Genomic DNA, 70,819 nt, shown 5'->3' on the forward strand with positions numbered 1-70,819 from the left:
GAGAAAGAACTTGAGTCCCTCGTACGTCCACTGTGATGAGGCTGCCATTGATGGCTATCACGATGAACGAACCGATGTAATTGCCAAAAATCTCTTCTCTTGTGTACCAGCCCATGGATTCCATCAGTCGATCGATGTACAATTTGGCGGTACTTATCCCTGATTAAAACCCAACCGAAACGACATAATTAGGAACAAATACATGTAGTGTGAACAAAACCCAATAATGCTGAAGCTACTAGCATTTGGAATAGACTTGATATGATAGTTGGTTTAATTATTCAGCCTTTATAGGATTTGAGGCATTGCACTACAGGTGGCTTTCATTTCATTTAATTCAATTGATTTTTTCATTTATTTTGCTGATTTTCCCGTTCTTAATAATTTTTGTAAGCGATGTGATTTAGTTTTCTAATTTAAAATGCCGTTTATTATTATTGCATGATGATTTATCATTTGGTTTGCGGTAACACCATGTGTGTATCTTCTTGCCAGGTAGAGTTTGTTCTTAGAGAACTGTCTTTCATTATTTTACTACCGCGGAGTAGATTTATCGGATGTTCGGGAGACTCCTCATTTCTGAAAAGAACTGTCCTGCTTTCTATTATACTACCCGGGCGGAAGGTATCCTGACGACGACTAGAGCAAGCTAGTCGACACGTTAAAGGCAGTGGACACTATTGGTAATTACTCAAAATAATTTTTAGCATAAAAACTTACTTGGTAACGAGTAATGGTGAGAGGTTGATAGTATAACACATTGTGAGAAACGGCTCCCTCTGAAGTAACACAGTATTCGAGAAAGAAGTAATTTTCCACGAATTTGATTTCGAGACCTCAGATTTAGAACTTGAGGTCTCGAAATTAAGCATCAGAGAGCACACAACTTCGTGTGGCAAGGGTGTTTTTCCTTTTTATCTCGCAACTTCGATGACCGATTGAGCTCAAATTTTCACAGGTTTGTTATTTTATGCATATATGTTGAGATGCAGCCAGTGAGAAGACTAGTCTTTGACAATTACCAATAGTGTCCACTGTCTTTAATAGACCAATTCAAGAAATGACTCCACGGTTGTGCAGTTAACTGCGATACTATAAGCTAAAATTAGGAGTCCCAGCCAATTTTCTATACCTTCCACCCGGGTAGTAATTGAAAAGTATGACAGTTCTTTTTAGAACTGAGAAGTCTTCCGAACATCCGATAACCTACTCCGCGGTAGTAGAATAAGAACAAACTCTACCTGGCAAGTAGTGTTTCCGCAAACCAAATAATCAGTCTTTAAATGATACCCAGTTAAATTACCAATTATTGATTTGTTTCATTACGTATAGGATAATGCCCGAGGTGCGCGCCATTCGTACCCACGAATGGCGCGTTCACCGACTTAACCCACACCTGTGACGTCATGCTATTGTTAAAATCGCTCCATTATTTCACGATATTGTTTAATTTTTAAGTCAATTGTTTGTTTGTATTACGTAAGCTTGTTCACTCCAGTGAACACCACTGTATATGTGTGAACAATGGACGAAGACCAACACTTAGGAAACAATTATGCTCGTTTCTTCGATAGTGGCATCATTGATCGGGAGCGAAAGTGGCAGCAGATAAGTGATTTGGTTTCTTGACTTTAAGCAAATTTATACCAGTTAGTGATAGAAACAGACTATCAGATGATGTTGTAGCTGACTTTCTCGGTCTACAAAAAACCCAAAAGGTGAAGATAAAAGAGGTGACATACCCGCGTACAAGCCTGTAGTTTCAGATTTGTTTTTAATAAACAAATTTAAGCTACCTTTATGATCAACAATTTTAGTTGAATTCCTGTTATTTTATGATGATATTGAAAAAAGTATCTTTGCAATCTTAGATTTTAGGGACTTTACTCACTTACCATGTTTGTGTATGATAAATTAAGCATTTTGAATTAATAAAAACAAAAAACAAAAATACTGGTTAAAATGAAATTGAATGGTCCATGGCGTCATTGACTTCATTTACTTTATTCCCTAACTCTTTTATGCACAATGGGTGAATAGATGTACCCATCGCGCCATTCGTGCAAAATAATGGAGCGATTTAACAATAGCATGACGTCACAGGTGTGGGTCAAAATCTAAGTAGGACTTCTTATTTTTTCATATTATTGAGATTTTTTGGGGGGGAGGGGCAAAAAAAGGTGAAAATAACAAGCTCAGAGATATGATGTACTTACCAACTTTGTACAGCTCTTTGTCCTGAATATTTGCAGAAAATTTAAACTCAGCCGAATTGTAAGTTAAGTCAACTTTGAACTCGATGCGAAGAGGCTCTGGGAATGCCCAGGGCATCTTCAACCCCATCCCTGGCGTTGTTAAGCGGTTCCAGCATGGTAGCGCCACAGATGTACTGGAGGCTTCAGCAACTAATACCAAATAGTGAGAAATGAACAATATATACTTCAAGAACACTAGGGACTTTTAGATTCGAGTGAACGTGGACCTCGTTCACGTCGACCACGGTTGTGTTGTTTCCAAGTGACGTCATAACCATAGTTTTGGGGCGCCAATGGGGCGCCAAATGTTAAATTTGTATTAAACGCAGTTATTTACATACAATTCATTATATAACACATAATTAATTATTCATCCATTATTTTTTTTCCCCTTTGTTAACAAATAATAAATTTTAAACCACACGATTGTACATGACACACACCGAAAGCATAGAGAATCACACCGGATTCACCAACTCAAGACAGTCCAACCCTTTGAACCAAACATAAAAACTGGTGTTGAATAGCTTACCATTACCCTCCATTTTACTAAAGCTGAAGAATTTATGTTTTGTGTATTTATTTTCTGTAAATAAAGTGTAAAATAATACGAAATTTGTTCGGTCAATAAGTTTTTATATATAAACTGCGCCAATAAAGTATCTAAGCACTTACAAATGGTCAGATTTATCGGAACCTGAAATAGTATACAAAAGTTGAATTGTTCGTTTCTATTCACCGTTAATTTCTGCACGTTTTGACACATCTTGTGTTGCGCTACGATGTTGTTTGGTGGATTTATGGACACTTGAGTGGCTTAAGGTCGAATTTCAAAAGTTGCAAAAGCCCCTATTCACCCCAATTCCAAAAGGGAACTCACATAAGCATCACACTCAGACAAAATCAAGACAAAAGACACAAACTCGTTTCGTTTACATGACCATGAAATTAATTGCCGTATCTTTAACTCTAAAACTGCTGTTATCCTGTTCTCCATTCTTGGTGTGTCCTCCATCACTGTCCTGAACGGCAAGGAGTCGTCTTCTCATACTCTCAATGAGACCTCTGATCTGTCCCTGGTCAATCCCCTGCCATTTCCTGATCAGGATGCGTCGCAAACCCCTCGAGAGTGGTGTCAGGCTTTATGGACTTGTTCACTTTCTTCTTCTGCTGCAGAAGTCACCCTCGGACGGCCACTCCTTGGCAGGTCGTCCACATATCCCTGAGCTTGGTAGCGATTCCACCATTTACTGACCGTCGCTGGTGACGATTTTACCTGATGAGCTGCAGCTCGCATCGACGTACCGGCTTCTATCAAACCAACGGTCCGTCCTCTTTCCTGTTTGGTCGTTTGAGCCATCTTTCCTGTTATCTTGAAACACCTTTCCTTGCTTACCATTGTTGCATGCCTCCCATCTTTGACCCCTTTGTTTACTGACAATTATTGCTGATTTTCATCGCAACCGATTTATTCAAAACGCGACCAAAAAAAAAATCATTTATAAAAGGCGGGCAAAAGAAACGCCGATCTTACTCGTCACAATATAACGATTTAGCTTGAATAGGGGCTTTTGCAACTTTTGAAATTCGACCTTAAGCCAACCAAGTGCCCGTAAATCCACCAAACAACATCGTAGCGCAACACAAGATGTGTCAAAATGTGCAGAAATTAATGGTGACTCGAAATGAATAATTATTTTTTGGCATACTGTTTCAGGTTCCGATATATCTGACCATTTGTAAGTGTTTAGATACTTTATTGGCGCAGTTTATAATTCCAACAGGTAGTCGGGTGCGCGTTTAGCCGACAACCGGAGCAATAATCCATGCAGGAAGAATAATCCTACACAACTCTCTCAGATTCAAATCTGGGATATATAAAACTGAATTTGTTTTACACAACCAGATTCTTCGAATTGAACTCTTGCTCAAAATGCCTTTTTGACTCAACCAAATAAAATTGTTGTTGCTGTATTTTTTAAGAGTGATTACCAAAACGCATTTAAAGGCCCGCTCTGACTTCACTCTGCTGTCTGCACATCCACAATACTGACCAACCAGTAGCCTTTTGTCAATGCCTTTTGTGGCTTGGACAACTTCGTAAAGCCGCGATCCTCAGCGACTGGAAAGTGAGACCACGCACCGAGTGATGGCTTCACAACTCGACTTGCGCGCGTGGTCTCCCATTCAAGTCGCTTGGGATCGCGGCTCTATGAAGCTGTTCAAGCCAAGAAGGCCTTGACAAAAGGCTAACCAAACAGTGGCATCGCTTGCACGGACGGCCGGACGGGTGAAACTACCAGTACAAAGGGAGTTTACCGATTGTTGACCTGAACTTGCACAATGTCGTAGTTGAGCTCAATGTTGCAATACCTAACAGGTTCACATTTAACTGCATTTTTTTAACATTTAAATGTTGGTTATTTTTTTGAAGTCTACAGCTTAAAATTGTCATTATGGTCTGAAAAATGCTATCGAAACAGGATCTTAAAGCAACACATTTTTGTTTTACCATTATCTCCTCCAAATCGTGAAAAACATGCTGTGGATTTTACGAATCAATCTAATTTCGCTATTCCTAATGTTTTTTTAAATTAATAAATATCACTTATTTGTTACAATTCACCGCACATTCGTGTTTAAGTTTCGCAGGGATAAGCAAGTCTACCCCTCCTCCTTTGGTTTTGAGCAGCCAAGAATAATCTATCCCTTCCACTTTTCAGCTTGAGTTGAGCACCAAAGGATATATCCCCTCCTCTTTTTGGCTAAGTTTGTGCATCCGATATTAAGGCTACTTTGTTCGCTCAAAAATATTTTATTAAGAAAAACAGCATGACTTTTTGAAAGCATCTTCAAGAAAAGTTGCTGTTAACCAAAAAGGGTAAAAATTTTAATTGTGAACCTGTTAACTATTTGTTTTAACGGATCATTGATCAAAGACGTAATAAAACTGAGTGAAAGGAACCAGACGAAAAGAATCATTGTCACGCGTTTTTAAAGGCTGTCTCAATATATTACCAGAATTTACATTTATTTTTAGAATGCTACAATGTGATTTATTTTGAAGTGGCTACTTAAGGGAAAGTATGTACCATCATAATATTTCGTTATACTAACTTTTAAAGGCGCTGGACACTATCTGTAGTTACTCAATAAAGCATACAAACTTGGTAACGAGCAATGTTGATGAATATAAAACATTGTGTTTTTTTCTCGCAACTTCGACGACCAATTATTGAGTTCAAATTTTCACAGGTTTTTTATTTTGTGAATAATATGTTGAGATACACCAAGTGAGGAGATTCATCTTTTACCAAAGGCGTCCAGTGTCTTTAAAGCAACGTAGTACCATTATTTCGTTATTGACTCAATAAAATGACTGGAACTACGTTCAATGACAGAACAAGTTAAAAATGGCGGGCACGTTTATGTGTTTATGACTACTCAACAACTGGAACTATAGAACTATTTTTTTGGGGGGGGGGGTAGGGCAAGGGGGGGGGGTTGGGTATAGCAATTGGCTCCCTACAAATAGGACTACGGATTTGTGTTTGATCAGTTACCCGACGAACAGGACATTGATCGTTTGTGTCAGGATAGTATAATAAGTAATAATATAACTATAACAAGAACCCATTGAACAAATTAATGAACAATTTTTGTGTTTTTTCTATTGTAGAAACTTGATTACGAGTCAATGAAAAATGAATAGCGCCCTCTTCCGTAGCTTTGACTGGCAACGCAGAAATAATATGAATGGTTTGCGGTTCAGGAGATGTGATTTTTTGTGTCCAAATGGTATTTTGTTCTCCCCGATTTAATTTGGGAGGGGTGGGGGTAAGGTTTGTAATAGGATCCCATCCCCTTTAATTCTCTCCTACTAAATCTAAATCCCCCTCCCCATACAAAGTCAACTTTAAATGAAACATTGTTCTTTTGAGCTGATTAAAGCTAGAGAGAAACAAGTTATAAAAATGGTATGACCAAATCCGGAACAGTCGCTTGGCAATCGAACGCTTTGACGTCATTATGGTAATTATGCAATCACTTAAATCATTCATTCCACACAACATCACCACACGACATGCCAAAAAGTTTGAACTTAAGAAAAAACATTGTTAGATAACCTTGGAAATAGCTCAGTATGTACTTGTGAAATACTCCAAGTTGTTCATTACGGAGTAAGTTTTGAATATATGCGTGTAAATTCGTCTGTTGAACGCCGAGAATCTGAGCAACAGGTTGGGAAAGTAGTAACAATTCTTGTTCGCTTCCCGGTCTGTTTGTAAACTTTGCACAAAATGGCGACGCGGTGACACCAACCTGAATAATAGTGTTGCTGTTGTACAACATTTGAACGGCATTTCAGAGCCGGTTTGGTGACAATGGATGCCAGAAGGACCTCTACCATCTCAACTGGAATATTTACTGATCTAAACGGATCATGGAACTGGACATTTTTGATGGTTGTTTTGCTGAGTTTTGCAACAGGTAAGGGGGTTTGGAATGTTTGAAAAACGTGTGTCGGGCTTGCCGAACATGGAGTAGAAAATGGTCCGAAGTCCCAACCGTGTGACGTGTGGTTGTCGCCCAGCCAGATTGGGTAACTTTGATGCTTGGTGCATAGTCGTCGGAGTTTTTTTGTTGCTTGCCGCAACAAAACTTTTGCATTTGCCTTTTTTAACAGATGGAAAAGATTTCCTTCATAGTTTTTTAAAAGTTTTTATCCTGCCACGTTGTCCACTTGTTTACTTATTTTGTTGGTGTCACTGGGGGAGTGTCAGGACACTTCGTAGTCGTACCTTTGCCACTTCGTACCCTGGACACTTCGTACCTTTGCAAGTTACGAAGTGACTTTAGACACTTTGTACCTTGGACACTTCGTACCTTTGCAAGTTACGAAGTGACTTTAGACAGTTTGTACCTTGGACACTTCGTACCTTTGCAAGTTACAAGTGACTTTAGACACTTTGTACCTTGGACACTTCGTACCTTTGCAAGTTACGAAGTGACTTTAGACACTTTGTACCTTGGACACTTCGTACCTTCTTACAAGACACTTCGTACCTGCTTTGTGATCGAATGATTGATGATATAAAAGCAAATCAAACCAATTGTTATTATTTTGTTGGGACCAAAGAGCCATTTTGACGATTGTTTGAATTTAAAATATTTTTACAAAATACAGGTGGAAGATGCATCCTTGGCGGACATTAACTTATAAACAATATTGATTTCACATTAAAAAGGACATTCACATAGTTAATAACAATTACAATTAATACTTAAGTATTATTTTGTTAACACTAACATTAACTTATTTTGAAAGCTACACATTATAATGAGAGTTGGAAGTGACTCGGCTGATGGTCACTTCGTACCCTGCCATGGTACGAAATGACCAATTTGGCTACGGTACGAAGTGTCCCGAAGGTACGAAGTTTACCTTGGTAAATAAAAGTGGGGTTATAACTCATATTTTAAAATTTAATTAATGCACAAATTTATTCAGCAGTCTTTTGCACCTTCTTGATTATACAGTCATCATGATCATACAAAATATCACACTGAAAAGCAAAAGAGCGCAAGTCCAGTAAAGAATGCAAGTGTCACTGCTGAGAGGTTCCAACACACTCTCTGGTGACTAATAGCATTAAAAACTTTGGTTCGATGAGCTAGACCACTCGGATCTCTTGTCTTGAGGGACAAAACTGATTTGATGCCGTGTGGGGCTGAGCAGAGTATTAATGCATCTGTCTCAAATTCCTTGGCTGAGTCATCATCAGGTTGTTGGTTCGAATCCCAGTCATGACACTTTTGTCCTTGAGCAATTGATGCCTAACTATTTGCTTCTCTACACTAAGATGGGTTTAGGGCAGAGATAGTTCTTGTGAGGACGTACTCCCCAGGGACCTGAGATGGGTTGGGGAAGGAATCTATGGGGAAGGTAATTAATATGTCCCAGTGACCAGGGTGGGTAATAATGTGTGTAGCACAATAATTTCTTTGGATTGCACTTAGAAGTAAGAGTCAATGATATTTTTGTATTATTATTTTTTTTACTTGAAAACTAGATTATATTGGATTCCTTTTTATTGTGGTTTCAGGCTCGGTAAACGCAGTATCAAATTGCACATTGGAATGCACAGCTTCTTGTGATCCAGGCCACAGCTTTGATGTCACTACCAGTGTATGTGTGATATGCAGCACAGGATATTAGTAAGTACATACAATTGCAGTCTGCAGCAGTCATTTCAGCAAACTCTTCCTAACGTAGGATTTTTATCTACGGTCGCATTGAACCCATCCTAAGTTAGGATGAGATAGGATTAATCCTAGCATTTCGTGAAATTGGCTGCAGGGCTCTCATTTTAAACTAGACCTGTGGCCCGCAGACCTTCTATGGCAAAACCTTCTTGAGACCACAGGCTCTTTTCAGAGCCAACAATCCCACAAAAGCGATTTATTAGGCCTACATGGTTGTACCGGCAAGTTGACTAAAAATGTATAGTTTCTACTAGCATACTATGTTTTAATAATGTTAAATTTGAATTGGGGATAAAGAATACAATGTATTCATTTTGGTTTTTACCCAAACAATGATGTGTTTTAAAAGCACAGTATACTATGACAGTACTTTCCCGATGTTCTGTGAAAACAAAATCACAGACAAATTACTTGGGTGGGATTCTAGAGCGGTGTCTTACCAACTAGAATTGGGGATTGCCCGGTAACAGGACGCAGTTCGAATCCTAACATTAGTATGTTATTAGGTAGAAACTATAAATAAATGGTCAACTAACAATAATTCTGTTTTAGCAAAGCAGAATTTTTCAAAGTAATACATACGGTTTGGATAGTTTCTAACCCCAAAAACATTTGATTCTGAAAAATGTTCATAGTAACGATCCATACATGATATTTCTTTTGGGTTGACTAAAAATAAAATGTCTGTGGTGTTCGGAAGAAACACTTAAAATATAACATCAATTCAAAAGAGATGTCATTGCCTTAGTTTCCCTTGAAACAAAATTTATAATTACCGATTATTAAACAAGAGTTTTTACCCCGTTAAAGACTGCCTCGTCTTCACAAAGCACTTAGAGAATACCAGGCCAAGTACTAACATGATGGTACTAATCAATAATGGGTCTTATTGTTCAAACATAGTGTACACTATTAATCATAAAAATGAGCGCTTTCAGTTGAGATGTTTGTTGGGTGTGATTAAATGCTGTGAAAAGCTGTGTGTTTTCACCAACATGTACCTTGTACATTAGTACAGGCATTTCACTTAAAGACACTGGACAGTGGACACTATTGGTAATTGTCAAATACCAGTCTTCTCACTTGCTGTATCTCAACATATGCATAAAACAACAAACGTGTGAAAATTTGAGCTCAATTGGTCGTCGAAGTTGTGTGCTTTCAGATGCGAGATCAAATTCATGGAAAATTACTTCTTTCTCGAAAATCATGTTACTTCAGAGGGAGTCGTTTCTCACAGTGTGTTATACTTTCAACAGCTCTCCATTACTCGTTACCAAGTAAAGTTTATAAATGCTAATAATTATTTTGAGTAATTACCCATAGTGTCCACTGCCTTTAAAAGCTTTTTGTAAAATTATATCCCACTGAGCTAGTAAACTGTGCGTTACACTTGCCCCCAGGAAATTGTAGTCGCCCAATTTGAAATGTTAAACATGTTGCCTTTTAATTTTCTGATCACAACCAGTTTAATTGTCAAATTAAGATTGAAAATTTATCACATCTGAATAGGAAGAAGAAGGCCCTAGAGTAAGCATCATAAACAAGTTGGCCTAATTGAAGGTTTGAGCAAACCTTTGATTTAGGCGCTACAGTATATATAAATATTTTATGATTGATTAAAAGGTTGCTCATAGCTTTCAGTTACCCACAGGGCAAGTTGGGAACAGGGCCCAGTTGCTCTTAACATGTTTAAGCACACAAATAGCTAAGCATAACAAAATTATGCTTACCCTAATAAGATTACCAGCCAAACTACCATATCACAAGTACAATTTGTGACGGGTATCCATCCTGCTCATTTTCGCTTTGCAGAAAATGTAAAAGTAATATTTTCTTTATTTATTAGCAGCTCTATTGAATTAGGCCCTAGTGTATAGCTCATAGCAGTCTTTACCAGACGTGTACACCTCATATGACTGGGAAGTTTTTTCTATACTGGTAGTCATGATTGGCAACATGACATGAAAACAGAGACAGTCACAGAAACTACAAACTACCACCTCTATAATAAGCCTGTCAGTTACTATTTATAAGCCATCATTGACTGGGACAGTACCCAGCATCATGTATGCACTACAGGTGTTATAATGAGAGTAGCCAACTACCTGTCACGCCTGCCTGAACAGACCATGAAGGCACCCTTAATGATGGGTAAACCCCTAACACATAACAAAGCAACTTGTTTGTGTTGAATTTAATGTCATGGCTACAAAGTTGAAAAGCCCTTTGTGGATGTTCGACCCACCGTGGTAAATCCATTTTTCTCAAAGCCTGTTAATAATAATAATATTTGAGTTTATATAGCGCTTTTTCACTCCCGAATGGGTGTCTCAAAGCGCTTCAAATTATTACCCCTGGTCACTGGGCCTTAATTCACTCCTTAAACCATCTCAGCTCCCTGGGGAGTATACAGCCTCGTGCAACAAATGCGCTACTCGGCTAAATCAATCACAAGAACCATCTCTGCCCTCACAGGTCCCCATTTACCCCTGGGTCGAGAGAAGCAATAATGGTTAAGTGTCTTGCTCAGGGACACAAGTGTCACGACCGGGATTCGAACCCACACACTGCTGAACAGAATCAGCAGAGCTTGAATTCGGTGCTCTTAACCGCTCGGCCACGACACCCCACGAAGAGAAAAAAAAACATGTTAAGCAGCTTAGTAAAAGACAAGGAAAACAAGTTTAAAATGTCAGAAAAACATTGGAAAGTCTCTGTCACATTAGAGTGAATATTTTTTAATTTTAATTGAATCGCTTTGCCACTTTGGAACTCCTTGCCTGTTGCATCTTTCCCTCCATCCTACAATATGTACAGACCATTTTAAGAGGATTAATTCCTACATGTTTGTACCTCACAACTCCCCTATGAGCCTTTCAATTTCATCTGAAATGTTTTTTTTTCTCTTCATTTTAACCTCGTTTGGGGTAACTAATGTTCATTTTAAAAACTAAATAGATCCATTTGTTTGTAAGTTTACTTTCATGTATATTTTAAAAACAGGAAGAATAATCATTACTAGGAATCAGAATCTGAGAAGTATTAGGGCCTACTGTCTCAGACTAAAATTCTGGGGCATAAAATAATGTCTAATTAGACATTTATCCAAATTACTTTGAAGTGAAATGTTTCTCAAACACTTCCATACTATTGAAAGCTGCTGTCATAGGCTTCTTACCAATGGTTTTTAATTGCAATTGAAACCCTTTAATAATAATAATAATAATATAATAAGAATAACCGTATTTATAGAGCGCCTTTTCCAAAGGATACAAAGTGTAGGGAGAATGCAATCTAAAACATTTAATCAGTGATGTGAAATGTATTTAAAAGTGAGGTCCCCCCCCCCTTGAAGCTTAGCATCTGAACGGCTGGAAAAGCTCTTCTCGCTATAAATATTTACTCCGTCGGTTGACAATCAGCTCTGCTTAAAATCTAGTTCATTCTGGCCCGATGTAAAAAAACAAACACTGCATGCAATACTCACTGTGTGTTCCTTTAGTGTGTACATTTTATTGTTTACTTTGCATATTGTGCAAACCAAATCCTTCACACAGCTCTTTGAACTGCTCTCTCCACTCCTGTATTTATTTAGTAACGTCAGACCGTTCTATATCTTAGCAACACCGCTAGAAACAAGATACACAGTGGGTACTTGGTACCTCGGATAATAAATAATAAGGAGCGCTGTTTGTGTAGTGCCATTGATTAGTTTTCACTGTGTAAGACTTGGGTTTTTGTTCATGCTTAGAAGGGCGGAACAATTAGTTTAGATGTAGAGTATAATCTTATTAGGGAGTCATTTTGTGGAGCAGTCTCAGAACAAAGATGAAAAAACAATTAACATTCTTGTTTGCTTCTGCTTGCTTTCTCTGCAGGCCTCCTGTACAAAAAAATAATAAACAAATAATTTAAACAAATTAAAATCAGATTTAGTTTACCTGACGGAAACCTATTTTTTTTCACGCCATTACTTTAAAGTTTTTCTATTCTGCTTTGAAAAAGAAAGTATGACACAGAGGGGGAAAAACAACAGCCCCAACCCCCTAAAAGAAAGAAATAGGGGAATGGTTCAAGATACAATTGTCTGACTTTGACCAACTTAAAACATGTTTTTTAAAAACAAGTTTAAATAAAACCAAAACACATGCAACAATTTACCAATGATCATGTACTCTAAATTTTATTTTGTGATCCACCCAGCCAGGTTAAACTGTAGGCCTACAAAAAACTTTGGACTGAAAGGTATTTTTCAGACTCTAAGTCGACGCTTGAACATTATTGCTAGATTTTTCTGGTTAAATAAGTTAACTGTCCAAGTGACCCTAAAATTACTACATGTAACCTGTGGTCCAGTGTGAAGATTAAGTCTTGCATCATGAGTACCAATATTCAGTTGAGTTCTATATTTTAAAGAAACTTTTGTTGAACATTTATCCTCACAATTCTTGACACTTGTTATTTTCTGACAGCTGTGGAGGAGGTTCAAATTCTTCTGAAGCATGTTCAGCAGGGACCTACAATCAAAACGTTGGATCATCATCAATTGCAGATTGTGTGGTAAGTAAGCCTGGCCAACTCGTGAAATTTACAGAGGACTAGTCGCACCTCAATTACGACTTTGACACTAGTTTTTAATTCCCAAGATGCATTGCGGCAGAATGTAAGGAAAACTATGTTGTCGTGAATAGTCACACAATTGGTTCACCAAACAGGTAGTCGCGACTAGTTTTGAAGTAGTACCGGCGTCACGATTAACCGAGTAGTTGAAAAATGGTAGTCGAAAAATGGTAGTCGCAACTCGATTAAGCAATCAAGAGTCGGCAGGATTTTACTGAGTAGATGAAAAGTTGTAGTCACGACTCGACTGAGCAATCAATAGTCGCGACTGTGATATTAGTCGAACCAGTCGCCCAGGTTTAGTGGTAAGGACATTGACAAGTTTATGTTACGCGTATTTTATAACCTCCAACATAATCACAAATTCTTAGACTTGCCAACTGACTGTCGATTAGAATAATCATTTCTGGGAGAACACTGGTTTAGATAATCAATGATTGTTTGATTGCGATTCCATTGAATTCCAAACTTGATACGTGTCACCACTTGAAGGAGCTGGACTAAGTACTTTGAACCTTGTCTGATGGTGTGAATAGACAGGTCTGCAAGTACACCTGTTTCTTATCTAATTAATTGGGTTGAACTGGCACACTAACATTAACTTTATTAGGGTTATTTTAACTTGAAATAAAGTTTATTGCTATATTATAGACCATGTGAACTTTGTTTACAATGGGCGTGACCTTGCCAGTCTCTTGCTAGTCTGGCAGGCAAGATACTGCACTGGTCATATGGGAAAGTTGACATTTTGTATAATAATTTCCACATAAATCCAAGAGTTATGAAAGTAAAAGATGAGATGTACCCCCTTTTTTGTTTGAATGTACACATAAAAATTGTATAAAAATATCATTTAATAAACACTGTGTGTACGTATGCAGGCCATGAATGTTCATTCTTGAAAGGGTACAGCAATTTCACTTTGGTAGAAGGCACTTCCATGAAGAAAATGTTTATTTGAATTTGAGCTTTGCAAACGACACCGCAGCAAAAGCAGAGGGCACCGCAGTAGTTGTCGAGGGTGCCATGAGTTAATTTGAGGCCTGTGTACAAGACATAGATGGGCCATGTATTTGTTCAGTGCTGCCATGAGAGACTTGAATGACAGCAGTTAACTGATTCACTCACTGTCTGGCAGTAGAAAGAGTCTATACAAATTGTGGGAAAAAACAATTGAAAGTTTCTAATTGTATTTGATACCCTTCAAGTGCAATTTTGTTTAAATTCATGATTGTTGATGACAACATTTCATATGGTCGTTTTTTGTTATAGTTAAAACAATAAAATTTACAAACCAGATTAAATGAAATGAAATAAAATGAAGTTGATGTGATAAAATTGTTTTCCTTTTCCCCCCCAGTCTTGCCCAAGTGGGAGCTACAGTCTTGATGCAGCAGGTTCTTGTACGGTCTGCCCAAGTGGGTATTCATGCACTGTGACTGGCACAACAACAGCTTGTATAGCACCAGAGTATTCACTGGATGGGGAAATGTCATGCAGCACCTGCCCATCTGGGTCATATTGCCCAAATGTGAATGAAGGACCAAAGGTTTGTTAGATCATGTCTGAATTGGCTTTGGCTGGGGCTATAGACCCCTTCCATTGGCTCCAAGTTTCGCCGTACTTGAGTTCGAGCAGCCTTTCCTAACAAAAATGAAACAGTTTTGTACTATTTTGACCAATAGTGCTATCAAATTGATACCATATCCTAAAAAAAAGGTGAACTTATAAATGTAATTCCCCCAAAAAGTTGAAATGTTTTTCTAACAGATTTTTTTTTGCAAAGCCAGTTCATACGTACCTTTCTACAGAGTGATGTTTGTACACAAAAGAAAGGGCTATAGACCTGTCTATTATAAAGTCACTGCCAAAGTTTTTGCCTACCCGAAGTTGGACAACTAGAAAGCCATAAATGCAAAACAAAAATAGATAGGTTCCCTTCATGCCATTTGTAACAATGTTACACAAATACTCAATGAAACATAGTGTTGAATTTATTTCAAAGCAACCAATAATGGGACGTATTTTATTTTATTGAAAGTTTGTAGCAAATGTTGAAAACATCTGTTTTAAAACACAATCGAGTATTTTCCTAACATTTGGCCCACCATGCCATCCAAGCTTTTGTTCACAACAACATAAAGGGCCATTGAGAAAATAAAACTTGTTTCACATTATGTACAGAGCTGCAGTAATGGTTCGATTCCTGACAGCTCCAAGACTGGTTGTGATAACTGCTTGGCAGGGACTTACTCCAACGCTGGGGATCCCTCATGCTCGGACTGCCTAGCTGGGTACTATAGCCTAGAGGGGGCTGGGGTGTGTACTGTCTGCCCAACAGGTAAAGTATTACTGGACAGAGGTTGGTGATGGACTGGGTTAAAGGCACTGGACACATTTTTTGCAATATATGTCAAAGACCAGTTTTCTCACTTTGTGTATCCCAATGCATAAAATACCAAATCTGTGAAAGTTTGGGCTCAAGTGGTCATTGAAGTTGCAAGAGAATGATCAAAGACAAAACACCATTGTACAAATTTGTGTGTTTCAGGTAGAAATAAAAGGCTTCAGCTGAAGTCTTTTAATATCTTACTGAGAAAATACCTCGGTCTCAAAAACTGTTATTTGAGAGGGAGTCGTTTCTCACAATGTCTTATCAACAGCTCTCCTTTGCTTGTTACCAAGTAAAGCTTTTATGCTGATATATATTTTGAGTAGTTACCAATCGTGTTTAGTGCCTTTATTGACTAGAACTCTGGGGTAAAGGATAAGTCAGCCCTTACGGCTCCCAAAAGAGATTAAAAACATGTTTATACCCACAGGGGAAAGGTAAAAGTCAGCTCGGTGGAATCATCATTAAGAACATTTTTTTACAGTTGAGGAAAACTCACAGTTCAAACCTCACATTAATTTGGAATACTTTTTGACATTGGTGATTTCAAGGATAAAAACAAAACCCAAACAAACATGCCGCTTTTGTCAAGCAAGTCTTGGATATTTTTTATTTACAAAATATTTCACTCATCAGTTCTCAAAGTTTAGAAACAAAAATTTGAATGTTCCCCCTGGCATGAATTATTTTGATTGCAACAATCAAAATAAACCTCATCTGTGTGCGCATAATTTTCAACATGGCATCATAAGTTTGGTTTGGTTATCCACTATAGATAGTTTTCATTTTGCCAGGATAATCAAAGAGCGTGGTTCCTTTCACTGTTTGAATTACATCCATTAAGCTGCTCCCTCACCCACTATTCATAAATGTTTATGAACAGTACCCCCATGGTTAGCACGTTTGACAGTGAACATCTTCATCTGCACAAACCAAAACGCAAAGGCAGCAGCAATAGGCTCCACAAATGTCTGTATACAATTTCCCAAGGAACAAAATCTACACAGCAAAGCTTGTATACGTATGGTGTTACCACAAACTGAATATCGTCCTGATTGTTGTACAAAGTCTTCATTTATTGTAAGATGTAAATGTTGTCAGCTCGGTGCCCAATTTCATAGAGCTGCTTAAGCACAGAAAATAGCTAAGTACAACAAAAGTGTGCTTACCACACAATTGTAAAGCAATGTTTTCTGCTTATCAGCTCTCTGAATATGGGCCCTTGTCATATGTAAGGGAACATTCCAAATGGTCTATCTACCGCAACTCCATGAAACAGGATTGAACAGAATACATCGAAATTTGCATTGGGATAAGGAATATTATTTGTTGTTTAGCCCCTGTACACTGATGTGTGTTAGCACTGTATATTCAGTGCTTTCCTGAGCTCTCTGAACAAAAATGACCGTAGGCATATTACTTTGGTTAGATTCGCACCCAAGACCTGTGTAAAACCAGATTGAATATGTTTGACGAGGCTTGAAATAAGCTTTAGAAATAACCAGTTTAATCCCAATCGAATAGGTACTTATACCAGTGTAGATGGACAGGCATCATGCACTGCCTGTACGGAGGGCTACTACTGTGACTCTACATCAGAAACAGCTTGCGATCCTGGAAAGTACAGCTCAGCCAACGCGACATCATGTGTGAAGTGCCCTCAAGGGTTTAGCTGTGCTGGGGGTTCTGCTCCTGTTGATTGTCTGGCAGGAACTTATGCTGTGTTGGGTAGCTCCAGCTGTGAGCCATGTAGCATGGGACATTACTGCCCTGCCGACCGAAGTGGGGAGCAAATACCATGCGCTTCTGGTAACTTTGCTAATGAGACTGGTTTGGTGGTATGCTTCACGTGTCGAGCTGGGTATAGCTGTTCAGCGACTGAAGAGACGGCTTGCGATCCTGGAAAATATAGCTCAGCCAACTCCACATCGTGTATCAAATGTCCGGAAGGGTATAGCTGTTCTGGTGGTGCTGCCCCGGTTGATTGTTTAGCAGGAACGTTTGCTGTCTTGGGTAGCTCAAGCTGTGAGCCATGTAGCATGGGACATTACTGCCCTGCCAACCAAAGTGGGGAGCAAATACCATGCGCTTCTGGTGACTTTGCCAACGAAACTGGTTTGGTGGTATGCTTCACGTGTCGAGCTGGGTATAGCTGTTCGGCAACTGAAGAAACGGCATGTGAGTCGGGGATGTACAGCGAGAGTGGGGCTACCAGTTGTTTACAGTGCCCGGGAGGATATTCCTGCACTGGTACCCTGCCTCCTGTGCAATGCCTGGCTGGGACTTATGCTCGTAATGGCAGCAGTAGCTGTGAGGATTGTGAGGTTGGATTTTACTGTGAGACTGCGGGAACTGTTGAGCCTGTCCAGTGTGCAGAGGGATTCTTCTCTGATTCACCGGGAGCTGATAGCTGCATAGAATGCACTGCAGGGCACTACTGCACTCGTACCACCGAGACACCATGCAATGCATCTTTCTACAGCTATGCAAGGGCAACATCCTGCCTGCTCTGCGACGGTGGGTTTGAGTGTGCTGGCACCACAGCGCCTGCAGAATGCACAGCAGGTACTTACGCTCGTAACGGTAGCAGTAGCTGCAGCAACTGTGACGTGGGATCTTACTGTCTGACCAATGGGATGAGTGAACCGACACCCTGCCCTCAAGGTAGCTATCAGGGCTCCGTCGGTCAACAAGCTTGCTCTCCTTGCACTGCAGGCTACTACTGCACATCTACAACCCAAACTTCTTGCGACCCCGGAACCTACAGTCTCGCCGAGGCGACATCCTGTGACCCCTGCCCTGCTGGGTTCTCCTGTGCGGGTGGCGCAGTCCCTGTGGAGTGTCTGGCTGGGAGTTATGCCCCCGTTGGAAGTGACTCTTGTGAGCCGTGCGGGATTGGTTTATACTGTCCCTTCAATGGTACCACACAGCAGATCAATTGTACAGAAGGTGATACAGAGAATTCTTGTTACCATACCACTCACCATGCACCATACCTGATTGTATCACCGCAACAACCATTAACTTTAATCACATTAAAGTTTACCGACTTAATCACATTAACTCCATAACCACATTAATCATGTTAACCACGTTAACCTCCTTATGTTCACCTTGTTAGGCTTGGTTAACCACGTTAACCTAGTTAGGCAAGTTTTACCACGTTGACATAGTTAAGCATGTTAACCAAAGTTAGGCACGTTTAACCATGTTGACCTGTTTAGGCACGTTTATCCTTGTAAACCATATTGGATGCATATATTTAAGGCACTGTAGAAAAATTGATACCATACCGCTTTGGAATTTTAAATTTTGCACTTAATTTGTGTTCACTTTTTTGGGGTAAGTCTATTAGTTGTACATAAATAATGTATCATCTTTTTTTCAAATTCACTGTTCGTTAAAGTCTTGTTTTTGATATCACATTTTCATTTATGGTGTTATATTTCACTTTTAATACCAACTGCCAATGTTATCAAAGTTTATTAGGGTTTTGCCAGAGACCATCAAATTCAGTGTTCGTTGATACCACCTTTTCATTTTTTGTGTTCATTATACATCTATGGACATCAACCTGTCATATTCATAGCTTCTCTTGTTTACCATGATCCTTACCAGCCATGCAGAGGTCAACAAAAGATGGTTCTCATGACATATGCCAACAATCAATTCACAATATGAATATTCATTTTAATAGTGTAAATATTCATAAATGTACTAACTTAAGTCCGGTTCATACTTCCTTAGAAATATCACGGCTGTGTTTTCACTGCGAAGGTTTCGCAAAAGTTCAGCACAGCTGCACTTTTCTGAAATGTTGGTTGCAACTTAGTGACAAGACGCGTTCGCAGTGCGCCTACATGTAGTGTGAACCAGGCTTTACAGTCATTTAGTGTGAACCAGGCTTTACAGTCATTTAGTGTGAACCAGGCTTTACAGTCATTTAGTGTGAACCAGGCTTTACAGTCATTTAGTGTGAACCAGGCTTTACAGTCATTTAGTGTGAACCAGGCTTTACAGTCATTTAGTGTGAACCAGGCTTTACAGTCATTTAGTGTGAACCAGGCTTTACAGTCATTTAGTGTGAACCAGGCTTTACAGTCATTTAGTGTGAACCAGGCTTTACAGTCATTTAGTGTGAACCAGGCTTTACAGTCATTTAGTGTGAACCAGGCTTTACAGTCATTTAGTGTGAACCAGGCTTTATAGTCATGTTCAAACTAACTCACACAACACATAGTCATTTAATTCCCATGTACACAATACATGTAAATGCAGCACATTATTTAGAGTTTGAAATTGAATTCTAAAAGAGAGAGAGACTTCAAATCATTTGCAATGACTCATGCAGCCGATTTCATGAATATTGACACAACTTCTTAAGTCCACTTGCGCTATACTTTATTTGATAAGTGGCACATCTAATGCACTACATGATGCGAAAGTGAACTTACACAGTTGCGTAAAGTTTCATGTAATCGGCTGTTTAGCCGTGTCTGGATGAGTGGCTGTGGCTTATCAACACGCATTGAAGCATAGGCGGCCCATAGCAAACCCTTAGCATTCATAGCCGTAGCTGTAGCCGCTAAGTCGGGTATGCTGTGATAGATTTAAGAAATGTTACACCTTTTTCCAATTTAGTGGCTAGAACTGTGCCTTGATCCTCCAATGAGTATGCGTTGGAAGCATAGGAGGCCCTTAGCAACAGCCATAGCAACAGCCATAGCCGCAGCCACCAATTCAGAAACGGCCCACATTATTCATCACAGTTTTGTATGTGAAAAAAGATAATAATGAGAGTTCTCCCTTAACATTGGTCCACTGGTTCACGAGTTAAAACATTCGAGGACTGTCAAAATGTATTCCAATTGGTCCGGCTGGATAGTTAAGTGATGAAAAACATCGCTAGTTCATCTGAAATATGGACTAGGCAAATGAAAATTTAACTTGTCCTGCTGGCCAGTCATTACAATGTTAAGGTCAAACCCTGATATTAATGCATTTATTCATATATTCACAACCTTATTTACGTAATGTTTCATTTAGGTACTTATGCAAATGAGACCGGTTCCCAGCTATGCACTGACTGTGAGGCAGGGTATAAGTGCACCAGTCCACACCTGTCTCCCATGATATGCTCTAGAGGGAGTTACAGCGAACAGGGCTGGACAGAATGCAGAGCTTGTGTTGACGGTGAATACGCAGATGCGTTAGGTATGTTAACCGATGATAGACAGACATTTCTGTTTACATAACTGGTGGTGTGTTGAGGCCGAGTGGTCAAGTGCACTGGACTCAAACTCTGGTGTTTCTGAAGAAACGTTAGGTATATATGTTAAAGGGATGCTGCAGTGAATTCAAATAAAACAGATAATTTTGCTGTCATTTATTTCTGGTATATGTATTGAACATCAATAAAATGTGTTTTGTTTATTCCCGACATATCTGACTTGCGTAATTAGCGAATAAGTCAGGCCCCCCCCCTTTGTGGATTGTTACCACCCCCCACCATCGACGTCACGTCGGGAATTCAAACATATCGTCGGCAAAAAGAGTCTGGTCCCTAACTACACGCGCCTAGGTACGTGCACACATCTCTATATGCACACAGCCATTGGGCCCGACAACTCGAGTTACCGACATGACGTCACGTTTATGCAAATAAAGGCTCCCTTTTAGGGGCAGGGTGGGTTCCCCTAATCTCTTGAAAACCATTTTTAATACTTGTGCATTTAATAAAAAAATATTTCAGGTTTAAAAAGTCATGTTTAATCGTTTAAATGAATAAAAAAAACACTGCAGCCACCCTTTAACCTGAAACCAGTCAAAGAGTCTGTTTACCGGACTTTGCATGATAATGGTTAAGTGTCTTGCTTAAGGACACAAGTGTCACAGCTGTGGATTCGAACCCACACTCTGCTGATCAGAAACACCAAAGTTTGATTTCGGTGCTCTTTACCGCTCTGCTACGACACACTGTTCCACTTACTCTATGGTATTATGCGCTATACAAGAACTGCTTAATATTATTATTATCTTAACTTTGTTTTCTTGGTCTAGGTTCAACATCGTGTACCTCCTGTACAGCGGGTCATTCTTGCAGCAGTACCTCGGCGTCACCCCAACCCTGTACACCAGGAAAATATAGGTAGGAGCTATAGTAGCCCAATATTAGCCATTTACGTGTTAGATTTAATAGTGTCTGGCGCAATGATGTACTTGATCACAAATTACTGCTTAAATTTGAATTCCTCAGACTATAGAGACAGTTGCTATTTTCATGTGATTCGAGGCAAGCTTTTCTGTAGTTAAGTAAGAGACAGTGAACACCCAAACACAATTCTGAATGACACAATGGTACTAGGGTTTGCTCATCTAGAGGTTGCTATGCAAAGGTTTGCCAACACCATTTGACATAGCAACTGTCTTTAAATGTAAAGTTTAAGGAATTAAAAGTGCAAAAATAGAATTAGCTGTTGCAAATAACTTACCAACCAAATGGACATAAAAAAAAAATGGCCTGACGCCAGGCCATTAAATATTTTTTGATTTTTTTAAAATTAAAAGTGCTTCAAACAAATACTATTTCTCCAAAACATTTTCTCTGGCAGCACCGGATCAGCTAAGTATTGCAGCTCTTGTCCTGATGGGAGCTATAGTGATTCCAGCATGGCGGCATCCTGTGATCTTTGCCCAGCTGGTCACGCTTGCTTGGATACAAGCTCAGGTAAGTTCATTAACGTGTTTATTCATTCTCTGACCTTTCAATAGACCTTTGTCAGACTGCCACCATCTTGGTCTGTTCCCTTGTATCCAACAACAGTAACGGATTCTGATATTCATTGTATAAAAAAGAACCAGACTAATTCTCCTTCCAGCCTCAGTTTGGTTACATTGATTTGAACGGGAGAAAATCAAGATAGCTGCACCATGATAAAGGTTTATACCAACTCTTGAACTTTGGTCTGGAAGAGGCTACACAAATTGTCCTCTGGTAAGGGCACTTCTATGGGAAAAATATATAATTGTATTGGAACTTTGTAGAGAGCACTACCGCAAAAGCACCGGCCATTTTTGTGGGAATCGTGGGTTATTTTAAGTCCTGCAATATGGATGGTCAGTTTGGCGTAGTGGTATCTCCTTGCCTTCTACCTCTAGGACCCTGGTTCAAATCCCACTGGGGGCACTATATGTGGATTGGGGTTCAGTTCCTGCCTGATGGTATGGGTTTTCCCTGGAATAAATCTCTGGGGTTTTCAGGCAAGATTTTCGACAATTTTTTTTTCTTTCTGTCATTTCCTTTTTGAATGTTCAGAGGATGGGAACGAACAGTCTGAAGGTGCCTTATCCACAGTTTCTCCTTACTCAGACAAACAGCCTTTTTGTGGTTATAAATGGTACATATTTTTGCTTTCTGACAGTGTTATTTTTTTTGCTGCACTTTGATGGTCTGGAGACACTTTATCCACAGTTTCTCCCTACTCAGTCTCTCTATGGTTATTTAGATCCCTAATAAATGCCCTGTAAAATCTTGTCAGAAGTTGCGTGATAAAAACAAAACTTGACTCTTTTTTTTTTTTTTTTTTTTTTTAAAGCTCCAACAGCATGTAATAGCGGATACTACTCACTAGGTAACACTACCATGTGCACCCTGTGTCCAGCTGGCTACGAATGTCCCTCCACAACTTCTTCACCAGCGCAGTGTAATGCTGGATTCTATGCAGCAGACGGGAGCACGAGCTGTCAATCATGTGATGTGGGGTTCTACTGCCCAGAAGCAGGGCTCTCTGCTCAAATCAGGTACATGGAACAAGTTCAATGTAATTGGCTTTGGACTTGCAGCTCCAAACAAACATATTGCAGAGATGATCAAATTTCCAGGGATGTGATTTCTCTGTTTTTAATCAGAAATCCATTTTTTGTTAACCCCAACCCCCAAAACAAATAAAAATTAGTAACGAGTTCATTGACCAGTTCTTGACAGTCTTTGACTTAAATAAATTGTACTAAATTTGTTTATTCTCTCCTTTTTCACCAATTTTGAAATAAATGTTGATTTTAATTTAAATTGGATAATATTAAACTATGAGCCTGGTCTGAAATTTCTACAAAGGCATTTCTACAAATACCGAAAAAATACCTCTTGATGCCTTCATTTGAAAAATAAATTTCAGCATTATTTTGGCTAGGACACTAGGAGAAATTTTTGGCTAATCTTTACGATTATTTTTTTCCTCAGCTGTGAAGAAGGGAAGTTCTCCAACACTACCATGGCGTCTGATTGTATCCTTTGCCCGGCTGGTTGGGAATGCGCTGACCGATCCTCTACACCTGTTGCCTGCGATCCGGGGTTCTATTCCCTCGGTGGTAACTCCAGCTGTACTGTCTGCCCTGCTGGTCACATGTAAGTAGCACCTCCCTTCTCAACCCATACACTCACCCCACCCTTCACTACCATGGCATCTGATTGCACCCTTGCCCGGCTGGTTGGGAATGCGCTGACCAATCCTCGACTCCTGCTGCCTGCGATCCGGGGTTCTATTCCCTCGGTGGTAACTCCAGCTGTACTGTCTGCCCTGCTGGTCACATGTAAGTAGCACCTCCCTTCTCAACCCATACACTCACCCCACCCTTCACTACCATGGCATCTGATTGCACCCTTGCCCGGCTGGTTGGGAATGCGCTGACCAATCCTCGACTCCTGCTGCCTGCGATCCGGGGTTCTATTCCCTCGGTGGTAACTCCAGCTGTACTGTCTGCCCTGCTGGTCACATGTAAGTAGCACCTCCCTTCTCAACCCATACACTCACCCCACCCTTCACTACCATGGCATCTGATTGCACCCTTGCCCGGCTGGTTGGGAGTGCGCTGACCGATCCTCTACACCTGTTGCCTGCGATCTGGGGTTCTATTCCCTCGGTGGTAACTCCAGCTGTACTGTCTGCCCTGCTGGTCACATGTAAGTAGCACCTCCCTTCTCAACCCATACACTCACCCCACCCTTCACTACCATGGCATCTGATTGCACCCTTGCCCGGCTGGTTGGGAGTGCGCTGACCAATCCTCGACTCCTGTTGCCTGCGATCCGGGGTTCTATTCCCTCGGTGGTAACTCCAGCTGTACTGTCTGCCCTGCTGGTCACATGTAAGTAGCACCTCCCTTCTCAACCCATACACTCACCCCACCCTTCACTACCATGGCATCTGATTGCACCCTTGCCCGGTTGGTTGGGAGTGCGCTGACCGATCCTCGACTCCTGTTGCCTGCGATCCGGGGTTCTATTCCCTCGGTGGTAACTCCAGCTGTACTGTCTGCCATGCTGGTCACATGTAAGTAACCCCCCCCCCCCCCCCCCATCAACCCATACACTCACCCCACCACTCACTACCATGGTGTCTGGGTTTAATTTTATTGAGCTGCTTAAGCACAAAAAATAGCTAAGCACAAAACAATTTGTGTTTACCAGAAATAGGTTACCAGCCAAAATACGATTTACATGTACAATTTTGCTAAGCAGGAATTTGTCAAGCAATTTTATCTGCTTAAGCAGCTTTTTGAACTGGGGCCAAGATTGTAAAGGTTGAGATGGTTTAAGGAACTAAATAAATAGCCCAGTGACCAGCGGTATTAATGTTGGAAGTGCTTTGAGATGCCCTTCGGCTGTATAAAGTGCTCTGTAAAAACCAATCATTATTCCTATTATTTTAGGTGTCCCACCAAGGATCAATTGCCCACAATGTGTAACTCCGGGGAGTATGCAGCAGCAAGCAGTCAATCCTGCACCAGTTGCCCCGAGGGCAAGTACTGTGCTGATCCACCACCTGCCCTACCAGCCGACTGCCCTACTGGCTGGTTTACTGATACACCAGGCAGGACTAACTGCACAGAATGCCCAATGGGTGAGTTATAATAATAATAATAATAACAACTGCATTTATATAGCACCTAACACTTCCAAAACAAAACTTCTAAGGGCTCAAGAGAAAACTACCTATACGATGAATTGAACGATAAATTGAACAGAAATGTTTTGAGAAAAGTCTTGAAACTTATAATAATAATAATAATGACATCTTCTGTTGCGCCAATATCCACAAAAAAGTGCCCATGCCATTGCTTCAATAAAAAGAGATCTCCTCCAGCGGTGCAAAGATCAAGACAAAATAAAAAATCCAATCACTATGGAATGTTATTGAAATGTTTATAAAAAAGATGTGTCTTTACGATTGTTTTGAACAAGCTTCCTGTTTGTTGATTTACCCAAGCTGTTTTGACCATTTTATGTTGTTGTTTTAAATTCAGGTTCGGCATGCCCAGACCCTTCAGCATCACCCTCACAGTGTCTTGCTGGTTACTATACAGACATCAATGGTGCTGATTCATGCACAGCGGTGAGTTTCAGAGCCCCCCCCCCATTATGATATAACAATAATAACAGTAATAAATAGAGCTTATATAGTGCCTTACATCTAAAACATAAACCACAAAGCACTTGACAAGGAATTAAATATTGGATACAAAGGAAGTGAATACACATGTATAACCACTTTAAATTCTTACAGAATTTAATATAAAACTTTTACTAGGCAACACTTTAAATGAATATTGCAGCAACATTCTGTTCTGTTTCTGCCACTTATTTTACTGATTGTTATAGACTTGTGAGTTTGCTAGGTATTTTGGTAGAAGCGGTTTGCGGCCGCTATGGGCATTTTGGTTCAAGAGGGTTGCAGCCGTTATGGTCTGTAAAGGGTTAAACTTTCACAAGTCATCCAATTTTTCTCTCCATCATATTTGTCTTTCTTGCAGTGTCCAGATGGGTACTACGAAACCGGTAGTGGTTCAACCAGTTGTACTATCTGTCCATCAAACTATAGGTGCCCTGTCAAAAGTGACCCCCCTGTGGCCTGTACCGGAGGATTTGTAAGTATTTCTCATTTCTTTTTTTCTTTTCTCTTTTTTTCATGGTAAATGTACCAGATCTGATTCCTGCTATCGTGAAAACTTTGGTGTTATCCCTGGCTACATGGCAGTTACAGGCTTTACGGCTTCTGACTGTCACTCAAAAAAGATCTAAAATAAGGGAGACCATGGGCTAGGTAGCTTGGAGTGCTGGTGCTTTAATTCAGAGGTCACATGTTCAAGTCCAACTCTAGATAACTTTTCTCTGTCCAATTCTAAAAGAAAGAACATTCTCTGAGAATGGCGTCTGATTCCTGTTTTTCTTGTTTGTAGTATTCACCAGAAGGGTCTACGGAGTGTTCTAGCTGCCCTCCAGGAACAGCGTGTGGAGGAGACTCTGCCCCTGGGTTGTGTGAGGTTAGTATCAGGGAGCAATCCTCACCCAATCCCCCTCCCCTCCCCCTCCAACCCAATCCCCCTCCCCTCCCCCTCCCCTCCCCCTCCAACCCCAGAGTGTGGAGGAGACTCTGACCCTGGGTTGTGTGAGGTTAGTATCAGGGAGCAATCCTCACCCAATCCCCCTCCCCTCCCCCTCCAACCCAATCCCCCTCCCCTCCCCCTCCAACCCCAGAGTGTGGAGGAGACTCTGACCCTGGGTTGTGTGAGGTTAGTATCAGGGAACAATCCTCACCCAATCCCCCTCCCCTCCCCCTCCAACCCAATCCCCCTCCCCTCCTCCTCCCACCCCAGAGTGTGGAGGAGACTCTGACCCTGGGTTGTGTGAGGTTAGTATCAGGGAGCAATCCTCACCCAATCCCCCTCCCCTCCCCCTCCAACCCAATCCCCCTCCCCTCCCCCTCCAACCCCAGAGTGTGGAGGAGACTCTGACCCTGGGTTGTGTGAGGTTAGTATCAGGGAGCAATCCTCACCCAATCCCCCTCCCCTCCCCCTCCAACCCAATCCCCCTCCCCTCCTCCTCCCACCCCAGAGTGTGGAGGAGACTCTGACCCTGGGTTGTGTGAGGTAATAAAACGTTTTGGAGAACTTCTTGTTTTACCGCTGGTTAATGACAACATTTGTTAAATAGAACTCATAAAAATAACATGCATTCCTGTTTCTAATTTCAATCCAATTGTATAGCAATTTGCTGTTTTTAAAGTGAATTAAGGGTTTTATAGCAAGGCGAATTAAGGGTACAAAACAAGGCTACCAGAAAGGGGGCTGAGAAATGACAGAGTTCCATGGAAATAAGTCCAGTAGTAAACAGCTGCAGTTGCATTAACTACCGGCCAAAGCTTGGGCAGCAAGAAATTCTTCTGTACATCAGGTGGATGGTATGTGACTTCGTTAACAGTATTATAATAACAGAAGAAAAATGAAGGTGGCTGAACTTAGGAAACGAAGGAAAACCAAGAATTAACAGCGCTCTACAGTGAGACCCTCTTCCCAGTGGCAAGTGCAGGAATGACTTCTTTGCAAACTCGCTGTAACGCTTTGGTATGCAATGGCCGTTTACAAATTAACGTTTCGACTAGCTTGCTCTAGTCATCGTCAGATATACACATGGTGTTACCGCAAAGCAAATACATTGATACCTCACCATGCGATGCCTCAAATCCTAAATACTTGATCTCATTTAAAAAATTTGTTTTTATTCAGCTGGGCAACTACTCCAACGGTACCCACTGCGTCCCATGCCCAATGGGTTACTATTGCCCGTCACCCGTCGGCACCCCTCAGACATGCCCAGGCGGGTCTTATCAGGACCAAGAGGGGCAGTCAAGGTGTCTTCTATGCCCAGCTGGCCAGTCCTGCGTGAGTGTGGCCGACACACCAGCTAACTGTGATGCAGGATACTACAGTCGTAATGGGCAACAATTGTGCACGGTATGTGGACTGTTTGGTCTTGGTGTTTTTTAAACTATTTAAAATGATGCTAGTTTGATTTCATTAAATTGTTTATTGTGGTTGTGAAGCCAAGGACTATACTAGCCAAGAACCCAATAGAGAGAAGTCAAGGGAGGAAGTTTCAGTTTAAGAGGTGGGAACAAAACCCCAAAGAATTATTTCATGGGAAAACCCCCGCAGTCAGGTAGGGACTGAAAAATCAAATCCACATAATGCACACACGCACGCACACGTGCACAAACGCCATGTTGTAGGGCAGATATTTGAATGGTGACGTCATATGCAATACGGTCTATTGCAAGGGTCATGACAGTTTCATTATTCTGGCTTTACAGCCAGAATTAATAGCAAATTAAATAACAAATAAACAAAAGCCTTTTTACAAAACAAAAGTATTTTTGTTGTTTTTGATATTTTCCAGGTTTGCCCAAGTGGGAAATGGAGTAACTCTGCAGCCTCATCTTGTAGTCAGTGCCCCGCTGGTCAAACCTGCTTGGATGGCACTATACCACCTACAGATTGTGACGCGGGATACTACGCAGCAAAGGGTGATGGGGAATGCTCGCTGTGCCCTCTAGGTAAGAAATGTAGTTTCGTCACCACTGACTTTTGGAGATTGATGGCAAAGCTGCTAACTCCCTGATTCTGCAGAGTCCGAAAATAAAAAATAAAAATTACTGCTTCTGATGTACCTTAGGCAAGGGACCATTAATTATTTCACGGCCAAATGATTATTTGGTGATATTTCCTACTCACTGAAACTGTTATGAGCAAACCTTGCCAGAGTTGCCAACTCTTCCTGATTCTGCAGAAAGTTCCCTGAAAATAAACCAATCTTTCAATGTTCTGATGAACCAATTTAAAAATCTCTCTGAATACGGACACTGTCCCTATTATGTTGAATGTTATTCTAAATATCTCCCTGGTTGTTGGACAAAATCTTCCTGATTGCAAGATGCAAATGTTGGCATTTCTGTGATGTCAAAGCGTTGAGTTGTCAACCCCAGTGTTTCTCAAAACCAACACCACTCATAAGAAACTTACACACGGTGTTAGCAAACCTAACCTAGGTATACTCCTACCATTCAAAACCAACACCACTCATAAGAAACTTACACCAGTGTTAGCAAACCTAACCTAGGTATACTCACACCATTCAAAACCAACACCACTCATAAGAAACTTACACACGGTGTTAGCAAACCTAACCTAGGTATACTCACACCATTCAAATCTTACTCAACTCTGTCATGTATAAAGTCAGGCATAATATTTTTCCGATTTCGTTGCCCTCGGAAAAATCTGAATTTATATTTTCAATTAGGTCTGAAAAGTCTTTCCAGCCTTCACCGTGTGTACATGTGGCAGACAGGCCCTTGTACTTGATAAAATATTCCTACTTTTTTTCCAAGGAACATACATGCCTGATAAGTGTGTTTATTAAAAACTGTACGACAGGAGTGGATAAAATTCCCAATTCTTCCAAAATCCAACTTGCATTTTGTGTGTTATTTTGTTTATTGCAGGAACCTATAGTGATACCCAGGCCTCATTGTGCATAGCATGCCCAGCTGGCTCCGTCTGTACTGACCCTAGTATGACACCTGTTGCATGCGGGAATGGAACATGGAGTGGTGCTGGAGAGGTAATGTAAACTTTGTTATCAAACTGCCACCATTTCGCTCATGTTTCTGGTATCCAGCAACAGTAAATATTCATCCCCACAAAAAGGAACCAGACTATTTTTCTTCCAGCCTCATTTTGCCATCTAAGTCATGTCCCTGTATCTAACAACAGTTATGAATGATAAATTTCATCCCCACGAAAAGGAACCAGACTAATTTTCGTCCAGCCTCATTTTGCCATCTAAGTCATGTTCCCTGTATCTAACAACAGTTATGAATGCTAATATTCATCGCTACAAAAAGGATTCAGACCAACTTACTTCCATCCCCATTTTGGTTGCAATGATTCCGATAAAAAAAAAAATCAAGATGGCCATAAAGAGGGTTGATTAGAGAGGATTCGCTAGTCTACAGATACATGTACGTATACGTCAACACTTTGTGACACATAACAATGGCTTCCAGGTTTTGCATAAGTATTAAACAAAGTGTACGGGAGTTCAGATACCATTTTGCGGATTTTAGTCAAAACTCTACCAATAAACTTTCTCAAAATCAACATTCCTCCCAAAAGGGATGTAATACACAGTCTCAACCACAAGTTTACTGTTAATGGTAACCTTTGATTTTGTTTTCCCTTCAGGCTGTTGCTTGTGAAGATTGCCCCGTTGGTTATCAGTGCCCAGACCCCGCTCAGCCCCCATCAGTCTGTCCGTTTGGGTCGTACTCCGAGGCTAGGCAAGATTCCTGTTTATCCTGCCCAGCTGGACAATCATGCTTGAATCCAGGAGACACTCCTCAGAACTGTGATTCAGGAACCTACAGCCCACTGGTAAGTCTGGATACACGGGCCCAATTTCATAGAGCTGCTAAGCACACATATTTGCTTAGCATGAAATTTCTTCCTTGTTAAAAACAGGATTACCAGCCAAATTTCCATTTGTCTCATATTGCTTGTTACTGGTATTTTTCAGCTGTTGTTTGCTCATCCTGAAAAATATGTGGACATTTGGTTGGTAGTCCTGTTTTTACCGAGGCAGAAATTACATGCTAAGCAAATTTTTGTGCTTAGCAGCTCTACGAAATTGGGCATTGATCTGTAATTTCTCATTTATTAATTGATGGTTTATTTCAAAAATAAAAGCTTCACAGCCTTCAGGAGGCTGAATTTATTTTTATTTTTACACCGTTTAGAAAAGTTAAAAATATAAATATTTAAAATGGACACAAAATAAACGAAATGTTTTCTTGTGTCAAGAGGTAGCAATCAAGTGCATTGAACTCAAGCTCTGGTGTTTTTGATCAGCAGAGTGTGGGTTCGTGTCTCGGTCTTGACACTTGTGTCATGAAGCAAGACACTTAACCATTATTGCTGCGTACTTCGGATGGAATGTACATGTAGTGCTGTTAGTCTTGTGTGATTTGTAATGCAGTTACACTTATCGTAAAGAGAAGGGGTTTCCACCGGTTTTCCTGGTAGCAACAAACTTGAACCACCCTAACTCTGATCCTAACCATGAATCTAAACCTAACTAACTTTAAATGATTTCACATTTGTTTCCTTGTAGGGAAGTGCAATCTGTTTCCAATGTCCGGCCGGTTTCTCCTGCTCAAGCTCAGCGTCAACCGAGTGTACAGCGGGAACATACAGTGTCTACGGAGACGCAGATTGTCACGATTGCCCCGCCGGCTCCTCGTGCCCAGTCAAGACGGATGTTCCAGTACCTTGTGATGTCGGTCAGCATACTGATGGGCTGGCAAACCAGACGATGTGTAGCGATTGTGCTGCTGGAAAATACTGCTCAGATCCTGCGTAAGGAGCCTTTTATGAAATTAACAAAATCGTTTAAATAACATTTTGATTTTGCCATTTTGGCCGCTTGAGACTTGTTTAGATAATGTTGTGTCCATGCAAAAACGTTGTATCTACTAAGATAGCACATAAGTTTCAAACAAGTTTTGTGTTGTTGTGCTAAGCTACTTTTTGTGCTTAAGCAGCTTTATGAAACAGGGCCCAGGGCCCAATTTCATAAAGCCTTTAAGCACAAACTTTGCTTAGCATGAAATTTCTTCCTTGACAAAAACAAGATTACCAACCAAATTTGAATTTGTTGCATATTGCTTGGTACTGGTATTCAGCTGTTATTAATTTTTGGTGTTTACCCATATACACCGATGTATGAATCACTGTATACTCAGTACTTTCCCCGAGTCCTGTTAAAAAAAAATCACAGGCATTTTACTCGGCTGGGATTCGAACCAACGACCTTTGCAATTCTAGAGCAGTGTCATACCAACTAGACCACCAAGATTGCCCGGTAGCTAGAGGCAGTTCGAATCCTATGTCTGAGCATCGGGTACTGTTTTTAACATCTATTACATTCAGCTGTTGTTTGCTTATCCTGAAAATCAAGTGGAAATTTGGTTGGTAATCCTGTTTTTATTAAGGAAGAAATTTCATGCTTTCAAATGTTTGCGCTTACACAGTTACAGGCTTTATGAAATTGGGCCCTGGTGTTAAGCTAGCATACTAATGACTTCATCCTCTTTCTCCTGACAGCTTAGCCCCCCAGTCCTGTTCCTCCGGTACCTACAGCCTCGCCAAGTCCACCGAATGCACAGACTGCCCCAGTGGCTACGAATGCCCCACCACAAACCAGCTCCCTGTGGTGTGCTTGCCTGGGTACTACTCTACTGGATTGCAAGTGAATTGCACGGCTTGCTTAGCGGGATACGCCTGTCCATCCACCACGGATCCCACGGCTAACTTTGAATGTCTCGCTGGTAAGTAACGTCAAACTATCTACCATTGCTTCTTTTTCATATACTTATAGCAGGGATGTGATTTCTCGTTTTTGTAAGAAGAAAAAAAAGTTTTTTGTTTATAATTCTGATCAAATTCATAAAAACATGAAGATACAACCATATAAAACGCCCAGATTGCCAAGTAGGGCTTTTAAAACCAAAGATAGATGTATGTATTAAGCAGTCTTCATGCTCGCAAGCTTTCATGCTTTGAAAGATAGATGTATGTATTAAGCAGGCTTCATGCTCGCAAGCTTTCATGCTTTGAAAGATAGATGTATGTATTAAGCAGGCTTCATGCTCGCAAGCTTTCAAGCTTTGAAAGATAGATGTATGTATTTAGCAGGCTTCATGCTCGCAAGCTTTCATGCTTTGAAAGATAGATGTATGTATTAAGCAGGCTTCATGCTCGCAAGCTTTCATGCTTGGCGCTCACAGTTCAGGTCTTTTACAACAGCTTATCACATCCATGTTTTATGGAGGTTATATAATTTTGTTCAATCTCTAGTCAAATCTAGTGGCCGATTTTGGAATGTCTGGGCCCAACTTCATAGAACTGCTTACGCAAAACCAAATTGTGCTTAACGAGTTTCTGCTAAGCACAACTACGCTTCTCCTTCCCCTCCCTCATTGTTTACTTGATATCAATGTAGCAAATTATATTTAATTTCAGGTACGTACTTCCCCGGTGCTCAATCATCGTGCACAGCATGCATGCCTGGAAAGTATTGCATCAAAGTGGCACCAGGCTTTCCCTTCCCTAGCCTCATTGTTTACTTGATTTTAATGTAGCCAATTATGTTTGATTTCAGGTACGTACTCCCCCAGTGCTCAATCATCGTGCACAGCATGCATGCCTGGAAAGTATTGCATCAAAGTGGCACCAGGCTTTCCCTTCCCTAGCCTCATTGTTTACTTGATTTTAATGTAGCCAATTATATTTAATTTCAGGTACGTACTCCCCCGGTGCTCAGTCATCGTGCACAGCCTGCATGCCTGGAAAGTATTGCATCAAAGTGGCACCAGGCTTTCCCTTCCCTAGCCTCATTGTTTACTTGATTTTAATGTAGCCAATTATGTTTGATTTCAGGTACGTACTCCCCCGGTGCTCAATCATCGTGCACAGCCTGCATGCCTGGAAAGTATTGCCCAGATATCACTACAGGTGCTTCTAATGGTGATTGTTCTGTAGGGTATTATTCCTATACAGCCTTTGCTCAATGTACAAGGTGTTCTGCAGGATGGAAATGCCCCCACGTGGATGGGAGTGGCAACTCACCCTGTATACCTGTAAGTAGGCATGCTTCTCTTCCTACACTAGTCTGATTTCAGATTGTCTTATCGTTTCCCAGATTCAAATGTTTTGGGGTGAAAACTAATCCAAACCATACAAGGAAGGGAATCTTTTCCCAAAATAGTTTATAAATCAACATATGCAATAATTCTGACCACTTAGGTTTTTATGTTCATTATTTTGTGTACTTTTGAGTTGTAATTTTGATTATTTCCCAAAGTACCTGAGAAATTGTCTGTTGTCGAATTAGGATTTTTTTCCTAAAAATAGTTTATACATTACTTTCAACATCAGCAGTGTTTCTCACCAAGTAGGTTTTTTATGAATTGAGGCACTGCGTGGTGAGGTATCAATACATATTTGGTTTGCGGTAACACCATGTGTGTATCTACTTGCCAGGTAGAGTTTGTTCTTTAGAGAACTGTCTTGCTATATATTCTACTACCGCCTAGGAGATTTATCAGGTATTTCTGGAGACTTCTCAGTTCTGAAAAGAACTGTCCTGCTTATTTACAACTACCTGGGCGGAAGGTATAGAAAATCGGCTGGGACTACTACTTAAGCTTATATAGGATCGTTTTTAACTGCACTATCGCGGAGTGAGTTTTTATATTGGTCTCAACGTTCCGACTAGCTTGCTCTAGTCAAAGTCAGTCTCCTTTTATGGTCGTAAAAGTTGTTTTATTTGATTTGTAATTTTGAGTGCTTACCTGAGATATTGTCTGTTGTGGTTTCAGGGGACGTACTCTACCGGTAATGCTACAGAATGCATGGACTGTCCCGCTGGTAGCTCATGCCCAAGGATAGACAGCGATAGTCAGGTTCCTTGCAGTGCAGGCTATTACTCTGATGGGATGCAGCAGGTAGGGAACAAGACTGATAAGTCACATTTAGAACTTCCCCTAATCACATTGAGCTGGTTTTATTCTAAACTGAAATTTAACAAGTCGGTTTATATCATTCCTGCTAGAGTGTCGTAGCTGAGCAGTCAAGGCCGTGGACTAAAGCTCTGTAACTTACAGAATGTGGGTTTGAATCCTGGCCTGGTCAGTCATGAAACTAGTGTTTCTTTATCATAATTGCCTCTCTCCACCCAGGAGTACAAATGGGTACCGATGAGAGCTGGGGAGTAACCTGCGATGGACTCGCATCCTGTCCAGGGTGAATAGAAATATTCTCATTCGTTTAATGCCAAGTAAACCGGTAATAAACACTGGCTTGATAAACCATATTGGCTGGCGACAGACTTTACTTTTTACTCATTCCCTGCAGTCACTTTTAATTTGTTTCTATCTGTTCCCGCTGCCAGTCCTGCACAGCTTGCCAGCCTGGTTATGAATGTCCCGATGCTACAGACTCTAGTATGAACATGCTATGTATGTCTGGATTCTACTCGGTTGGATCTCAAGCTCAGTGTTCAGAATGCCCAGCTGGTTCTGCTTGTCCGTCAATCTATAGCAGCTTTCAGATCTTATGCTACGATGGTTCTTACGCTTTGGCAGCTTCGACAGTAAGTCCTTCATTTTTGTCAATTATTTTAAGTTTTTTTTTAACTCATCAAAGCAGTGAAAATTTACATAAGATTTAGTTCAACACTTAACAAAATAAACATTTCATTGTATTGATTTATTTAATTTATGAACTTATTTGTTATAATCAGGGATGAGAAATAGCAGACTTATCTGAATTCAGACCCTTTTTTTTTCTTTTTATCTGTCTGGTAAACAAATATATATTTTTTTTCTCAAAATTAAATAGCAAATGCTCTTTGATCTACTTCTCTAGCACTGAGGATGCTGTTTCCAAAAGCTCCTTGGAATCTATAACTCTAGGGGTTATCAAAAGGTGGAAATGCCATCATTTCAATCTCCTAAGATCTGCATCCCAATTTCAGAGTTTGTATGTAAACTTTGATTCTCACTCCTGGTTTATTTTGTATCGCCCATATAGATCCTTTTTTATTTGGTTGTTGGAATTGGTGTCACATGTCATACTTTAATTTCCAAATTTCATATAGGAGTCAAATATTGATAAATGTAGGATGCCTGGGATGTTGGGGGAAACCCATGCAATCAGGTAGGGACTGAAAACCCAATCTAAATAGTGCCCGTAGCATGACTCGAACCAGGGTCCTTGAGGTGGAAGGCGAGGAAAGATATCACAACGCCAACCCAACCGTGACATCAATAGCTAGTAGCAGGACAATTTGTTAATATTTCTTCTTCTTTTTTCCTGTTATATTAGAGCTGTACTGAATGCCCTGCAGGACAGTTCTGCAACGACACTAAGACTTCACCAGAAGATTGTGCCTCAGGATATTACAGCTTGGGTAAGTTTTAATCTTGATTATTATTATTATTATTATTATCTTGATTAATAATTATTTTATCAAAAATTGAGCTTGGGTCTCTCGTTTTACTGTTACCAGTATTTATTATTAACTTGGAGCAAGCTTAAAATCCCTGATGGTCGATCCATAGCAGCAAGAGTGTGATGATACCTATATTTAACAACCCATATCAAACCCTATAGCATTTTCAATTTGGCCTTTGATTTTCATGGATATGGTGCGCTGAAGTGCTTCATCCGTAATCCACTTGTGCTTGTGATTAGCACTGTTTACTCTGTGTTTTGCTGCACTGTCGGGGGTTTTCTCATCGGTCTAACTGTTATTATCATTTAAATCTACTTACATGTAAACTAGGTGGCCAGGTAGCCTGTACTCCATGCCCCCCTGGCTACTACTGCCCACAGAAAGACAGTGGGCCTATCATCTGTGCAGCAGGGACCTATAGTAATCAGTCTATGGAGGAATGTGTAGACTGTGATCCAGGCTATGCTTGTCCTGAAGGAAGCTCGAGTAGAAACCCAACAGATGGAATCTGCCCTCAAGGTACGAATTTTGTAATTTTTATATTTTTTTATATTTATACATTCAACTTTAAAGACACTGGACTCTTCTCACTTGGTTTATCTCAACATATGCATAAAAAAAAAACCTGTGAAAATTTGAACTCAATTGGTCGTCGAAGTTGCGTGACAATAATGGAAGAAGAAAAAACACATTGTCACACAAAGTTGTGTGCTTTCAGATGCTTGATATCGACCTCAAAATCTAAATCTGAGGTCTCGAAATCAAATTCGTGGAAAATTGCTTCTTTCTCAAAAACAAAGTTGCTTCAGAGGGAGCCGATTCTCCAATGTGTTTCAACAGCTCTCCATTGCTTGTTACCAAGTAAGTTTTTATGCTAAAAATTATTTTGAGTAATTACCAATAGTGTCCAGTGCCTTTAAATAGATACATAACTATGGTAATTTTAATTGTTTTAATTTTATTTTATTTTATTTGTTGCTATTTATTCATTATTATTATTTTTGTTTTCATGCCACACATTAATAGCACAGAACTAGCACAACAAAAATATTATTCTCTGATGTTTTGATTTTGTTTGTGTGTGTGTAATCTGTAGGATACTATTGCGAGGATGGGTTGACAGCTCTTGCTTGTCCAGAAGGAACGTTCGGGAACATGTCTGGATCATCATCAGCAACAGAGGGCTGCGCAACATGCCCACCAGGTAATAGATGTTTGCTAAGGTAGATCATTCTGCTCTACCAGCCAGGCTTTTAGTAGATGATATCCATGCCTACATCCTTAAAGACTGTGTTCGGGGTAACCCTGTTTCAGCCCCAGGAGTAGGCAGCACGTGCCCCTAGTGACAGTTGATCTGGGTTAAGAGCCCAAATCACTTAAATGTAGCCCTCACCTTGAAGTGGTTGTCTGGCGATACCTCATACAATTTGTTTTAAAGAGAGAGTGGGTTCGGAAAAGTCTCCCGGTTGTTAAGGAATGTCCTACATTCCCTTTTCAGGTTACTTTTGTCCCAGTGATCCAGTCGTTGGGACACCAGGCGTGCAATACCAGTGCCCAAGAGGTTACTTCTGTCTAGAAGGAACGACTTACTCGACGGAGCATGGCTGCGATGGTGGAACGTACGGAGTCAAGCTGATGGCAGATAAACAAGAGGATTGTCTGGACTGTCCAGCTGGAAGATGGTGCCCTCTTGGTTAGTATTTAGTTAGTCTGCAGGATTTGGCTGATTCTTTTTACCTGCTTACTTTAAACTTTACTGTTTACTGGTTCTGTTTTTGACAAGTGTACAGTGGGCTGAGGTTATTGTATGTATTGCTCTTAATTTTTTTTTTAGAAATCACAAAATGGAGCTCCATCTGTTTTTACTCCTGAAAAACCACCAGTTGTAATTCATTAGGGCTAGATAGCTCAGTAGGTAGAGTACCGACATGTTAATCTGGAGGGCAAAGGTTCAAGTCTCGCTCTTGTCAATTTTATTGCATTCAAACCAAAATAAAAGGAACACGTTGCCTTGGATCGGTCGAGTTGGTCTTTGAAAAGCGTTTGTAACCGTTTGTGGGAGTCAAATTTTTGACTCCCATAAATGTCCGACCGTGTTAGTTCGCAAAGTAAAAGGAAAACCACGCAATTTTGAGGCAAATTTGTGTGGATCATTGTATTCTACTTTTAAAACATCTTTTTAACCATGTGCATTTTATAACAAACGGTTACAAACGCTTTTCAAAGACCAACTCGTCCGATCTAAGGCAATGTGTTCCTTTAATTGCTCAGTAAATAGATAAATAACTAAATATCAAAATGTAGCTTGCTCCAAACTGTTCATTTTCTTTGACTGTATAAACCTTAAACCACTCTGTTTGCTATTACATTGTATATGTTGTTCCATCATTTCCTTGTTTCTCTGTTTCATCACAAACCGATGTGGTCTTGATGAATCTGCAGTATATTAAAACATTTGTGTATGTATGTATGTTTGTATATGCATTCTGTAATGCTGTGTTTTTGACTGCATGGACATCAATGTGAATTAAATTGATTATTGGCTTGTCTTCCTACAGGTTGCAGTGACCCACGTGTCTGCCCTAGGGGTCACTACTGCCCCCCTAAGACCCAGAACTACCTCGACAACCCATGCCCAGCCGGGACATTCACTGAAGAGACCGGCGCCTCCGCCCAAGAATCCTGCAAGACATGTCCTGAGGGTTATTATTGTGAGGAAGGAACGGACACCCCTCTGGCTTGCCCACAGGGGACATTCAATCCGTCCGTTGGGCAGGATGCTGAGGCGGATTGTACAGCGTGTACAGCTGGATTCGCTTGCACCACGCTTGGATTGACTGAGCCAGACACATACTGCTATCCTGGGTAGGTTTTGCCTACCAGTGTTGGTTCACTTTCATATTTTTTAATTCTAAATATCTCCCTGATTTAATAGGTGTTAAATTTGCAGTGGGGATTAAGAATATTGTTTGGGTTTGACCCTTACACCGATGTGTGTAAGCACTGTATACAACTTTTCTGAGTCCTGTGGGAAAAAACCCATAGTAAATCACAGGCATTCACTCGAGTGGATTCAAACCCACAAACTTTGCCAATCTAGAGCAGTGTCTTACCAACTAGACTACCAGGATTGTCGGTAGCTAGAGGAAGTTTGATACATAAATTTTAGCAGCGGTTACCTCAACGAAAAAACACCTGAGTAATATGCTTGTTATTTTGTTCACAGAACTCTGTAATGTACTGAGTATACAGTGCTTATATACACTTCGGGGTATATGTTTATATACACATCGGTGTATATGGGTAAACCAAATAATCTCCCTGAGTGCCCTAAGCCCAAGATACTACAATGTCGGTAGCTCTACTTGGAAGCGGCAACTTTTGGACATTTGCACTAAATTGACAATTTCTTCCTTCCAATCTGTAGGTACTTCTGCCCCCAAGGTAGTGACAGCCCTAATGCGACAGCTAATGCTTGCCCGGCAGGCACGTATACCGACTACCATAACCTAACAGCAGCCTTCCAGTGTGACAGCTGCATTGAACAATTCGCCTGCTTGCTCGGTAAGAAAAAACAATGTGATTGTAGAAGTTGTGATGATGTAAAATTTAAAGGGAGACACGTTCTCTAAAGAACATAATCTACCTGGCAAGTAGATATACTCGTACATTGATGAACAAGTTTTTTTATCATCCTCCAAGCCTGGAGTTATACTACAGAAACCATTGCCCTTGTTGCCCTTCTTCTTGGCTTTGGTGCCCCTGCAAAAGTTTCCCTTACACTTCAAGACTACAATGGAAGTACCCTTTGCCCAATGGCACCTTTTGTTAAGATCTTAATCAATTGTAATGTACACCAGGCCTGAAACTACATGGGGGCCACTGTGGTCTTGGCCTTGGTTCCGTTTCAAATGTTTTCCACAGACTTCCCAATGAAAGCGCTCTTTGGAAAATGAAATGGCTTTGCCCTTTCAAAGACAAAATTCCAAGTTTGGTCACTCTTGTGTTTCCATGTATCATCCAGGTTCTAAGCCTGCTCATTTCTTGAGTATGATTTGAAACTTTGCATTGTGGAAGTATAACTAAGAAAGGTTTGCAGTAACACCATGCTCATTTCTTGATTATTTGTGCTCTATTTTTACACATCCCACTGTCTGTTTTATCGGATACTGATAATGCTTTCTAAAAGTCTGATTTTGATTTATTCTCCACCAGGAACCGGAGGCCAACAGAATCCCCCAGTGCCATGTGCTCAAGGCCACTACTGTCCGTCTGGTACCCAGAACCCAAGCCAGTTCCCCTGTGCAGCTGGCTCATGGACCAACCTGACTAATCTAGCTGCTCAGAATGAGTGCTATGAATGCCCTCGGGGTTGGTTCTGTCTGGAGGCATCTACGACCCCGTCTGACCTCTGTGCTACAGGACACTACTGCCCTGCTGGTAAGTGTCTTGACTCCATTAATTAACAATGTTTTCCTTCTTATATGGTATTCATTTGGGCTTTTACCCATATTGACCCAATTCACCTGACGTCATCATCGGACTCCATAAATTAACAACGATTTCCTTCTATTGTTATTAATTTTGGTTTTTACCCATATATCATCAGAATAGTCTTGGATGCGCCATTTTGGTGGGCAATGTCACTGTGCGTTATTCAGTGAAGCGCGCACTGTAGGTGACGTGGCATTTACACGTAAACCTATTGGCCACCAAAATGGTGAGTGTGGCACAGTCAACGTGTTTTACATGCGTGCAAGGGCTCAACCAATGTGTGTTAGCACTGTATGCTGGGAACTTTCCCGAGTTTTGTAAGCAGATGTCTTACCACTAGACCACCAAGATTACTCGGTAGCTAGAGCAGATGTCTTACCACTAGACCACCAAGATTACTCGGTAGCTAGCGCAGATGTCTTACCACTAGACCACCAAGATTACTCGGTAGCTAGAGCAGATGTCTTACCACTAGACCACCAAGATTACTCGGTAGCTAGCGCAGATGTCTTACCACTAGACCACCAAGATTACTCGGTAGCTAGCGCAGATGTCTTACCACTAGACCACCAAGATTACTCGGTAGCTAGAGCAGATGTCTTACCACTAGACCACCAAGATTACTCGGTAGCTAGCGCAGATGTCTTACCACTAGACCACCAAGATTACTCGGTAGCTAGAGCAGATGTCTTACCACTAGACCACCAAGATTGCTCGGTAGCTAGCGCAGATGTCTTACCACTAGACCACCAAGATTACTCGGTAGCTAGAGCAGATGTCTTACCACTAGACCACCAAGATTACTCGGTAGCTAGCGCAGATGTCTTACCACTAGACCACCAAGATTGCTCGGTAGCTAGCGCAGATGTCTTACCACTAGACCACCAAGATTGCTCGGTAGCTAGCGCAGATGTCTTACCACTAGACCACCAAGATTGCTCGGTAGCTAGCGCAGATGTCTTACCACTAGACCACCAAGATTGCTCGGTAGCTAGCGCAGATGTCTTACCACTAGACCACCAAGATTACTCGGTAGCTAGAGCAGATGTCTTACCACTAGACCACCAAGATTGCTCGGTAGCTAGCGCAGATGTCTTACCACTAGACCACCAAGATTACTCGGTAGCTAGCGCAGATGTCTTACCACTAGACCACCAAGATTGCTCGGTAGCTAGCGCAGATGTCTTACCACTAGACCACCAAGATTACTCGGTAGCTAGCGCAGATGTCTTACCACTAGACCACCAAGATTGCTCGGTAGTTAGCGCAGATGTCTTACCACTAGACCACCAAGATTGCTCGGTAGCTAGCGCAGATGTCTTACCACTAGACCACCAAGATTACTCGGTAGCTAGCGCAGATGTCTTACCACTAGACCACCAAGATTGCTCGGTAGCTAGCGCAGATGTCTTACCACTAGACCACCAAGATTACTCTGTAGCTAGCGCAGATGTCTTACCACTAGACCACCAAGATTGCTCGGTAGCTAGCGCAGATGTCTTACCACTAGACCACCAAGATTGCTCGGTAGCTAGCGCAGATGTCTTACCACTAGACCACCAAGATTGCTCGGTAGCTAGCGCAGATGTCTTACCACTAGACCACCAAGATTACTCGGTAGCTAGAGCAGATGTCTTACCACTAGACCACCAAAATTACTCGGTAGCTAGAGCAGATGTCTTACCACTAGACCACCAAGATTACTCGGTAGCTAGAGGCAGTTCAAAGTCTATATTTTAGGAGTGGGTACCGCTAAATTTGTTCCTTTGATTTGTTCTTTCCTTCCTTGATGTGTTGTTCTTGAAGCTATTTATGCATGTTATCAAGCTTTAAAAGTGTTTCCAAATTCAATGAAAATTGTGGAATTAAATACTGGCTTAAAGAAATAAAAAAGACTTTTGGGGTTGAACACAGAATTGACTAGCGTTGGATACGAACCAACGACCTCTGGATTAATGTGTTTGTGCTCTACCAACTGAGCTATCTATCCCTATAATGGCTGTGTCTTTATTTTGTCAATATTTACAGTAAAAAATTTCTTCTACAGTAAAAAAACTTCCCCCACCCTCGATAAGCCCACCTTGTATTTACTGCCCACTTTTACATTGTGTCCACTTCACCCTGTAAGTTCTTCCAGACCAGGTTTATGTCTGGTCTGGAGCTGTTAGTATAAAGTTATAATTGGCGATTGTTAAAGGATTATTGACTCTGGGGGCTTAATCCCAGCTTAAGGTTGTGTCTATTGTTCGGTTCCAGGAGGGAGCCATGGTTGTGGACTCGACAACAATGGCCCAAACAGGAACAGCTTGAAGCTGGGAGTACACCCAGTTGCTACCCTGGTTTTAAAACACTGGGTGGGATACCAGGGGGGGGAGTTACTGTGGAAGAAAATATTTTACGCCTAAGCGCACAAGCATTATTACAAGAAGGACAATCTACATCTATGTCTGTACTCATCAAAGTACACTTCTGGATGTAAAAGCTGAGGTGAAGACTAGGTGTGCGTGAAACAGGTGGAAAGTTGTGCTTAGAAAATAAGCGCAAGTAAAAACAACACTAGTTGAAACTAATGGGTGTAGATGTGTGACCTGAAGACGGTCACCGATGGAGCGGTGAAGACGAATGCAGGGAGTGCGTTACACAGTCTGACTGCTGTGGGCATGAAGGAGAACTTGTAGATATCTTTTAAATAGAAGAATGGGTTTTGAGGAGCTGGTATTTTGCTGGTGGTAGTTTCTAAGTCTAGTATCAGACATAGGTGTAAGGTACTGGGCTCTGCCTATTGCAATAAGGCTGTGGGAGATTTTATATAGCATGATCTTCATAGCCGCTTCCCTTCTGGATTGAAGTGAAGACAATTTCAGATTTTGTAGAATTGTTGTTACACTCTCGGTCCAATCATAGATGTACAGCACAAATCTGTCTGCCCTTTTCTGAATGGCTTCAACCTGGTTGATGGTAGTTTGGTGACTGATGGAGGTTCTTTTATTAAAAGTGAAGTAAAAACCTAGCGCATGATTTTCTTTTTCAGGTACCCAGACAGAAGATCAGTTTCCTTGTCACGCTGGCTCGTACTCTAACATCAACGGTAACATCCGATGGGAACAATGTGAGGATTGTACAGAGGGACACTACTGCCCGGAAGGATCCTCACTACCTACACCATGCCCTCAGTAAGTTCTTTCTCACTGTCTTTTTTTTATATTATTCTCTGGCCTTTTTCTTCCTTGTCTTCTTTTCATGACACTAGTAATTTTTTATTTGTTTAAATTTGCTTTTCTTAGAATTCTAAGCTTTAAAAACCCACTCGTACATTGCCTGGTGATATGTTGCAGGGCCAATACGTTAGCTCATAACATTCACCAGGAATAGGTCTCATACTTTAAATCGTAGCTCCACGTTCCTTGCAGAATATATTACTGAGCGCTTGGACACGCCCCTAGGTGTGTGATAAAACACAAGAAGAGAACCTAGTATTAAAACTATTATTATTATGCTCAATCACTGGCAGCCTTTCGGGAAGCTCTTAAAACTCATTTGTTTTACTGATGAAACGTTTGCTATTCTGTTATTCTGCTTATTGAGCACTGTGATACAGCTTGGTAAGTGGCCATTGTATTCCTTTTTGTAACGTGCTTCAAACTTGTTTTGGATTGTTTGTTTCTGATGAAATGAAACCTTTCTCTTTTTGATGCAGAGGGACGTACCGAGAAGAGTTAGAAGGCCAAGCCGAAGTAGACTGTTCATCATGTACTGCTGGTTACTATTGTAATAATACAGGCAATGTGGAGCCGGTACAATGTGGAAAGTCCCTGTACTCGGTAAGTAGCGGAAACCTGTGTACAAGCCCCAATCTTTCAGACAATTGTTTTCATACGGAACGCTTATCTGTCAGAGAAGTGTTTCAGCCCGAATGCTTCAAATATTGCCTATATCTTGTCAAGTTCACATTTCATAATGAGTTTCTTACAAAACAGAGATGAGGAAATATAATTAGCTTTAGCAAACTGATAACCAATCAAAAGGACCTGGGCCCAATTTCATAGCGCTGGTTAACGGTAAGCAAATTTGCCTGCATTACTGTAGCAGAAAAATTGTAGCATATTTCACAGGTTAGCAGAAAAATTGTGACGTCATTTATTTCCATGCGGTAAGCATCAGAAGGTTAGCATGCCTTTTCGTGTGCTTACGGTTAGCAGGGCTATGAAATAGAAATTGCACAGTGAGCACAAAATCGGCCGCTAAGCAGCGCTATGAAATTGGGACCTGCTCTGAATTTTATTAAGCTTTTGTACTTACACCGATGTGTACTAAGCACTGAATAAGTGTATACCCTGTATTTACTTTCAAGAGAATAAAAATAAATAATATGTCTTTAGGTGGTTAGGAATAATGGTATAGGAAATCGTTTTGGTGTCATTTTGTTGTTTACTTTAATTACCAGGACACCGGTGCTACTGAGTGTACAACCTGCGAGGCTGGCTACTACTGTGACAGCGACACCACGACTCGAGACAACATGTATGCAAATAAGATCTGCCCGGCCGGGATGACGTGTGATTACGGTCGCACCATGGCACCTGATCTTGACAATGACGCCTGCATCACAGGACATTATTGCCTTAGTGGAGATAAGGTTAGAAAAACACACAAACAGGTCAAAGGTCATTTAGGGCACCTCAGGAAAAAACTGCTCTTTGTGAATGATGATCAAAAATGAATTTGTAGAAAATCTCGCATACAGACTTTCTGTATACATTTTACGAAATGAAAGCCTCTTGGAGTTATAACCAAAATCACTGAAATGTTCATACCCATTAAAGGACAAGACTTTCTGCTGAGATGTTGTTAAATTGATCTAATTTATATCCAGTATATTTCTGTTTATGTGTAATTATTTGATGTATGGCATGAATACAAGGAAAGGTCCTGGCAGGACCTATAAATTTAAATAAACTGGATACACTATGTAAAAATTGACCCCTTAAAGACTCTGGACACCTTTGGTATTTGTCAACGACCAGTCTTCTCACTTGGTATATCTAAACATATGCCCAACAAAACAAACTTGTGAAAATTTGAATTCAATGTGTTGTCGGAGTTGCGAGATAATAATGGGAAAAAAACACCCTTGTCACACAAAGTTATGTCCTTTCAGATGCTTGATTTCGAGACCTCTCTGAGGTCTCGAAATCAAATTCAAATATTTTAGTGGAAATTTCTTCCTTTCTCGAAAACTACGTTACTTCAAATGGAGCCGTTCTCACAATGTTTTATACTATCAACAGCTCTCCATTGATCATTAACCAGTAAGTTTTGATGCTAACAGTGATTACCAATAGTGTCCAGTGCCTTTAAACCATCCACTCCTTTCTTGCTCTCTCTCTGCCCTTACAGGACCCCTTCCCGCGCCCCTGTCCTAACGCAACCTTCAGTGATGAAATTGGCTTGGTGCAGGAGTCTGAATGCCAGATCTGCCCGTCTGGTAAATGGTGCTCGCCACCAGGTCTCAGTGCTCCGGTAAGATTCTTACAGCCTTTTTTCATAAACTTGTTAAAGCCATTGGACCCTTTCGGTAAACAGTATTGTCCAAGGCCCACACTTCGTGTATCACAACTTCTAAATCAAATAACAAACCTGTGAAAATTTGGGCTTAATCGGTCATCAGAGTCGGGAGAAAATAACGGGAAAACCCACCCTTGTATCCGCGCGTTTCGCCGTCATGACATGTGTTTAAAATAAATCCGTAATTCTCGTTAACAAGAATTTATATTGTTTTACTGTTTTCTCAAAAAGTAAAGCATTTCATGGAATAATATTTCAAGAGAAGTCTTCCACCACTACCTTGTGTAAACCCTGTAAGTTATTTGTAAATCTGTGAACTTTTTTTTTTTTTCTCTGTACTGAAAGGGTCCAATGGCTTTAAGCAGGAAATACTGCTTAGCAAATATCTTTACTTGGCCAACATATGTTTAGTACGAGTCGCATCAACGTGAATCTTATGGCATTTTTGCTGGTAACAAGTTTTGGCAAAGACAGATTATTTTAATTTTAAGCAAAACAAAAATGAGTGCAGTACCAAAAAATGAGTGCAGTACCAGTCGCAACAACATGAACTTGCTGTAGTTTTGGCTGGTAACAAGTTTCTGCTGAGTTAGATTTTTCTGGGCTTAGTAAGTTTTTGTGCTTACAAAACTTGATGACATAAACTGCTCATCCATTAAGTTTAATCGCACTATAAATTCAAAGTAAACACACTCGTCCACTAAAAAGGATGTATACTTACTGAGTTTTTCTGGCCAAACAAGGTTTCTTTGTGCTCTTCAATTGATTCATCATTGGTTAACATCTAAGATGGCAGCTTAATGACTGAGCCACCACAACTCACAAAAGAGATTTTTACCCCACAAACATTACTTACACATAATTCTCCCCACGTTGGGATTTTCTACACAGGCTGCAGATTGTCCAGGTGGTCACTACTGTCCAGAGGGAACCGCTGACCCTTACGCTAATCCATGTCCAGTAGGGTACTACCTTAACGCTAGCGCCGGTGAGGACTCCCAGGGCTGTACACCGTGTATCTCTGGTTACTATTGTGACGAGAAGGGACTTGCATGGCCAAAGATATGCACACAGGTAAGCAAATATTGGATACATTCAGTAGTACCTGTTGGCGTAGTGGTATCTTTCCCCTCTTTACCTCTAGAACTTCTCACTAAACCGGCACCTTGGAATGGTTTACAGCAAAGTGCGCCTTACAATTGCTGTATTATTATTGTTATTATTATTATTCGGACCATGGTTCGAACCCTGCAGGGGCACTATGTGGGTTGTGTTTTCAGTCCCTACCTGACTGTTTAAGTAATAATTCTCTAGGGTTTTCCTCCTACACCAACTTAAACTTTGTTGTTCTCTCCACGGGGGTCTTGTCTTTTATAGTGATTAAGTAAATCTTTCTAAAAATCTTTGACTTCACAACCAAAATAAATAAAAGGAAAAAAACAAACAGTGTTTTCATGTACTTTCATTAATATTTCAAGAATGAACTAGCCAGTCGGACCACTTGGAGTAAATTTGGATTGGTCCTCGGTATTTAACCTGGCATTTTGGCAAGCGGACCATTTTTACGGAAAAACACTGTTTATCTCTGTTAGGGTCGAAACTTCAGGCCATTTACTTTTTGGGGCGTTTATCTTTCTATGTTCTTTGATTTGTCTTCAGGGATACTTCTGCGTATCAGGCAGTACTTTTCCTCAGCCCTGCCCGGCAGGTACATACGGTAACTCCACTGGACTACGTCGTAGTGAGGACTGCTCTCCATGCCCTGGTGGTTGGTATTGCGATGGATTCAACAATGTAGAACCAACAGATGTATGTGACCCAGGATTCTACTGCAAAGAAAAGGCCTACACTTCGGTAAGATTTTCTACTTTGTTTGGTGCAGGATATAGTTTATGAGGCATCAATGTATATTCGGTATCAATGTGTATTCGGTTTGTGGTAACACCATTTGAGTGTCTAATATTTATGTATTCTTCAGGCCCCAGTGGATGGAGTGACTGGTGGTCTATGTCCACCTGGAGGCTACTGTCCAGCAGGTTCAGCTTGGCCAGCCAACTGCCCACTTGGTACTTACAGTAACTCATCAGGATCCAAAACACCGGATGATTGTATTGCTTGTGATCCAGGGTGAGTCAGTCAGTTTGTTTTATTTTACTGGTCATGGTTCGTCGGTTCTGAAGGGAAGGCTGTGTGCAGACAAATAAACGTAACATTTGTAATGCATTAAGTTTTTCTGATGTGGGAGGAAAACCACAGAGAATTATTCCAGGGAAAACCCGCCAGTCAAGTAGGGACTGAAAATCCAATCCACATAGTGCTCCCGGTGGGATTCCAACCGGGGTCCTAGATGTGGAAGGCAAGGCAAGATTGTGCTACACCAGCCTGACCACCTATGTGAAATCAATGATAGGAACAGTTGGATTCAGGACTCAGAAATGCCAAAATTGTCCGTATCCCACTCGCGCTTGTGTGGTTACTTACATGTATAGTGTATATTTTCGATGATGTGTCCAACTTTTAGGTACTACTGTGCTGGTGACAACAACCCAGCCCCAACCGGACCATGCAAAGCTGGGTACTACTGCACCGGAGGAGCAGGTACCTCTATTCAGTTCTCATGCCCCGCTGGGCATTACAGCAACGCAGGAGCTTACAAGCCAGAACCATGCCCAAGGGGACAGTTCCAAACGGTGAGAACAAAACATGATCACAAATTCACTGATTATGAATAATAACAATAACAATAAGCATTTGTATAGCGCCATCTATCTAGAAGACTAGTTCGAGGTGCTGATTAGGAAAAGAAATCGAAGCAAACAAGTTAATAAAAAGAAAGAGTGCCTGATTAAAGTGACTTAGGAAACAAAAAGGTCTTCAGTTGTGATTTAAATGTGTCTAAGGATGAAGCTGTGCGAATGCCTATTGAAGGATCACCTCAAGAATGCTTATTAAATAGTTTTGTCAAAAGGAACATAAATTTAATAAGTATTCCCAAAAAATACTTTTTTGGATGGGACGTAAAGTCGTTGGTCCAATGTTTTGTGCAATGCACGTAAAAGAACCCTAGTACGCTTTTTACTAGGAGAAGGGGTGTTCCCCGGTGCTTCAGGTACTGGTTTCAACAACAATGACAAACACGGAGAAGGCCAACATGGGGCTAGATAGTTCAATAGGAGACTTTCCAACGCTAGGTGGTAGCAGACATACCGGGTAAATTTCCATTGTTTACGTAGTTCTGAACATGCGCATAATTCTGAGAACAATGGATTTACCCGGTAAGTCTGCTGCCCTCTATCGTCCCAGAAAGTCTCCCATTGGTACAGTACCGGCACGTTAATCCAGAGGTCACAGAATCAAGTCCAGCTCCAGTAAATCTTTCTTGATTCAACCCAAATTTATTTAGAAATTTCCTAGTCAATTTCCCGTGCGTTTATTTACTTTATACAGGAAGAAAGAACTGGGCCCTATTTCATAGCGCTGCTTAATCGTCATCAAATTTCTTTGTGCTTATTGTAGCAGAAAAATCTGCTAGATTTGCCGTAGATTTGCATTGTGACATCACCGGAAGGTTAGCATGCCTTTTCATGTGCTTACGGTTAGCAGTGCTATGAAATGAAAATCGTACAGTCAGCACAAAATCGACCGTTAAGCAGCTCTATGAAATTGTTCCCAGGATTAATTGACTTTAACCCTTAACCTGAACTGCTTGTCCCCCCCTCCAGGCCAACGCATCGTCAGAATGCATTCCCTGTGCCCAGGGTTACTACTGCTTAAACACCGGTACCACAGTCCCACTGACATGTTACGAGGGTCACTACTGCGAGACAGAAACTATAGTCCCTAGGCCATGCCCAGAGGTCAGTTGATTAGACAGGAGGAGTAAGACCGCAACGGAAGTGGTGGCTACAGCTTTGGCTTACGCTAGATTTCCAAGTCGTCTTGCGCTGAAGTGCGTCCTTGGCATCAACCTTAGCAACAATTCAAAGTTGTAGCTTTAGCCACCAACTCAGATAATGCTATAGACTATGTCAGACTGGGCAGTTTACATGCAACCAGTTTCAGGCAATGTAAACAAATAATCGTTCTCATATCAGTTTAGTCATTATTCTCTATCAGTTTTGTCATTATAAACCTCAAAATATAGAGAAGATTAAAAGATAAAAATACATCAAATAAACAATAAAAGGTACATAGTGAGTAACAACAAGAAGATGGTCTACTGTGCTGTTGAAGTGTTCTTGTACATTAATTGCACTTGGTTGTCTCCAAGTTGCCTGTAAAAGATGTAAAAGTGTGCCGTGACTCAAGAGTCACTTGTCTAGTTTAAATACACAACTTTCAGCCAATGAGAGGTCTCCATTTTACATCAATGTAAAGTTTGAGTTGTGATGTCATCAAAAAAGAATCTACTGTCTTGTCTTGTCATTAATGAATGTTTTTGTTTTCATTTTCTAGGGAACCATGAGGCAAGAGGAAGGTGGTCAGAGTTTAGAATCAGCGTGTATCAGTTGTACTGAGGGTCATTTCTGTAATGATACTGGTCTTACTGAGCCAGCTGGACAATGTTCCGCAGGTCATTACTGCACTGGAGGTACCATCAAGGCATTCCCAATGGTTAGTGCGCAACAGTGGTTTCTGTGCGATCAGTAAAACTTGTGTCCTTAAGCAGGCAGGGATGTGCTTCCTCCGTTTTTAAATCGAAATCCTTTTTTTTCTCACTCACAGTTCGGGTTTAGGTTCATATAACAAACCAGTGTACCAGGGTTGATTTCATTCCATTTCTTAATTCTTTGTTGTGAAGCCAAGTACTCTCATAAAAGCAAACTTCATCACTGTTCTTGCTAAGAATCTACTGGAGAGATGACAAGGAAGGAAGCTGCAGTTTAAGATTTTGGGAAGAAATACCTCGAGGGACTGAAAAACTTGACAAAATGAACTTTTGTTGATTAATGATTTACAGGGGAATGGTACGGACAATGGAGACATCTGCCCCAGGGGTTACTTCTGCCCCTCAGGGACTGCCAATCCATTCCTGAACCCCTGCTAGAATGGAACATTCGGTAATATCACAGGGTTGACTGCACAAGATGACTGCTTGGACTGTCCACCGGGGGAGGTCTGCTCTGCTGAGGGACTGACTGAACCAAATGAGCTCTGTGCACCAGGTGAGACCAAACAAATATAATTTTATTTATTTTAATGTTTGTATAACCCTTAGCCATAATAACTTTTCTTACATTGTAGGAAGATGCCTCCCACCTCCCCATAAGCCTATCTTGTATCCACTGCCCGTTATTTTAATCCATTTCACCTGGTATGTTAATCCAAAACTGTTTTCTGTCCACTATGGAGTTGTCTTAGTCCCCAAAGGGAGAAGGACTGTATGTCCCCCACTGAAGTAGAACTGTAAGTATTCCAATGGGAAAGACTGTATGTCCCCCAACTGAAGTAGAATTGGAAGTATCCAATGGGAAAGGACTGTATGTCCCCCAACTGAAGTAGAACTGTAGTATTCCATGGGAGAAGGACTGTATGTCCCCCAACTGAAGTAGAATTGGAAGTAGTCCAATGGGAAAAGGACTCTATGTCCCCCAACTGAAGTAGAACTGTAAGTATTCCAATGGGAGAAGGACTGTATGTCCCCCAACTGAAGTAGAATTGGAAGTAGTCCAATGGGAAAAGGACTGTATGTCCCCCAACTGAAGTAGAACTGTAAGTATTCCAATGGGAGAAGGACTGTATGTCCCCAACTGAAGTAGAATTGGAAGTAGTCCAATGGGAAAAGGACTGTATGTCCCCCAACTGAAGTAGAACTTGAAAGTATTCCAATGGGAGAAGGACTGTATGTCCCCCAACTGAAGTAGAATTGAAAGTAGTCCAATGGGAGAATGACTGTATGTCCCCCAACTGAAGTAGAACTTGGAGTATTCCAATGGAAGAAGGACTGTATGTCCCCCAACTGAAGTAGAACTGGAAGTATTCTTAAGTGAGAAGGACTGTATGTCCCCCAACTGAAGTAGAACTCTAAGTATTACAATGGGAGAAGGACTGTATGTCCCCCAACTGAAGTAGAACTCTAAGTAGTCCAATGGGAGAAGGACTGTATGTCCCCCAACTGAAGTAGAACTCTAAGTATTACAATGGGAGAAGGACTGTATGTCCCCCAACTGAAGTAGAACTCTAAGTAGTCCAATGGGAGAAGGACTGTATGTCCCCCAACTGAAGTAGAATTGGAAGTAGTCCAATGGGAAAAGGACTGTATGTCCCCCAACTGAAGTAGAAATCTAAGTAGTCCAATGGGAGAAGGACTGTATGTCCCCCAACTGAAGTAGAATTGGAAGTAGTCCAATGGGAAAAGGACTGTATGTCCCCCAACTGAAGTAGAATTGAAAGTAGTCCAATGGGAGAAGGACTGTATGTCCCCCAACTGAAGTAGAACTCTAAGTATTACAATGGGAGAAGGACTGTATGTCCCCCAACTGAAGTAGAACTCTAAGTATTCTAATGGGAGAAGGACTGTATGTCCCCCAACTGAAGTAGAATTGGAAGTAGTCCAATGGGAGAAGGACTGTATGTCCCCCAACTGAAGTAGAACTCTAAGTATTCTAATGGGAGAAGGACTGTATGTCCCCCAACTGAAGTAGAATTGGAAGTAGTCCAATGGGAAAAGGACTGTATGTCCCCCAACTGAAGTAGAACTGTAAGTATTCCGATGGGAGAAGGACTAAATGTCCCCCAACTGAAGTAGAATTGGAAGTAGTCCAATGGGAAAAGGACTCTATGTCCCCCAACTGAAGTAGAACTGTAAGTATTCCAATGGGAGAAGGACTGTATGTCCCCAAACTGAAGTAGAATTGGAAGTAGTCCAATGGGAAAAGGACTCTATGTCCCCCAACTGAAGTAGGACTGTAAGTATTCCAATGGGAGAAGGACTGTATGTCCCCCAACTGAAGTAGAATTGGAAGTAGTCCAATGGGAGAAGGACTTTATGTCCCCCAACTGAAGTAGAACTCTAAGTATTCTAATGGGAGAAGGACTGTATGTCCCCCAACTGAAGTAGAATTGGAAGTAGTCCAATGGGAAAAGGACTGTATGTCCCCCAACTGAAGTAGAACTGTAAGTATTCCGATGGGAGAAGGACTGTATGTCCCCCAACTGAAGTAGAATTGGAAGTAGTCCAATGGGAAAAGGACTGTATGTCCCCCAACTGAAGTAGAACTGTAAGTATTCCAATGGGAGAAGGACTGTATGTCCCCCAACTGAAGTAGAATTGGAAGTAGTCCAATGGGAAAAGGACTCTATGTCCCCCAACTGAAGTAGAACTGTAAGTATTCGAATGGGAGAAGGACTGTATGTCCCCCAACTGAAGTAGAATTGGAAGTAGTCCAATGGGAGAAGGACTGTATGTCCCCCCACTGAAGTAGAAATCTAAGTATTCCAATGGGAGAAGGACTGTATGTCCCCCAACTGAAGTAGAACTGTAAGTATTACAATGGGAAAAGGACTGTATGTCCCCCAAATCAAGTAGAAATCTAAGTATTCCAATGGGTGAAGGACTGTATGTCCCCCAACTGAAGTAGAATTGGAAGTAGTCCAATGGGAGAAGGACTGTATGTCCCCCAACTGAAGTAGAAATCTAAGTATTCCAATGGGAGAAGGACTGTACGTCCCCCAACTGAAGTAGAATTGGAAGTAGTCCAATGGGAAAAGGACTGTATGTCCCCCAACTGAAGTAGAATTGAAAGTAGTCCAATGGGAGAAGGACTGTATGTCCCCCAACTGAACTAGAACTCAAAGTATTCCAATGGGAGAAGGACTGTATGTCCCCCAACTGAAGTAGAACTCAAATTATTCTTAAGGGAGAAGGACTGTATGTCCCCCAACTGAAGTAGAACTCTAATTAGTCCAATGGGAGAAGGACTGTATGTCCCCCAACTGAAGTAGAACTGGATGTATTCCAACGGGAGAAGGACTGTATGTCCCCCAACTGAAGTAGAACTGGATGTATTCCAACGGGAGAAGGACTGTATGTCCCCCAACTGAAGTACAACTCAAGGTATTCTGAAGGGAGAAGGACTGTATGTCCTCTAACTTAAGTAGAACTTTAGAGCTTTAGAGGACACACTGACAAGACGACGACTGTTGCATGCATCTATGTCCATTTTCGGATAAATGTCGAGAGATCACAGTATCTGTTAGCGACCGAGAAATCTGAACTTGGAACAGATCATGAATGGGTGGCATCGCCACGCACTTTTCGACAAAACGATATAATTTAGTTTGCAATAATGACGTAGGAACTGACAGACGAAGACATCATGTCATGGTTAGATCGATATCAACATCAAGACCCTCTGCTCTCCATAAGCCAAACTGGCTTCATAGTAATCAGGCGAAGTTCTGGTAGAGATCAGTACCATGATGACATAGGGAAATTTGTTTGTTTCTAAAAACCTAGATAGATTTTAACTCTTGACATTTCAGATAGGTATAGATTGATGTTAGATCAAACTGTTAATTTACCAGTCCCCCAATTGGAGAAGGACTGTATGTCCCCCAACTGAAGTAGAATTGGAAGTATTCCAATGGGAGAAGGACTGTATGTCCCCCAACTGAAGTAGAACTGTAAGTATTCCAATGGGAGAAGGACTGTATGTCCCCCAACTGTAGTAGAATTGGAAGTATTCCAATGGGAGAAGGACTGTATGTCCCCAAACTGAAGTAGAATTGGAAGTAGTCCAATGGGAAAAGGACTGTATGTCCCCCAACTGAAGTAGAATTGAAAGTAGTCCAATGGGAAAAGGACTGTATGTCCCCCAACTGAAGTAGAATTGAAAGTAGTCCAATGGGAGAAGGACTGTATGTCCCCCAACTGAAGTAGAACTCTAAGTATTACAATGGGAGAAGGACTGTATGTCCCCCAACTGAAGTAGAACTCTAAGTATTCTAATGGGAGAAGGACTGTATGTCCCCCAACTGAAGTAGAATTGAAAGTAGTCCAATGGGAGAAGGACTGTATGTCCCCCAACTGAAGTAGAACTCTAAGTAGTCCACAGGGAGAAGGACTGTATGTCCCCCAACTGAAGTAGAACTCTAAGTATTACAATGGGAGAAGGACTGTATGTCCCCCAACTGAAGTAGAATTGGAAGTAGTCCAATGGGAGAAGGACTGTATGTCCCCCAACTGAAGTAGAACTCTAAGTATTCTAATGGGAGAAGGACTGTATGTCCCCCAACTGAAGTAGAATTGGAAGTAGTCCAATGGGAAAAGGACTGTATGTCCCCCAACTGAAGTAGAACTGTAAGTATTCCAATGGGAGAATGACTGTATGTCCCCAAAGTGAAGTAGAATTGGAAGTAGTCCAATGGGAAAAGGACTGTATGTCCCCCAACTGAAGTAGAATTGAAAGTAGTCCAATGGGAAAAGGACTGTATGTCCCCCAACTGAAGTAGAATTGAAAGTAGTCCAATGGGAGAAGGACTGTATGTCCCCCAACTGAAGTAGAACTCTAAGTATTACAATGGGAGAAGGACTGTATGTCCCCCAACTGAAGTAGAACTCTAAGTATTCTAATGGGAGAAGGACTGTATGTCCCCCAACTGAAGTAGAACTCTAAGTATTACAATGGGAGAAGGACTGTATGTCCCCCAACTGAAGTAGAACTCTAAGTAGTCCAATGGGAGAGGGACTGTATGTCCCCCAACTGAAGTAGAGCTCTAAGTATTACAATGGGAGAAGGACTGTATGTCCCCCAACTGAAGTAGAACTCTAAGTAGTCCAATGGGAGAAGGACTGTATGTCCCCCAACTGAAGTAGAATTGGAAGTAGTCCAATGGGAAAAGGACTGTATGTCCCCCAACTGAAGTAGAAATCTAAGTAGTCAAATGGGAGAAGGACTGTATGTCCCCCAACTGAAGTAGAATTGGAAGTAGTCCAATGGGAAAAGGACTGTATGTCCCCCAACTGAAGTAGAATTGAAAGTAGTCCAATGGGAGAAGGACTGTATGTCCCCCAACTGAAGTAGAACTCTAAGTATTACAATGGGAGAAGGACTGTATGTCCCCCAACTGAAGTAGAACTCTAAGTATTCTAATGGGAGAAGGACTGTATGTCCCCCAACTGAAGTAGAGCTCTAAGTATTACAATGGGAGAAGGACTGTATGTCCCCCAACTGAAGTAGAACTCTAAGTATTACAATGGGAGAAGGACTGTATGTCCCCCAACTGAAGTAGAACTCTAAGTATTCTAATGGGAGAGGGACTGTATGTCCCCCAACTGAAGTAGAGCTCTAAGTATTACAATGGGAGAAGGACTGTATGTCCCCCAACTGAAGTAGAACTCTAAGTAGTCCAATGGGAGAAGGACTGTATGTCCCCCAACTGAAGTAGAATTGGAAGTAGTCCAATGGGAAAAGGACTGTATGTCCCCCAACTGAAGTAGAAATCTAAGTAGTCAAATGGGAGAAGGACTGTATGTCCCCCAACTGAAGTAGAATTGGAAGTAGTCCAATGGGAAAAGGACTGTTTGTCCCCCAACTGAAGTAGAATTGAAAGTATTACAATTGGAGAAGGACTGTATGTCCCCAAACTGAAGTAGAATTGGAAGTAGTCCAATGGGAAAAGGACTCTTTGTCCCCCAACTGAAGTAGGACTGTAAGTATTCCAATGGGAGAAGGACTGTATGTCCCCCAACTGAAGTAGAACTCTAATTAGTCCAATGGGAGAAGGACTGTATGTCCCCCAACTGAAGTAGAACTGGATGTATTCCAACGGGAGAAGGACTGTATGTCCCCCAACTGAAGTAGAACTGGATGTATTCCAACGGGAGAAGGACTGTATGTCCCCCAACTGAAGTACAACTCAAGGTATTCTGAAGGGAGAAGGACTGTATGTCCTCTAACTTAAGTAGAACTTTAGAGCTTTAGAGGACACACTGACAAGACGACGACTGTTGCATGCATCTATGTCCATTTTCGGATAAATGTCGAGAGATCACAGTATCTGTTAGCGACCGAGAAATCTGAACTTGGAACAGATCATGAATGGGTGGCATCGCCACGCACTTTTCGACAAAACGATATAATTTAGTTTGCAATAATGACGTAGGAACTGACAGACGAAGACATCATGTCATGGTTAGATCGATATCAACATCAAGACCCTCTGCTCTCCATAAGCCAAACTGGCTTCATAGTAATCAGGCGAAGTTCTGGTAGAGATCAGTACCATGATGACATAGGGAAATTTGTTTGTTTCTAAAAACCTAGATAGATTTTAACTCTTGACATTTCAGATAGGTATAGATTGATGTTAGATCAAACTGTTAATTTACCAGTCCCCCAATTGGAGAAGGACTGTATGTCCCCCAACTGAAGTAGAATTGGAAGTATTCCAATGGGAGAAGGACTGTATGTCCCCCAACTGAAGTAGAACTGTAAGTATTCCAATGGGAGAAGGACTGTATGTCCCCCAACTGTAGTAGAATTGGAAGTATTCCAATGGGAGAAGGACTGTATGTCCCCAAACTGAAGTAGAATTGGAAGTAGTCCAATGGGAAAAGGACTGTATGTCCCCCAACTGAAGTAGAATTGAAAGTAGTCCAATGGGAAAAGGACTGTATGTCCCCCAACTGAAGTAGAATTGAAAGTAGTCCAATGGGAGAAGGACTGTATGTCCCCCAACTGAAGTAGAACTCTAAGTATTACAATGGGAGAAGGACTGTATGTCCCCCAACTGAAGTAGAACTCTAAGTATTCCAATGGGAGAAGGACTGTATGTCCCCCAACTGAAGTAGAATTGAAAGTAGTCCAATGGGAGAAGGACTGTATGTCCCCCAACTGAAGTAGAACTCTAAGTAGTCCACAGGGAGAAGGACTGTATGTCCCCCAACTGAAGTAGAACTCTAAGTATTACAATGGGAGAAGGACTGTATGTCCCCCAACTGAAGTAGAATTGGAAGTAGTCCAATGGGAGAAGGACTGTATGTCCCCCAACTGAAGTAGAACTCTAAGTATTCTAATGGGAGAAGGACTGTATGTCCCCCAACTGAAGTAGAATTGGAAGTAGTCCAATGGGAAAAGGACTGTATGTCCCCCAACTGAAGTAGAACTGTAAGTATTCCAATGGGAGAATGACTGTATGTCCCCAAAGTGAAGTAGAATTGGAAGTAGTCCAATGGGAAAAGGACTGTATGTCCCCCAACTGAAGTAGAATTGAAAGTAGTCCAATGGGAAAAGGACTGTATGTCCCCCAACTGAAGTAGAATTGAAAGTAGTCCAATGGGAGAAGGACTGTATGTCCCCCAACTGAAGTAGAACTCTAAGTATTACAATGGGAGAAGGACTGTATGTCCCCCAACTGAAGTAGAACTCTAAGTATTCTAATGGGAGAAGGACTGTATGTCCCCCAACTGAAGTAGAACTCTAAGTATTACAATGGGAGAAGGACTGTATGTCCCCCAACTGAAGTAGAACTCTAAGTAGTCCAATGGGAGAGGGACTGTATGTCCCCCAACTGAAGTAGAGCTCTAAGTATTACAATGGGAGAAGGACTGTATGTCCCCCAACTGAAGTAGAACTCTAAGTAGTCCAATGGGAGAAGGACTGTATGTCCCCCAACTGAAGTAGAATTGGAAGTAGTCCAATGGGAAAAGGACTGTATGTCCCCCAACTGAAGTAGAAATCTAAGTAGTCAAATGGGAGAAGGACTGTATGTCCCCCAACTGAAGTAGAATTGGAAGTAGTCCAATGGGAAAAGGACTGTATGTCCCCCAACTGAAGTAGAACTCTAAGTATTACAATGGGAGAAGGACTGTATGTCCCCCAACTGAAGTAGAACTCTAAGTATTCTAATGGGAGAAGGACTGTATGTCCCCCAACTGAAGTAGAGCTCTAAGTATTACAATGGGAGAAGGACTGTATGTCCCCCAACTGAAGTAGAACTCTAAGTATTACAATGGGAGAAGGACTGTATGTCCCCCAACTGAAGTAGAACTCTAAGTATTCTAATGGGAGAGGGACTGTATGTCCCCCAACTGAAGTAGAGCTCTAAGTATTACAATGGGAGAAGGACTGTATGTCCCCCAACTGAAGTAGAACTCTAAGTAGTCCAATGGGAGAAGGACTGTATGTCCCCCAACTGAAGTAGAATTGGAAGTAGTCCAATGGGAAAAGGACTGTATGTCCCCCAACTGAATTAGAAATCTAAGTAGTCAAATGGGAGAAGGACTGTATGTCCCCCAACTGAAGTAGAACTCGAAGTAGTCCAATGGGAAAAGGACTGTATGTCCCCCAACTGAAGTAGAACTCTAAGTAGTCCAATGGGAGAAGGACTGTATGTCCCCCAACTGAAGTAGAATTGGAAGTAGTCCAATGGGAAAAGGACTGTATGTCCCCCAACTGAAGTAGAACTCTAAGTATTCCAATGGGAGAAGGACTGTATGTCCCCCAACTGAAGTAGAATTGGAAGTAGTCCAATGGGAGAAGGACTTTATGTCCCCCAACTGAAGTAGAACTCTAAGTATTCTAATGGGAGAAGGACTGTATGTCCCCCAACTGAAGTAGAATTGGAAGTAGTCCAATGGGAAAAGGACTGTATGTCCCCCAACTGAAGTAGAACTGTAAGTATTCCGATGGGAGAAGGACTGTATGTCCCCCAACTGAAGTAGAATTGGAAGTAGTCCAATGGGAAAAGGACTGTATGTCCCCCAACTGAAGTAGAACTGTAAGTATTCCAATGGGAGAAGGACTGTATGTCCCCCAACTGAAGTAGAATTGGAAGTAGTCCAATGGGAAAAGGACTCTATGTCCCCCAACTGAAGTAGAACTGTAAGTATTCGAATGGGAGAAGGACTGTATGTCCCCCAACTGAAGTAGAATTGGAAGTAGTCCAATGGGAGAAGGACTGTATGTCCCCCCACTGAAGTAGAAATCTAAGTATTCCAATGGGAGAAGGACTGTATGTCCCCCCACTGAAGTAGAAATCTAAGTATTCCAATGGGAGAAGGACTTTATGTCCCCCAACTGAAGTAGAACTATAAGTATTCTAATGGGAGAAGGACTGTATGTCCCCCAACTGAAGTAGAATTGGAAGTAGTCCAATGGGAAAAGGACTGTATGTCCCCCAACTGAAGTAGAACTGTAAGTATTCCGATGGGAGAAGGACTGTATGTCCCCCAACTGAAGTAGAATTGGAAGTAGTCCAATGGGAAAAGGACTCTATGTCCCCCAACTGAAGTAGAACTGTAAGTATTCGAATGGGAGAAGGACTGTATGTCCCCCAACTGAAGTAGAATTGGAAGTAGTCCAATGGGAGAAGGACTGTATGTCCCCCCACTGAAGTAGAAATCTAAGTATTCCAATGGGAGAAGGACTGTATGTCCCCCAACTGAAGTAGAACTGTAAGTATTACAATGGGAAAAGGACTGTATGTCCCCCGAATCAAGTAGAAATCTAAGTATTCCAATGGGTGAAGGACTGTATGTCCCCCAACTGAAGTAGAATTGGAAGTAGTCCAATGGGAGAAGGACTGTATGTCCCCCAACTGAAGTAGAAATCTAAGTATTCCAATGGGAGAAGGACTGTACGTCCCCCAACTGAAGTAGAATTGGAAGTAGTCCAATGGGAAAAGGACTGTATGTCCCCCAACTGAAGTAGAATTGAAAGTAGTCCAATGGGAGAAGGACTGTATGTCCCCCAACTGAACTAGAACTCAAAGTATTCCAATGGGAGAAGGACTGTATGTCCCCCAACTGAAGTAGAACTCAAATTATTCTTAAGGGAGAAGGACTGTATGTCCCCCAACTGAAGTAGAACTCTAATTAGTCCAATGGGAGAAGGACTGTATGGCCCCCAACTGAAGTAGAACTCAAGGTATTTTGAAGGGAGAAGGACTGTATGTCCTCCAACTTAAGTAGAACTTTAGAGCTTTAGAGGACACACTGACAAGACGACGACTGTTGCATGCATCTATGTCCATTTTCGGATAAATGTCGAGAGATCACAGTATCTGTTAGCGACCGAGAAATCTGAACTTGGAACAGATCATGAATGGGTGGCATCGCCACGCACTTTTCGACAAAACGATATAATTAGTTTGCAATAATGACGTAGGAACTGACAGACGAAGACATCATGTCATGGTTAGATCGATATCAACATCAAGACCCTCTGCTCTCCATAAGCCAAACTGGCTTCATAGTAATCAGGCGAAGTTCTGGTAGAGATCAGTACCATGATGACATAGGGAAATTTGTTTGTTTCTAAAAACCTAGATAGATTTTAACTCTTGACATTTCAGATAGGTATAGATTGATGTTAGATCAAACTGTTAATTTACCAGTCCCCCAAATGGAGAAGGACTGTATGTCCCCCAACTGAAGTAGAATTGGAAGTATTCCAATGGGAGAAGGACTGTATGTCCCCAAACTGTAGTAGAATTGGAAGTATTCCAATGGGAGAAGGACTGTATGTCCCCAACTGAAGTAGAAATCTAAGTAGTCCAATGGGAGAAGGACTGTATGTCCCCCAACTGAAGTAGAATTGGAAGTAGTCCAATGGGAGAAGGACTGTATGTCCCCCAACTGAAGTAGAACTGTAAGTAATCCAATGGGAGAAGGACTGTATGTCCCCCAACTGAAGTAGAACTTGGAGTATTCCAATGGAAGAAGGACTGTATGTCCCCCAACTGAAGTAGAACTGGAAGTATTCTTAAGTGAGAAGGACTGTATGTCCCCCAACTGAAGTAGAACTGGAAGTATTACAATGGGAGAAGGACTGTATGTCCCCCAACTGAAGTAGAACTCTAAGTAGTCCAATGGGAGAAGGACTGTATGTCCCCCAACTGAAGTAGAACTCTAAGTATTACAATGGGAGAAGGACTGTATGTCCCCCAACTGAAGTAGAACTCTAAGTAGTCCAATGGGAGAAGGACTGTATGTCCCCCAACTGAAGTAGAATTGGAAGTAGTCCAATGGGAAAAGGACTGTATGTCCCCCAACTGAAGTAGAAATCTAAGTAGTCCAATGGGAGAAGGACTGTATGTCCCCCAACTGAAGTAGAATTGGAAGTAGTCCAATGGGAAAAGGACTGTATGTCCCCCAACTGAAGTAGAATTGAAAGTAGTCCAATGGGAGAAGGACTGTATGTCCCCCAACTGAAGTAGAACTCTAAGTATTACAATGGGAGAAGGACTGTATGTCCCCCAACTGAAGTAGAATTGGAAGTAGTCCAATGGGAGAAGGACTGTATGTCCCCCAACTGAAGTAGAACTGTAAGTATTCCAATGGGAGAAGTACTGTATGTCCCCCAACTGAAGTAGAACTCACAGTATTTCAATGGGAGAAGGACTGTATGTCCCCCAATTGAAGTAGAACTCTAAGTATTACAGTGGGAGAAGGACTGTATGTCCCCCAACTGAAGTAGAATTGGAAGTAGTCCAATGGGAAAAGGACTCTATGTCCCCCAACTGTTGTAGAACTGTAAGTATTCGAATGGAAGAAGGACTGTATGTCCCCCAACTGAAGTAGAACTCTAAGTATTACAATGGGAGAAGGACTGTATGTCCCCCAACTGAAGTAGAATTGGAAGTAGTCCAATTAGGAAAAGGACTCTATGTCCCCCAACTGAAGTAGAACTGTAAGTATTCCAATGGGAGAAGGACTGTATGTCCCCCAACTGAAGTAGAACTCTAAGTATTCCAATGGGAGAAGGACTGTATGTCCCCCAACTGAAGTAGAACTCAAAGTATTTCAATGGGAGAAGGACTGTATGTCCCCCAACTGAAGTAGAACTGTAAGTATTACAATGGGAAAAGGACTGTATGTCCCCCAAATTAAGTAGAAATCTAAGTATTCCAATGGGTGAAGGACTGTATGTCCCCCAACTGAAGTAGAATTGGAAGTAGTCCAATGGGAGAAGGACTGTATGTCCCCCAACTGAAGTAGAACTGTAAGTATTTTAATGGGAGAAGGACTGTACGTCCCCCAACTGAAGTAGAATTGGAAGTAGTCCAATGGGAAAAGGACTGTATGTCCCCCAACTGAAGTAGAACTGTAAGTATTCCAATGGGAGAAGGACTGTATGTCCCCCAACTGAAGTAGAACTCACAATATTTCAATGGGAGAAGGACTGTATGTCCCCCAATTGAAGTAGAACTCTAAGTATTACAGTGGGAGAAGGACTGTATGTCCCCCAACTGAAGTAGAATTGGAAGTAGTCCAATGGGAAAAGGACTGTATGTCCCCCAACTGAAGTAGAGTTGAAAGTAGTCCAATGGGAGAAGGACTGTATGTCCCCCAACTGAACTAGAACTCAAATTATTCTTAAGGGAGAAGGACTGTATGTCCCCCAACTGAAGTAGAACTCTAATTAGTCCAATGGGAGAAGGACTGTATGTCCCCCAACTGAAGTAGAATTGGAAGTAGTCCAATGGGAGAAGGACTGTATGTCCCCCAACTGAAGTAGAACTCTTAGTATTCTAATGGGAGAAGGACTGTATGTCCCCCAACTGAAGTAGAACTGGAAGTAGTCCAATGGGAGAAGGACTGTATGTCCCCCAACTGAAGTAGAAATCTAAGTATTCCAATGGGAGAAGGACTGTATGTCCCCCAACTGAAGTAGAATTGGAAGTAGTCAAATGGGAAAAGGACTGTATGTCCCCCAACTGAAGTAGAATTGAAAGTAGTCCAATGGGAGAAGGACTGTATGTCCCCCAACTGAAGTATAACTCTAATTAGTCCAATGGGAGAAGGACTGTATGTCCCCCAACTGAAGTAGAATTGGAAGTAGTCCAATGGGAGAAGGACTGTATGTCCCCCAACTGAAGTAGAACTGTAAGTATTCTAATGGGAGAAGGACTGTATGTCCCCCAGCTGAAGTAGAATTGGAAGTAGTCCAATGGGAGAAGGACTGTTTGTCCCCCAACTGAAGTAGAACTGTAAGTATTCCAATGGGAGAAGGACTGTATGTCCCCCAACTGTAGTAGAATTGGAAGTATTCCAATGGGAGAAGGACTGTATGTCCCCCCAACTGAAGTAGAAATCTAAGTATTCCAATGGGAGAAGGACTGTATGTCCCCCAACTGAAGTAGAAATGGAAGTAGTCAAATGGGAAAAGGACTGTATGTCCCCCAACTGAAGTAGAATCGAAAGTAGTCCAATGCATGAAGGACTGTATGTCCCCCAACTGAACTAGAACTCAAAGTATTCCAATGGGAGAAGGACTGTATGTCCCCCAACTGAAGTAGAACTCAAATTATTCTTAAGGGAGAAGGCCTGTATGTCCCCCAACTGAAGTAGAACTGGATGTATTCCAATGGGAGAAGGACTGTATGTCCCCCAACTGAAGTAGAACTGGAAGTAGTCCAATGGGAGAAGGACTGTATGTCCCCCAACTGAAGTAGAACTTGAAGTATTCCAATGGGAGAAGGACTGTATGTCCCCCAACTGAAGTAGAACTTGGAGTAGTCCAATGGGAGAAGGACTGTATGTCCCCCAATTGAAGTAGAACTGGAAGTATTCCAGTGGGAGAAGGACTGTATGTCCCCCAACTGCAGTAGAAGTCTAAGTATTCCAATGGGAGAAGGACTGTATGTCCCCCAAATGAAGTAGAACTTGAAGTATTCCAATGGGAGAAGGAATGTATGTTCACCAACTGAAGTAGAACTTGGAGTAGTCCAATGGGAGAAGGACTGTATGTCCCCCAATTGAAGTAGAACTTGGAGTAGTCCAATGGGAGAAGGACTGTATGTCCCCCAACTGAATTAGAAGTAGAATTTGAAGTATTCCAATGGGAGAAGGACTGTATGTCCCCCAACTGAATTAGAAGTAGAATTTGAAGTATTCCAATGGGAGAAGGACTGTATGTCCCCCAACTGAAGTAGAACTCAAAGTATTTCAATGGGAGAAGGACTGTATGTCCCCCCCAACTTAAGTAGAACTCTAAGTATTACAGTGGGAGAAGGACTGTATGTCCCCCAACTGAAGTAGGACTTGAAGTAGTCGAATGGGAGGACTGTATGTCCCCAACTGAAGTAGAACTGTAAGTATTCTAATGGGAGAAGGACTGTATGTCCCCCACCTGAAGTAGAATTGGAAGTAGTCCAATGGGAAAAGGACTGTATGTCCCCCAACTGAAGTAGAATTGAAAGTAGTCCAATGGGTGAAGGACTGTATGTCCCCCAACTGAACTAGAACTTAAAGTATTCCAATGGGAGAAGGACTGTATGTCCCCCAACTGAAGTAGAACTCAAATTATTCTTAAGGGAGAAGGACTGTATGTCCCCCAACTGAAGTAGAACTCTAATTAGTCCAATGGGAGAAGGACTGTATGTCCCCCAACTGAAGTAGAACTGGATGTATTCCAACGGGAGAAGGACTGTATGTCCCCCAACTGAAGTAGAACTCAAGGTATTCTGAAGGGAGAAGGACTGTATGTCCTCCAACTTAAGTAGAACTTTTTAGCTTTAGAGGACACACTGACAAGACGATGACTGTTGCATGCATCTATGTCCATTTTTCGGATAAATGTCGAGAGATCACAGTATCTGTTAGCGACCGAGAAATCTGAACTTGGAACAGATCATGAATGGGTGGCATCGCCACGCACTTTTCGACAAAACGATATAATTTAGTTTGCAATAATGACGTAGGAACTGACAGACGAAGACATCATGTCATGGTTAGATCGATATCAACATCAAGACCCTCTGCTCTCCATAAGCCAAACTGGCTTCATAGTAATCAGGCGAAGTTCTGGTAGAGATCAGTACCATGATGACATAGGGAAATTTGTTTGTTTCTAAAAACCTAGATAGATTTTAACTCTTGACATTTCAGATAGGTATAGATTGATGTTAGATAAAACTGTTAATTTACCAGTCCCCCAATTGGAGAAGGACTGTATGTCCCCCAACTTCAGTAGAACTCTTAGTATTACAATGGGAGAAGGACTGTATGTCCCCCAACTGAAGTAGAACTCTGAAGTATTCCAATGGGAGAAGGACTGTATGTCCCCCAACTGAAGTAGAATTGGAAGTAGTCCAATGGGAGAAGGACTGTATGTCCCCCAACTGAAGTAGAACTGTAAGTATTACAATGGGAGAAGGACTGTATGTCCCCCAACTGAAGTAGAACTGGAAGTATTCCAATGGGAGAAGGACTGTATGTCCCCCAACTGAAGTAGAACTGTAAGTAGTCCAATGGGAGAAGGACTGTATGTCCCCCAACTGAAGTAGAATTGGAAGTATTCCAATGGGAGAAGGACTGTATGTCCCCCCAACTGAAGTAGAAATCTAAGTATTCCAATGGGAGAAGGACTGTATGTCCCCCAACTGAAGTAGAAATGGAAGTAGTCAAATGGGAAAAGGACTGTATGTCCCCCAACTGAAGTAGAATCGAAAGTAGTCCAATGCATGAAGGACTGTATGTCCCCCAACTGAACTAGAACTCAAAGTATTCCAATGGGAGAAGGACTGTATGTCCCCCAACTGAAGTAGAACTCAAATTATTCTTAAGGGAGAAGGCCTGTATGTCCCCCAACTGAAGTAGAACTGGATGTATTCCAACGGGAGAAGGACTGTATGTCCCCCAACTGAAGTAGAACTGGAAGTAGTCCAATGGGAGAAGGACTGTATGTCCCCAACTGAAGTAGAACTTGAAGTATTCCAATGGGAGAAGGACTGTATGTCCCCAACTGAAGTAGAACTTGGAGTAGTCCAATGGGAGAAGGACTGTATGTCCCCCAATTGAAGTAGAACTGGAAGTATTCCAGTGGGAGAAGGACTGTATGTCCCCCAACTGCAGTAGAAGTCTAAGTATTCCAATGGGAGAAGGACTGTATGTCCCCCAAATGAAGTAGAACTTGAAGTATTCCAATGGGAGAAGGAATGTATGTTCCCCAACTGAAGTAGAACTTGGAGTAGTCCAATGGGAGAAGGACTGTATGTCCCCCCCAACTGAAGTAGAACTGTAAGTAGTCCAATGGGAGAAGGACTGTATGTCCCCCAACTGAAGTAGAAGTAGAACTGTAAGTATTTTAATTGGAGAAGGACTGTATGTCCCCCAACTGAAGTAGAAGTAGAATTTGAAGTATTCCAATGGGAGAAGGACTGTATGTCCCCCAACTGAAGTAGAACTGTAAGTATTCCAATGGGAGAAGGACTGTATGTCCCCCAACTTAAGTAGAACTCTAAGTATTACAGTGGGAGAAGGACTGTATGTCCCCCAACTGAAGTAGGACTTGAAGTATTACGAATGGGAGAGGACTGTAGTCCCCAACTGAAGTAGAACTGTAAGTATTCTAATGGGAGAAGGACTGTAAGGCCCCCAACTGAAGTAGAATTGGAAGTAGTCCAATGGGAAAAGGACTGTATGTCCCCAAACTGAAGGTAGAATTGAAAGTAGTCCAATGGGAGAAGGACTGTAGTCCCCCACTGAACTAGAACTCAAAGTATTCCAATGGGAGAAGGACTGTATGTCCCCCACTGAAGTAGAACTCAAATTATTCTTAAGGGAGAAGGACTGTATGTCCCCCACTGAAGTAGAACTCTAATTAGTCAATGGGAGAAGGACTGTATGTCCCCAACTGAAGTAGAACTGGATGTATTCCAACGGGAGAAGGACTGTATGTCCCCCAACTGAAGTAGAACTCAAGGTATTCTGAAGGGAGAAGGACTGTATGTCCTCCAACTTAAGTAGAACTTTAGAGCTTTAGAGGACACACTGACAAGACGACGACTGTTGCATGCATCTATGTCCATTTTCGGATAAATGTCGAGAGATCACAGTATCTGTTAGCGACCGAGAAATCTGAACTTGGAACAGATCATGAATGGGTGGCATCGCCACGCACTTTTCGACAAAACGATATAGTTTAGTTTGCAATAATGACGTAGGAACTGACAGACGAAGACATCATGTCATGGTTAGATCGATATCAACATCAAGACCCTCTGCTCTCCATAAGCCAAACTGGCTTCATAGTAATCAGGCGAAGTTCTGGTAGAGATCAGTACCATGATGACATAGGGAAATTTGTTTGTTTCTAAAACCTAGATAGATTTAACTCTTGACATTTCAGATAGGTATAGATTGATGTTAGATCAAACTGTTAATTTACCAGTCCCCCAATTGGAGAAGGACTGTATGTCCCCCAACTGAAGTAGAATTGGAAGTATTCCAATGGGAGAAGGACTGTATGTCCCCCAACTGAAGTAGAACTTGTAAGTAGTCCAATGGAGAAGGACTGTATGTCCCCAACTGAAGTAGAATTGGAAGTAGTCCAATGGGAAAAGGACTGTATGTCCCCCAACTGAAGTAGAACTGTAAGTATTCCAATGGGAGAAAGGACTCTATGTCACCCAACTGAAGTAGAACTGTAAGTATCCTAATGGGAGAAGGACTGTATGTCCCCAACTGAAGTAGAATTGGAAGTATAACAATGGGAGCAGGACTGTATGTCCCCCAACTGAAGTAGAACTGTAAGTATTCCAATGGGAGAAGGACTGTATGTCCCCCAACTGTAGTAGAACTGTAAGTATCCTAATGGGAGAAGGACTGTATGTCCCCCAAACTGAAGTAGAATTGGAAGTAGTCCAATGGGAGAAGGACTGTATGTCCCCCAACTGAAGTAGAACTGTAAGTATTCCAATGGGAGAAGGACTGTATGTCCCCCACTGAAGTAGAATTGACGTAGTCCAATGGGAGAAGGACTGTATGTCCCCCAACTGAAGTAGAATTGGAAGTATTCCAATGGGAGAAGGACTGTATGCCCCCCAACTGAAGTAGAATTGGAAGTAGTCCAATGGGAAAAGGACTGTATGTCCCCCAACTGAAGTAGAACTGTAAGTATTCCAATGGGAGAAAGGACTGTATGTCCCCCAACTGAAGTAGAATTGGAAGTAGTCCAATGGGTGAAGGACTGTATGTCCCCCAACTGAAGTAGAAATCTGAGTAGTCCAATGGGAGAAGGACTGTATGTCCCCCAACTGAAGTAGGACTTGAAGTATAACAATGGGAGAAGGACTGAATGTCCCCCAACTGAAGTAGAAATCTAAGTAGTCCAATTGGAGAAGGACTGTATGTCCCCCAACTGAAGTAGAAATCTAAGTATTCCAATGGGAGAAGGACTGTATGTCCCCCAACTGAAGTAGAAATGGAAGTAGTCCAATGGGAAAAGGACTGTATGTCCCCCAACTGAAGTAGAATTGAAAGTAGTCCAATGGGAGAAGGACTGTATGTCCCCCAACTGAAGTAGAATTGGAAGTAGTCCAATGGGAAAAGGACTGTATGTCCCCCAACTGAAGTAGAATTGAAAGTAGTCCAATGGGATAAGGACTGTATGTCCCCCAACTAAAGAACTCAAAGTATTCCGATGGGAGAAAGGACTGTATGTCCCCCAACTGAAGTAGAACTCAATATTCTTAAGGGAGAAGGACTGTATGTCCCCCAACTGAAGTAGAACTTAATAGTCCAATGGGAGAAGGACTGTATGTCCCCCAACTGAAGTAGAACTCAAAGTATTCCAAGGGAGAAGGACTGTATGTCCCCCAACTGAAGTAGAACTGGATGTATCCAAGGAGAAGGACTGTATGTCCCCCAACTGAAGTAGAATTGAAAGTAGTCCAATGGGAGAAGGACTGTATGTCCTCCAACTTAAGTAGAACTTTAGAGCTTTAGAGGACACACTGACAAGACGACGACTGTTGCATGCATCTATGTCCATTTTCGGATAAATGTCGAGATCACAGTATCTGTTAGCGACCGAGAAATCTGAACTTGGAACAGATCATGAATGGGTGGCATCGCCACGCCCTTTTCGACAAAACGATATAATTTAGTTTGCAATAATGACGTAGGAACTGACAGACGAAGACATCATGTCATGGTTAGATCGATATCAACATCAAGACCCTCTGCTCTCCATAAGCCAAAACTGGCTTCATAGTAATCAGGCGAAGTTCTGGTAGAGATCAGTACCATGATGACATAGGGAAATTTGTTTTGTTTCTAAAACCTAGATAGATTTAACTCTTGACATTTCAGATAGGTATAGATTGATGTTAGATCAAACTGTTAATTTACCAGTCCCCCAATTGGAGAAGGACTGTATGTCCCCCAACTGAAGTAGAATTGGAAGTATTCCAATGGGAGAAGGACTGTATGTCCCCCAACTGAAGTAGAAACTGTAAGTATTCCCAATGGGAGAAGGGACTGTATGTCCCCCAACTGAAGTAGAATTGGAAGTAGTCCAATGGGAAAAGGACTGTATGTCCCCAACTGAAGTAGAACTGTAAGTATTCCGATGGGAGAAGGACTGT

The 70,819-nt window shown here is 41.5% G+C and overlaps 2 protein-coding genes across 2 annotated transcripts; both read left to right on the top strand.

The window, feature by feature from the left end:
- Positions 1–6,561: 6,561 nt before the first annotated feature.
- On the top strand, positions 6,562–25,447 carry LOC117301676 (multiple epidermal growth factor-like domains protein 10). Its single transcript, XM_033785706.1, has 12 exons — positions 6,562–6,746; positions 8,363–8,474; positions 12,998–13,085; positions 14,506–14,694; positions 15,330–15,507; positions 17,062–18,486; positions 20,584–20,751; positions 21,598–21,685; positions 22,149–22,264; positions 23,133–23,337; positions 23,777–23,941; positions 25,246–25,447. The coding sequence occupies exons 1-12, from the start codon at positions 6,641–6,643 to the stop codon at positions 25,445–25,447; spliced, it is 3,042 nt and encodes a 1,013-aa protein (XP_033641597.1). The 5' UTR covers positions 6,562–6,640.
- Positions 25,448–25,890: 443 nt separating this feature from the next.
- LOC117301677 (neurogenic locus notch homolog protein 1-like) lies at positions 25,891–51,623 on the top strand. Its single transcript, XM_033785707.1, has 31 exons — positions 25,891–25,928; positions 26,347–26,460; positions 26,773–26,856; positions 28,099–28,254; positions 28,528–28,531; positions 28,769–28,925; positions 29,874–29,992; positions 30,616–30,804; positions 31,541–31,785; positions 32,533–32,756; positions 33,868–34,067; positions 34,809–34,934; positions 35,381–35,581; positions 36,316–36,400; positions 36,776–36,964; positions 37,542–37,649; positions 37,944–38,138; positions 39,004–39,310; positions 39,873–40,009; positions 40,661–40,885; positions 43,971–44,112; positions 44,637–44,760; positions 45,384–45,575; positions 46,337–46,459; positions 47,396–47,578; positions 48,164–48,358; positions 48,483–48,631; positions 49,026–49,194; positions 50,227–50,361; positions 50,960–51,118; positions 51,465–51,623. The coding sequence occupies exons 1-31, from the start codon at positions 25,906–25,908 to the stop codon at positions 51,549–51,551; spliced, it is 4,746 nt and encodes a 1,581-aa protein (XP_033641598.1). The 5' UTR covers positions 25,891–25,905; the 3' UTR covers positions 51,552–51,623.
- The last annotated feature ends 19,196 nt before the right edge of the window (positions 51,624–70,819 follow it).

The sequence above is a fragment of the Asterias rubens genome, chromosome 17, assembly GCF_902459465.1.
Source record: "Asterias rubens chromosome 17, eAstRub1.3, whole genome shotgun sequence".
In the NCBI taxonomy this organism is placed as follows: domain Eukaryota; kingdom Metazoa; phylum Echinodermata; class Asteroidea; order Forcipulatida; family Asteriidae; genus Asterias; species Asterias rubens.

Excerpts from the sequence above, each read along its gene's own strand:
- LOC117301676 (XM_033785706.1), top strand. The coding sequence starts at position 6,641 with ATGGATGCCAGAAGGACCTCTACCATCTCAACTGGAATATTTACTGAT. Across the intron at positions 21,686-22,148 it reads TGTACACCAGGAAAATATAG|CACCGGATCAGCTAAGTATT; the intron begins GTAGGAGCTATA and ends TTTCTCTGGCAG. Across the intron at positions 23,942-25,245 it reads GTCTGCCCTGCTGGTCACAT|GTGTCCCACCAAGGATCAAT; the intron begins GTAAGTAGCACC and ends CTATTATTTTAG.
- LOC117301677 (XM_033785707.1), top strand. The coding sequence starts at position 25,906 with ATGGTGCTGATTCATGCACAGCG. Across the intron at positions 34,068-34,808 it reads GCAACTCACCCTGTATACCT|GGGACGTACTCTACCGGTAA; the intron begins GTAAGTAGGCAT and ends TTGTGGTTTCAG. Across the intron at positions 51,119-51,464 it reads CCATCAAGGCATTCCCAATG|GGGAATGGTACGGACAATGG; the intron begins GTTAGTGCGCAA and ends AATGATTTACAG.